Here is a 72,089-nt window from a genome sequence, read left to right as displayed (position 1 = left end):
TTCCCTCCAGTCTTCACCCAAAGACTTGCACCAGGAGGCTGAAGCAGACCCCAAGTCAGAATTTCTGCCCACCTCCGACCCACACAAAAAGACCCTGAAGGGGGAAACTCTCTGTAGCAACACAAGTGTTCATTGCACGTATCTGACACGTATCTGTAGTTTGAGGACCCCTGATTTTGTGCCATATAAGAAATGCAAATAATTTTTCTGCAGACCATCAAGATTTTCTCGGGGACCACCAGTTGGTGACCGCTAGACTAAATGCTTGTATCTCCCCGAGACACTTACCTCTTCATCAGGCCAGCTTCAGTCAGCAGTTGAGCCAGGTCCTGACTCACTGCTGCACTAGGAGAGCCTACCATGAAATGCAGGATGACCTAAATGGAACAATGTGGAGAAAAAGAAGAAAATTGTGATCTCTGTGGAATCTGGTGTTTGGTACACTCAATTCATTGTGTGCTGCACACCCTATGCAAAGGCACCCAGTCACTGGAGACTCTACAAAGGGTTGCAATTCCACTCACGATTCATCATGATGTCTATTGCTTTGATGGGCAGAATTCTAGGATACACCCCATTGAGGGATCCTGGCTTGTAATGGCAACTAATCTCAGTTGAAACTATGAAGCAATAGACAACTGCAAATGCTACTAAAGGACAGTAAGACCACATTAGATAAAGGGAGAGTTAGTAAGGAATTGGGAAACATGGATGTCCACCCTAGGCCTGGTGAAAGGAAACGCAATAGTATTCTACCATGAATGAATTCAAACAGGAAGAATCAGGAGCTTAATCCTCCATAGAAGGAAACACACCATTTAAAATACTCTGATTTCAAGGAAATTTAAAATGCTAAGCACAATGGTGCTGGAGGAGACTCCTGCGAGTCCCTTGGACTGCAAAGTGATCAAACCAGTCAATCCTGAAGGAGATCAATCTTGACTGCTTTTTAGAAGGCCAGATCCTGAAGATGAAACTCAAGTACTTTGGCCACCTAATGAGAAGGAAAGACTCTCTGAAGAAGAGCCTCATGCTGGGAATGACTGAGGGCAAAAGGGGAGGACAGAGAATGAGGTGGCTGGATGGGGTCACTGAAACATTCAGTGTGAGATTAAATGGACTCCAGGGGATGGTAGAGGACAGGAAGGCCTAGAGAAAAGTTGTCCATGGGGTCGCCATGGGTCGGACACAACTTTGCAACTAACAACAAGAAGCACGTTAACCAAACCATATCAAAAGATCTTATTTTTGCATGATTAACCTGGTGTTTTCTCAGAAGGAAGGCTTTTGAACTAAATACAAACAAGAAAGGAGAGAGAGCAGCAATCTTGGTGACTTCACTGGCAAGAGGTGGGAGAACACTGCAACAAAATCAGTCTTTTGAAGACTAATACAGATAGTCCTCGACTTATCATCACAATTGGGACCAGAATCCCTGTTGCTAAGCAAGGTGGTTGTTAATTGCGTCACACCCTATTTTTTGGCTATAGTTAAGCGAATCACCACAGCTAAGTAAATCATACAGTCATTAAGTTAATCCGACTTTCCCCCCATTGAGTTTGCATGCTGGGGAGATTGCAAATGGCAAGCCAATGATCGTGGGATGCTGCAACCATCCGAAATACATGCCAGCTGCATGCATGTAATTTTGATCATATGACTGTTGGGATACTGCAAGAGTTATAAGTGTGAGAGCTGGTCATGTCACTTTTTTCAATGCCACTGTAAACTTCAATCCTAACAATCCTAAACAAAATGTTGTAAGTCAAGGACTACCTGTAAATACATCCATAGCAAATCAGGCTACTTAGACAAGGCAAAATGCTCACCTCCCACCTTTCTTCTGCATACTTGTCCAAAGATGGGACATCTCGGGCATGCTTATCTGGGCCCAGTTGGCTGGTATCATCGGACCAGGCCTTACCTCTGTGGACACAGAATTGAACAGTAAGAAACTCCATTAGTATTTATGGGCTGTAACTTAAGGATGGCACTACTAATGTCCTATTCAAGAGTAAGGATTCTTAAACCAGGTAATAGATCTTCTGTAGGTATTAAATGCAAAAGCAATTCCTACAAAGGAATTATTGAGCCTGTCATTTCTATCTCTATACCTTTGGGACAACCATGACATGGATGATTGAGAATCTCCATAGACATTTGACCTATTAATAGTGAGACTACTTCAGTGATCTCCCCCACCCCCCTCTTCCCACTTATGGCTATAACCATGTTGCTTGTATCTTTAACATTTTTTTTTTCCTAGTAAAATTTGACTGCTTATTAGTAACCTGCTGTGGCCCAGCAGGAGCCGCTGGAGCTGGCGATGGACTCCGATAGCGAGGACCCCTATGAGTCGGCTATGGAAGATGTGGAGGACCCTGCGCAGGGTTCAGACTCAGAGCAGGGACCAGAGAGGCTGGTTGGCCACCAGGAGGCGCCTGAGGCATGGAGCAGTGGGGAAGATCAAAGGGAGTTTGTCCCTGACGCCAGGCAAAGTAGGGGGGAGAAACAGAGGCAGCAGTTACGGAGACAGACTCATAAGAGATAATCAAGCCCAGGTGCTTGTGGCTTGGCCCCTCCCAAGAGAGTACATAAGAAGAGACTTTGGGAGGAGTCCTTTTGCAGGACACAACTGTTTGTAATAATCTGGAGAAGCTCTTGTCTGTATTGTCTATTGGAGTCTGGGTTGCTGCCAACTTCTTGCCTGTGAGTTGTTTTGGGCTTTCAGCCAACAGGATTGTAATTGCTGTAAATAAAGAGTGGCAAACTACTAAGCCTGTGTCGGCGTTAATCACTGGACGGAGGGAGGTCAGAACAGTAACCTATGGCTATCACTAAGTGTTGTATCTTATAATTATTGATGAATGTATTCTATTTTATTTTTCTTTATGTACGCTGAGAGCATATGCACCAAAGACAAATTCCTTGTGTGTCCAATCACACTTGGCCGATAAAGAATTCAATTCTATCCTATTCATCTGACTGCTAACTGCAATTTGGCAGTTCAAATCTCACTGGCTCAAGGTTAACTCAGCCTTCCATCTTTCCGAGGTGGGTAAAATAAGGACCAGATTGTTGGGGGCAATAGGCTGACTCTGTAAACTGCTTAGAGAGGGCTGTAAAGCATTGTGAAGTGGTATATAAGTCCAAGTGCTATTGGTCTTGCTATTGCTAGTTTGCTCTCTTATCAGGATCCCCAAAACACCCCTTTCAGAGAACTGAAATTACCCTCATCTTCAGCCAGTGCAGTCATTTCTATGAACTTCTGCCTTCACTCTCCAACCTTAAGAATTTGGACTCACCCTCCCAAGAGAGCAATGCGCAGGTTTTCCTTGAAGATGGGGTTCAAGACGATGCCTTCGAGCCCACCTGGAAGTAGCTGTGTGTGCCAAAGTCGCAGTCCCAGCAGGATATCCGAGCTCTCTCTTGTTCCCTGAAACACCATAGCCCATCATGAATTCAGGAAGTGTAGTTCCTTGATGAAGGTACTTACTGTAGTTAAGTTTAAGACAACTAAGAATAATTAATCAAGGAACTACCAAGAAGAAAACACTCCCACTGACACAGACAAGGCAAGCCACTGCATATAAACAGAGAGGAAATCCCATTCTTTTCTAGCACTGATGGTATTACCTAGTTGGGTAATGAAACGTCTGCAAGAAAACAAACAAGTTCAGAGAGCATCAAGGACTCCACACGTTAACCTTCACCTGTCCTTTTATATTATTATGTTGCTACTGTTGTGGCTTTTGAGGTTTTTTCTTATTTTAGTCCAAATATGTAAAATGTCTCAAGTTGTCATTGTAATTGAGGCTGTGGACAAATTTATTAAATACATGATAATGAATACGAGCTTTATTTATACCAGCCGGCCACATTTCTGCTAATGGAATATCTCAATGCAACATACACTTTCAATCTTACAATATTTATTTGAGCAGTAATCGCATTGGAGTTTTTGTTCTTTTAAAAATCTTTGTTAGACAATCAAGGCTTGAGTTATAAACTTACTTGACATATTCCTTCTTCACCCACAGGGCCACAGCTGCCTGACGAAGAGGCTGTTCCAGAAAAAGCATCCGCATGACATAATTTTTGGCTAACCCGGGCAGTTCCCTGGGAAGAGAAGAATGTAAGATCAGCATGACGCACAAGGTACCTTTGTTTTTTCATAGCCATGGAATGTTTGCCAAAGTCTTTGTCGGCTGCCACCTTAATGCTTGCCTGCGCTTCAGCCACAGTGACATACGGCTATGAAGCATGGGGAGGGGGAAAGCAAGGGGAGAGGGGGAAACGAAAGTGAATGCTGTATCGCTTCCAGACTCTGCTTCAAGGTCACATAACATACCAGCTGCATATCGTCCTGAACTTGAACTGGCCATTACAAAAATATCTTTCCTGAATCTGACTGCTTGTGTGTGTGTGTGTGTGTGTGTGTGTGTGTGTGTGTGTACGCGCGCACTCAATCCTCATATCTACTACTTTAATGCACTTTTCTTCTAAGAAAACTGTCCTTTTCTTAACAAATGGAGCCAAGGGTCATTTCTATTTAGAGCAGAGGTCAGACCCGATTTCATTGAGGGCCGCATCAGAGTTGTGTTTGATCTTGGGGGGTCGGATGGTGGTGTTGGCTGGTTGTGGCCAATAGCACTTAGGCTTATATACCGCTGCATAGTGTTTTTACAGCCCTCTCTAAGCGGTTTTTACAGAGTCAGCCTATGGCCCCCAACAATCTGGGCCCTCGTTTTACCCACCTCGGAAGGATGGAAGGCTGAGTCAATCTTGAGCTGGTGAGATTTGAACTGCCAAACTGCAGCTAGCAGTCAGCTGAAGTAGCCTGCAATACTGCACTCCAACCACTGCACTAACTTGGCTCAACATCACTGTGACAGCATCCTGCAGCCCTCTGCCATAAAAAAATGGAGAAAGCGGCCTCCCGGTGTCTCCCTTTTCACCGGCAGAGGGCTGAAGGAGGCTGTCGCAGCAAAAAACAGAGGCCTTGCGCGGCCTCCTGGAGCTCTGTTTTTGCTGGCAGATGCACCGCAGGCTGCTCCTCAGGAGGCCCTATGGGCCAGATCTAAGCACCCTGCCGGCCAGATCAGGCCTCCAGGCCTTGAATTTGACACCACTTTATAGGTTTCAATGGTGGCAGGTATGACAGTCTATTCTGCAAAACACTGGGTCCAGCAATCTGGAACTAGGAGCAAGTGATCTTTCTTCTCTCTATATAAAATGTCTGTCCGTCTCTGTCTATCTCTGTCTCTGTCTCTGTCTCTCTGTCTCTCTCTCTGTGTATGTGTGTTTTCCAGCATAACTCTGGAACGTCTCAAGCAATTTCAACCAAACTTGAACAAATGTCTTACTCCCTGGAAACAAATACTGTGGGGATAAGAAACCCCTAAAACCCCTTGGGGTGTGTGTTCTGTTAAGATACAGCTGGTTGTGCCTTAAAATGGCTTCTACTGTACAGCGCAGTGGAGTTGCCATGGTAACGGCTTCACAGTACTCCACAAGGGAAAATCCAACATTAGAAATTATATTTGGTCCAGACATTTCCCCCCTATAAATAAATACCCGGGCAACGCCTGGTTATCGGCTAGTTATCTATAAAATACGGCTTTGAATACATGAGGTTAAAACCTATTTGCATTTTTATCCCCAGCTGATACAAGGCCTAAATTCTAATATTTGAGGACAGGCGAGATTCTCACTTACCGAAGGACAGCAAGGCAAGTGGCAGGATGATTATACAGCCGATCTAAAATCCCAGGGCTGAGACCCCGCAGGTATTCATGAAGGTTCTTGCATTTCAGCTGAACTCTCTGGAGTTTCATCCCTGACTCCGTCATGACAGCTACCCTTCATCACCTGGACATTTTTCTGCAAAGGCTGTGATAGTTGAAAGACAAAACATCTGGTGAATTCAGTAAAACAGCATGTTCGCTGTGGACAGAACTAGCACTGGGATAAGTACAAAACCACATTTTTTTTTTAGGAAAGTCTATGAATTAAATCACACAGGCAGAAATCTGTGGCATAATATTTAGAATCACCTGGTAGTCCTCATCTTACAACCATTGTTTAGTGACCAAAGTTACAATGGTATGGGAAAAAGTGACTTGTCCTCACAGTGATGACCATTGCAGCATCTCCATGGTCCCTTGATCAAAATTCGGGTGCTTTGCAACCAGCATGTATTTACAATGGTATCCTGGGGTCATGCGGTCATCATTTGCAAACCATTGTCAGCCAGCTTCTGATGATGAGCAAAGTCAATGAAGGAAACCAGATTTGCTTAACGACCACATGATTCATTTAATAATTGCAGTGATTCACTTAACAGCCAGAGCAAAACAGCCATAAAATTGGACAGGACTCACTTAACTATCACCTTTCATAGCAATGGAAATTCTGATTCCAATTTTGGTCGTAAATTTGCCTGTACAGCAAATCTGACTCAGTGGTAATAAGGAAGAATCCATTTGCAATATCTTCACAGGCAGGCTTTTTTTAGCTAGCCCGTTTCCCTGTAAATAAGACCTTCCCTTGATAATAAGCCCAATCGGGATTTTGAGTGCATGCACTAAAATAAGCCCTCCCCCAAAAATAAGCCCTCCCTGAAAATATTGCAACACAGCAGCAGCCATGAGGTGATCACGCTTGCTGCCTCCTGCACCTCAAAAATAATAATACCTCCCCAAAAATAAGGCCATGTACTTATTTGGGGGGGGGTCAAAAGAAAATAAGACCCTGTCTTATTTTCAGGGAAACACAGTAATTCCCCCATAAGGAAAATGCCCCAATAAACAGCAAATGTGTGCTGTGTGTGCTTTGTGGTCTTGCTTTTGGTAGATGAAATCTTCCATAGACAAGGAGAGATTTTTAATTTTAAAACAGGCAGTCTAGAAAACACAAGCTGTAATTTTAGGCAAAAGATCCCTGCCAACTTTGGTTTTCTTCCCTTAGAAGAGAACTAGAACTTAAAATCTGTTCGCAGATTTTCCTATTGTAAATGCTGAGACTTACATGCCATCAATTCATCCATGACTTACCAGTTCAATAGCTTGGAAACTGTTTAGTTCAATGTTTTTCTAACTCATCAATATGTGTGGACATCAACAGTTTTGGGGAATTCTGGGAATATAAACCTTCACATCTTAAAGTTGTTGAGTTTGAAAAAACACTGATATAATGCAGTTTAAAAATTTAATGCCAGATAGCCCCATGCTTTGAAAAGCTATTAAGACTTGACTCTTGGCATTTTCAAGACTTGACAGGTTAATTTTTATTATTTTTATAACAAAAAAATATTTCATCTTTAAAAAAGAAATTTTTTAAAAAAACTAAAATACAAACTAAAGGAAAGAAAAGGGAAAAAAACCTCTCTAATATACTATCAATAGCCACTGGATTACTAATAAATTTGCTATTATAATCTGAATAATATATTAGTAAGATCACAGAATCTCTGCCATAGAAACACATATTGTTGCACTTCAATTAGCAAAATATTGCCTTTTCCAAAACAGACAGATCACAACTTTTTCTTCACCTTTTAAATAATACAACTTTTCTCATTTCTTAATACAATTCTTTTTGCACCACGCCCCACTCTAAGCATGTAGTCCTCAACTGACAAGTTCATTTAGTGACCGTTAGAAGTGACAACGGCACTGAAAAAAAAAGGCTTACAACCGTTGTAGCGTCCCCATGGTCACATGATAAAATTCAACTGATTCATATTTATGACGGTCACAGTGTCCCGGGCTCATGTCAGCCTTTTTTGCAATCTTCTGACAAGCAAGGTCAATGGAGACATAGATTCAATTAACAACTGTGTCACTCACTTAACTGCAGTGATTTACTTAACAACTGCGGCAAGAAGGGTCGTAAAATGGGGCAATATTCACTTCATAACTGTCTCGCTTAGCAATAACTATGGGCTTAATTGAAGTGGTAAACTGAGGACGACTTGTACAGCCACAATGAGGAAATGAATGGGTTCGTTAATTTGTTCCTATTAAGTGTTGACAGACACATGTTTAGATGAAGACTAGACAAAGAACCAGAGGTTATACAATAGGCAAAAAAGAAGGGAGACTTCCGGCGGGGAGGAAAAATCTGTATATGAATTGTTGCTAATTGTGCCTACTTGGTGCATTTTGGAATCATATATTTTTATTCTTTTCAATCGGATTGCTGCGTCGGGTATATATATATACATACATACACCGGTCAGAACTTCTTAGGACTGGAGCGGTTTATCAAACATAAATACGTTTATGATCTTCCTATACTTTCCCACGCTGGCACAAAACGCGGCGCCCCTTCGCTAGGGTCTCCTTCTCCAAAGACCCGGGATGATGCCCAGGGCTGGGAGAAGCCTCCGGGGCTTTATTCTCAGACGGGGCGGCGTTGCCAACCCGCCCCACCCCCGGATCGCAAGGCTCCTCCGGTTTCACCAAAATCGGCTGCTGCGGGGGCGCTTGCATGTTCGGGACCCAAAGGACTCACCTTCACCAGGAGCGCATCGGGGACGGGGACAAGGATCCGCGGCAGCGCCCCCACACCAGCCGGCCCTCCCGGCGAGCAGGAAGCGATCGGCGCACTCCACCTCTCGGCGTCGGCTCCTTTTCCTGTGTGAGTTGCATGTCGGGAGCGCGGAAAAAAAAAAAGGCCCGGGTTGCAAGGGGTAAGCTCGGTTTTGAATGTGTCCCCGGATCGTGGTTTTGGGGCGGTCTAGATTAGTGTGGGAGGGGGATGACGTGGGTGGGGGGGAGAAGAAGGAAGGCGTGTATTGCATTCACAGTTGCAGAGAGGAACGGGGCGTTCAAAACTAGTGTAAAACTGGAGTCTGGGAAGCACAAGAATGTAGTGTTGGGGGCGAGGTGGGGATGTGTGAGCCTCTTAATAACTGGGTTTTCTAGATGTTGTGCTCCGACGCTACCATCCCTGGCTCTGCTGGCTAAGGCGTATGGGATTTGGAGTCCTGCCCATCTTTCTATTCCTAATCCAATCTCTCCTCCTAATCCTGTCTATGGGATTTTAATTCCTTTGTCGTATCATTTTTATTCCTTTTCTGCTCTCTGCGTTGTATTCAAAAGGGAATAGCAGTGCCTATTTGCGTGTGGGTATTGTGTGGGTATATTTATAAATATGTATATCTAATATTTAATTAATATATATTTAAATATTAATATTTAATATTTACTAAGGTCATATGTAATGATCTAAGTGCCAGAGCCCACTGTAATAACATTGCCAAAAAGGCAATGGTTAGCAGTACAATATGATAAATTAATCATTGTTAATTTAAACCTTGTGTAGCTGCTTCTCTGGTCATATTGTACTGCTAACCAGAGCATACAAAACATTTGCTACACCAATTCTCGAATACAGTTCATCTGTCTGGAACCTGCACTGCATATCGGACATTAATACGATTGAGTGAGTCCAGAAGTACTTCACGAGAAGAATCCTCTGCTTGCAACTGAATACCTGATGCCACCAGACTTGAAATTTTGGGCTTAGATAACTTAGAACTACGCCAACTTTGGTCTGACTTAAGCATAGTGCATAAAATTATCCGCTAAAATGTCCTACCTGTCAATGACTACTTCATCTTCAACCACCACAATACGAGCACACAATAGATACAAACTTAAGGTAAACTGCTCCAAACTTGACTGCAGAAAATACGACTTCAGCAACAGAGTTGTCAATGCCTGGAATGTGTTACCTGACTCTGTGATTTCTTCCCCAAATCCCCAAAACTTTAACCTTAAACTGTCTACTGTCACCCTATTCCTAAGAGGTCTGTAAGGGGCATGAATACCCTCCCTGTCCTAATGTTTCTTTTAACAATAGCAGTTAGACTTATATACCGCTTCACAGGGCTTTCAGCCCACTCTAAGCGGTTTACAGAGTCAACATATTTGCCCCCAACAATCTGGGTCCTCATTTCACCCACCTCGGAAGGATGGAAGGCTGAGTCAACCTTGAGCCGGTGAGATTTGAACAGCCGAACTGCAGAACTGCAGTCAGCTGAAGTAGCCTGCAGTGCTGCACTCTAACCACTGCGCCACCTCAGCTCTATGTTTCTTTTATTCTTATTCATTTCATGTATCCAAAATTATGTTATACATACTGTATTTTTCAGAGTATAAGACGCACTAGAGAATAAGATGCACCAAGATTTGAAGAGGCAAATTAAAAAATAAAGTTTTTACACTCTGCAGACCTCCCAAAAACAGCCCGTTTTTCACGAAAACGGAGCCGTTTTTTGTTTTTTGTTTTTTTTTTTCAAAAAAGGGCATGAATAGCCTTTAGGAGGCTTATAGAGTGCTCATGGGGGCTGGGGGAGGGAACAAAACTGAGCAAAAAAAAGGCCCATTTTTCGCTCATTTCTGCCCTCCCCAGCCCCCAGGAGTACTCTGCAAGCCTCCTAAAGGCTATGCAAAGCCATTTTGGTGAAGGGGGCAGGGTTTTGGGAGGCAAAAAAAGGCTATATTCAGTGTATAAGACGCACCCAGATTCTCAGCCCTTTTTTGAGGGAAAAAGGTGCAACTTATACTCCGAAAAATATGGTATATATATTGTCTGATACATTCTTGATGAAAATAAATAAATATATGAACTTGAAATGATTGACTTAGGATAGTGTAGTCCGAGAACCCCTAGACGACCCCCTGAGCGATCTGGAAAATCGAAACGATTTGGCAGCCTATGCTGAAAAATAGTACAATATTAAAGTCTCATCAAATAATCCTGAGATGTAGTAGTGGCAGCAAATATGTCAGTTTTAAATTTTAATCTGGTCAATATCAATTAACTAATTGATATGGATTCAATTAATATCAATTACAAAAAAAGTTTATTTTGAAGTCCTCAAAGTAAAATAATTTTTAAAAAAGGAAAGGATCCCGACAGAATAAAGTTTAAGAAACACTGTTTTAGGGTAAGAAAGTAATGCATGATAATTCCATATAATTATAGTTACGCCCTCAGATCATGCAGCTGTTTACTGGGGCTACCTGTTATAGACTTTGATAGATTTTGAAGGGAAAAATAAATCTCTCTCTCCCTATCCTTTTCTTTCCTCCCTCTTTCTCCCACACAACTAAATTATTATCGCAAAGGTGCTTTTTCAAGAGGCAACTGGACTTTCTTGCTTTTCTCTGAAGATGTTTTGCTTCTCATCCAAGAAGCTTCTTCAGCTCTGACTGGATTGAGGGGAATGAAAGGATTTATACTCCTTGCAGACAGCTGGTTTGCATTCTTTTTAGGGTGTCTTCAAGGACACCCAGATGACAAGGGCAACATTTAGTAGAGAGAGGTGATACAGGATGTATTTTTGATTGATGTACAGAGCCATGGAGATGGTCAAGGCCTGGGGGCCGGATCTGGCCTGTGGGGTGCTTAGATCTGGCTCACGGGGCTGCCCTGGAAACAGCAAAGGACCAGCCCGTGGTGCCTCTGCCAGGGAAAATGGGCTTAGGAGCCCAAATGGAGTTGGCAGAGTGATGGGGCCACCACAGACGCCCCAACACTAGTGACGTTGAGATGGCCATACCCACCCTGGCCATGCCCACCTGGTCCCCCAAGGTCAAACACAACCCTGATGCTGCCCTCAATGAAATCAAGTTTGACACCCCTGGTCTTCAGGAGCCATATAAAAGAGATTGCAAAATGAAAAAAGGACAGAAGTCTGCCTTAAGTCCTGGGAAAGGAAAACAATTATTAGTCTGGTTCCCCCTTAACTCTAGGAGTGTAAGAGGATGGGAAGAGAAAATATCAGTGGACTAGCAAGATTCCATTCCTAAGTCTTAACTCAACAAAGCTTAGTGTTTTTTTTTAAACTTGTAGGGTCTGTTTCCTGATCTGGACCAGTGGCCCCCAACCTTTTGTGTAACCTTAATTTATATGATTTCTTTGGTATTTATTTCTATAGGCTCCATCAGCATTATAAGGGATGGAAAAGTGACTATTGGAAGCATGTGTTTGGAACCAAAGGAAGAAAGGCGGCGTGCTTTTTTCTACACATGTGCAAGAGGACTGAGCACACCTATATTCAAACATGCCTTCAGCCCATCTTAATTCTGCCTCCCATCGGAATATGTCCGTTGTTTGCCGTCTGCTTCTCTGGGCAGAGAAGAGGAGTTGGGATGGATTTGGTGGATGGAGGAGGAGTTATTCCCAAGGAAGCAAGCCCGATCTTAATAAGCAAGTGGGGAAAATGGACCATCTGAAAAATAAGGAACAAAGACAAAGGCGGTTGTGGAAGAAGATGGAGGCTATTGAAGCTCAGGTGGCTGCTGGGCCCAAGGTAAGACTGCTTAATGCAGTGTTTCTCAACCTTGGCAACTTGAAGATGTCCGGACTTCAACTCCCAGAATTCCCCAGCCAGCGAATGCTGGCTGGGGAATTCTGGGAGTTGAAGTCCGGACATCTTCAAGTTGCCAAGGTTGAGAAACACTGGCTTAATGGCAACTGATGTTTGGTTATTAATTTGGTCAAAAATAATGGCTTGATTTTTTTTAAAAAAACATCAATATCTCCCTTTCAAGGCTAGGAAGAGTTTACTAAGACTGTATTACTATTATTCTTCTCATCCTTCCTGGTATCTATCTCTTCCCACTTATGACTATAAGTTGCTTGTATCTTCACAATTTATATTGTTTTATTTGTTTCCTAGTATGATTTTTGCTTATTAGTAACCTATGACTATCACTGTGTTGTATGATATGATTCTTGATGAATGTATTCTATTTTACTTTTCTTTATGTACACTGAGAGCATATGCACCAAAGACAAATTCCTTCTGTGTCCAATCACACTTGGCCAATAAAGAATTCTATTCTATTCTATTCTAGTCTATTCTAGTCTAGTCTAGTCTTTATTGTTTATAGAACTTGCCATGATTTTATCACATTGATGGTAGAGTTGTGGCATTCTGATTACTGGCTGCAACAAATATTGTTTGTCAGCTGTTTTTCACATCCATCTGAACTAGACCTACACACAATCCCTGGTAAATACAAAGATGTAGAGAGAACAGTAAACAGCAATACATTCCCCCCAGTAACTTTACAATGTGGGGAATGGAAGGATTCTACCATCCAGTCAGAGCTGCAAAAGCTTCTTGGATAAGAAGTGAAATATCTTCAAAGAAAAGCAGAAAATCCAGTTGCCTCTTGAAAAAGCACCTTTGGGACAGCCATGACTGCATGACTGAGAATTTCCATAGATACATGTTGTGGCCCAGCAGGAGCCATTGGAGCTGCCGATGGACTCCGATAGTGAGGACCCCTATGAGTCTGCTATGGAAGATGTGGAGGACCCTGGGCAGGGTGCAGACTCAGAGCAGGGACCAGAGAGGCTGGTTGGCCACCAGGAGGCACCTGAGGCATGGAGCAGTGGGGAAGATCAAAGGGAGTTTGTCCCTGACACCAGACAACGGAGGGCGGAGAAAGGAGCAGCACTTACAGAGACAGACTCATAAGAGATAATCAAGCCCAGTGGTTGTGGCTTGGCCCCTCCCAAGAGAGTATATAAGAAGAGACTTCGGAAGGAGTCCTTTTGCAGGACATAACTGTTCGTAGTAATCTGGAGAACTCCTTGTCTGGTCTGCCTTGCGTTCCCATGTCTGTTGGAGTCTGGGTTGCTGCCAACTTCTTGCCAGTGAGTCGTGTCTGGGCTTTCAGCCAAAAGGATTATAATTGCTGTGAATAAAGAGTGGCAAACAGCTAAGCCTGTGTCTGTGTTCATTACCGGGTGGAGTGGGGCCAGAACAGATATATATTTCAACTTGCTGTCTCTTGCTTCCCTGGGATGCAGCACCCTCTCCTGGGTGCCTAGTACCTACCACCTTCTACCACTAATCTCCAATATCTCCTATGGTCCAGCTTGTCAATTAATTGATGCCATCATGATTTGAATACATTATAGGCTGATAAATTTGCACGGGACTGAATACATTATTTTTAGGATTTTAGAATTGGCACAATGACATTATTTTATTTTAGTGTTTCGTTATTTACCATGGGTGGCTTAACACTTCATGATTAACGGCTATGTGTCCTACAGGATTTGGCATTATACAAGCCAAATAAATAATACAGGTAATCCTCGACTTACAACAGTTTGTTTAGTGACCATTTGAAGTTACAGCATAACTGAAAAAAGCGAAACAATGATTTTTCACACTTATGACCATTGCAGCATTCTTATGGTCATGTGATCTAAATTCAGACACTTGGCAAGTGACTCATATTTACGACAACTGGAGTGTTGGGAAATGGGTGTGATGTGATCCCCTTTTGCAACCTTCTGACAAGCAAAGTCAGTGGGGAAGCCAGATTCACTTTACAACCATGTTACTAACTTAACAACTGTAGTGATTCACTTAACAATTGTCTCAGTTACAGAAATTTTGGACTCAATCATGGTTCTGTCGAACATTACCTGTAAATAAACAAGAAAAGGACTGCTTCCTGTTTTAAAAACTTTTTCACACTCCCTCCTTTCTTTTTCTCCTCCTTTTTGAAGGAACCTTCAAATCAAGACAAGACCCTTTCCTCAAAAAACATTGCGGAATATGACATCCCAACTATAACTGGACAGAAAAAAGGTAGGGCAGGAATAGCCTGGTTCAAATGGGCTTCCAGGATTTCCCTTTTCTTTTTAATGCTGTCAAAAAGAAATTTAGCTTATATTTCTTTGTGGAAGAGGTGGCTAATATGAAATTCTGGCTTTCCATAATCTGGCTAGTAAAGAAAAGGACTAGATGTGGCCTGCCAGCAGAGCTGACAGCAAAGTCGGACAGTGAGGAGGTTGGGAAGGAACATGGGCCAGTCCTGGAGGTTGGGGAAGGCTCTGATGAGGGCTCTGTGTTGGAGGCAGAGGTAGGGCCAAGGCCGTCTGGCAGTTCTCAGCTGCCTTCGGAGCTAGACAGCAGTGAGGCAGAGGAACAGCTGGAGCCTGTTCCCAGTGTGCGCATGTGCAGAGCTGCCAGAAGAAAAGAACAGCTAAGAAACCAGGGTCGACTTGGGAATAAAGCCACAGGTGGACGGTGATTGGCCCCTCCCATAGGAAATAAAAGAGGAACGAAAGGAGAGTGGGCTTTTGCAGGAATCAATACATTCGTTTGGTCGTTAGATTCGTTTCAGGAGTGTGAAGATCTGTCCGTGAATCTCAGAAACTGTGTCAAGTCTTTCCTTGCACAGCACCACATTTGGAAAGTATTTGCATGGCAGATTTACAAGCTAGATAAGGTCTGTGGTCATAACCTCGCCTTTGAAAGACTGTTTACCAGGGCTTTGAGAGAATTCACATTCATTTAATAAAAGGGGATTTATCGGGACCAGGAATCTGCTTCATGCTTTTTGGAGAAGCCTAGGTAGAAAGCTAGACAAGAAAGGAATGGAGCCATGATATAGCCAGAATTAGATCTAATGTTGAGATCCGTACCACTTTTACTGCGTCCATACATTTGTATTAAATTCCCTTTCGTATGTTTAGCTGTCTGAAAGATTATTAGGCAATTGATTAGAAAAATATCACTCTTCCTGCTTCTATTTTATCCAGACTACTTTGGGAAAGCAGTTTATTTGATACCCCCCATTCTAAACTCATAGTGATGTACAAAAAACAAAGATGAGACCAATGTGTCCTTTTTAATGTGCCAAGAATTCTTTGTCCCATATAAAAAGTATGCACAGGCCAATGACTGGATGTTTCATTAATTTTTTCCCCAGAAAAATGTTTATTTCAAAGAGTGTGTCAAATGAGTAAGGGAATTTGTAGAAGAAACTGCCAATCAACCTTAAAACCTGGCTCTGTTCCCATATCTGGAATTAATTTCTTCATTAATATATCTGTGGGGTCCTGGTTGTATGGTTTATCATTTTGGTTGTTTTAGTCCAGGCTGCCTATTTCTCTGAATTTAATTTGATTTCTAAACTTCATATTTTATCTAGAATCCAGTAGAGTGGGCAACTACAGCAAATTTAATAATTTGATTTACTTAAATTTGAACATCTAATACACGGGTGTCAAACTCAAGGCCCTGGGGCCGGATCTGGCCTGTGGGGTGCTTAGATCTGGCCAGCAGGGCCACCCTGGAAGTGAAGGACTGGCCCACAGTGCCTCTGCCAGCGAAAACAGAGCTCGTGAGGGCTGCACGCAGATCCTCCTGAGCTCTGTTTTCGTAGGCAGAGGGTTGCAGGAGGTCGTCGCAGCCGGAAATGGAGCTCAGGAGCCCATTTTCTCTGGCAGAGTGCTCAGGCATCACCAACACGAGTGATGTTGAGCTGGCCATGCCCAACCTGCCCACGCCAGGTGGCGCAATGGTTAGAGTGCAGTACTGCAGGCCACTTCAGCTGACTGCTAACTGCAGTTCGGCGGTTCAGCAGTTCAAATCTCACCGGCTCAAGGTTGACTCAGCCTTCCATCCTGCCGAGGTGGGTAAATGAGGACCCAGACTGTGGGGGCAATATGCTGACTCTGTAAACCGCTTAGAGAGGGCTGAAAGCCCTATGAAGCGGTATATAAGTTGAACTGCTATTGCTATTGCCTCCCCGCCCTCCCCCGAGGTCAAACACAACTCTGATGTGGCCCTCAATGAAATTGAGTTTGACATCCCTGATCTAATGAATTTTGTGGCATTAAATTGTCTATGGGGCCTGATTTTATATTACCAATATTTTAGCATATTTCTATGCTCAGTTAGCATACTTTTGCATAGAGTTATGCTTCTCTTTTGTCATGCTGTTAAAGATCTGAGATTCTATCCAGATGTTCTCCAGATGTTCTTGACTTGGTCATCAGTGCTACCGGTAATATCCTTATTAACATCTGAAAGCTGAGAATTTTAAAATGGTGGTTTCGGTGTCCTGTGCTCAGTTTTGCTGCACTCATATAGCAAAATTTCGGACATACAGATTGCACAAGTGCCTGTTTTAATTATGGGATCTTAGCGTGGCTTTCTTTCCCGCAGATACCTCAGCCCCTTTGCCCGCCTCCTATAGTCCTCGCTATGTTGAAGCTGCTTGGTATCCTTGGTGGGTGAAAGAAGGTTTTTTTAAACCAGAATGCCAGGTAAAAAAAATGTTTCTGTAAAATTATTAATATTAGATTTTGTCTACGTGTTCCAACTTTTGACAGGTGAAAAAGTTGGTAAAACTTTTTTCTTCCTTTTCTCATAATAGTAACTATTTGAGTCCTCCAAGCCAATTGACTGAGGATAGAGGAAGTGTTTAATGTGATTTTGCATGCATCTGTGGTATTCCTTGGATATGATGAGTCAAACAGACCCCCCTTTGCGATCAGGCGATTTTTACACTTGGGGCATTCAACAATTGGACTGCATTTATGTCGACTTGCAGCATCCCACAGTCATGAGACTGCAATTTACAACATTTTTGTGCCAGGAAACCAACTTTTACTTCCAATTTCTGGCAAAAAAAATGCCCATTGTGCACTGTGGTGGGCTTGCTTAATGACTGCTGCAAAAAGTGTCATAAAATTGGGTGGATCATATAATAACCTACTACTAGTGTGATTTATGACCGTAATTCCTGTGTCAATGACAGTCGTAAGTCGAGGACTACCCGTACAAATTTGAATTAAATGGGTTAAGAACGGAATTTGTTCTCACTCAGGAATGGTTCATGTTTCTCTGTGGGAAATGCAAGTCAAACTGTTTTCATGCTCAGTTTGTAAACAAACTGGAGAAGAAGAGTCCTTCCCTCACATTTTTAAGAATGTCAGGGTTTTTAGTACCAGCATGGAGCCTCAAGGATGGTATGGAGGCGAACTCGGACCGATGCTAAATCCAGTTCCTCTTTTGACAGCAACACCTGCCCCACAGAAAGCCAGAAACGTTTTCTATCTCTCTTCCACCACCTAATGTCACAGGATCCCTTCACTTGGGGCATGCCTTTACTGTGGCTATTGAAGATGCTTTGGTACGATGGTAAGTGTGTTTCTGAAGACTTGGAAAATGGCTGTGCAGATATTCTAGCATTAATAGCAATGACCCCCACATTTGATTATGCCATGCCACCGAGAAATAGAGATATCTATAAAAAGACCGACGAAGACCAAAATATGGCATCACTCCTGAGAAATTAGAGTTGATGTGGTTCATTTGCGTCTATTGGCAATGATTTGGCCTCAGTTTCAAGTGAGGGACAACCCATTCCTTAATTTAGTGTTTCTCAACCTTGCCAAGTTTAAGATGGATGGACTTAAACTCCCAGAATTCCCCAGCCAGAATTGAAGTTCACCCATCTTAAATCTAAGTTTGAGAAATATTGCCTTAGCTGACCACAGTCCTTTCCCCTTCCTGTTCCTCTGCATTTTGGGCATTTCTGTTTGAATCTAAAAGCCATCTAAGGATATGGAACTTTTAAAGAAGAGAGTTGAATTCTAGATTTGCTTCTTCTTTTTTTCTTAAAAATATATATATATATATATATATATATATATATATATATATATATATATATATATATATATATATATATATATGTATATTTATACTGATAAATAAATAAAGGGAGACTAGTATAGATCTATTTCAAGCTATTTAGCTCTCATCAGCTAGCCATACCCAAGTTTTTTTTTTTTGTTTTTTTGGGAATCGAACCTGTGCTCTATTGCCTCCCAGGCAGGGAGTTAACCATTTGAGCTACAGAGAACGACTCCTTTATCAGCCAGCCAGGGTGGGAGGTATATACTTTAAAGTCACAACCCCTGGTATGCCCAAGTATGGGAGGAAGGTCACACTTCCACTCTCTGTCATTAGGCTCGTCTCTTGTGACGAGCCTAATGACAGAGAGTGGAAGTGTGACCTTCCTCCCATACTTGGGCATACCAGGGGTTGTGACTTTAAAGTGTATATATATATATATATATATATATATATATATATATATATATATATATATATATATATATATATATATATATCTATATATATAATTTTTAAAACCAACAAAAACAAAACACACATAAAAAAAACTTTCCTCAATTTCGTCAAGCATGTCGTTTGGTTACAAACTTTTGTGCATCAGTTTTTACAATTAAAAATAAGTTCACTAGTTATCCATCAAACATAACTAAATACATCATTATAATTGAGCATTATGTGTACAAATTACTGCTAATATGATCATCCATAGAGTATACAATACTTATAGTGTAACATATTCAACTCCAGAAATAATTTCCCATTGCTAATCCAAGTAGTTATTCAACATTTCAATTCGGTTCCACCACAAAACCGCGCTCGACTAAACTGCGCTCGACGAAACCGCGTAGCTGACGTCATCACAGCGTGACGAAAAAAGCACGCTGTGAACGCTAAAGCTAAAATTAACCCCTAAACCTAAACCTAACCCCCCTAAACCTAACCTAACCCTAAACCTAACCCTAAACCTAACCCTTAACCTAATGCTAACCCTAACCCTAACCCTTAACCTAACCCTAACCCTAACCCTTAACCTAACCCTAACCCTAAACCTAACCCTTACCTTAACTTGAATCGGCTTGCTTTCAAAGCGCTTCTTAAAGCACCATTTTTTCTCCACGGTCGCTGTTGTCGCGCTGCTGATGACGTCAGCGACGCGGTTTAATCGGGTGCGCTTTAGTGGAACGCGTTTTTGTCGTGCCACGTTCAATTCATATATGTATTAATTATTCATTACATCATCATTAGTCCATTTAACATATAAAAAGTCTTACCAGTATAACATGGTCAATGCTTACAATTATACATAGATTTGCTTCTTTTGATGTGTTCCAGGAGACGAATGCAAGGCTATCGAGTTCTATGGCTTCCAGGTTCTGATCATGCTGGAATTGCAACTCAGGTGAGAATCAGCAGTTCAAAGCTGAATCTTTTAACCCTGAATAACCATGGATAAGTCTTCTGCTTCCTGTAAGGATTCTAACCTGTTTAGAATTAACTGGAAGGATTCTTGGAGTGGGAAATGGTATGGATGTGTATATACAGCCATGTGCATATTTTAACACAACAATTTGCCCCAAGGGGGAGACTCCTTATTCTGGCAGAATCCAACCAGAAAGCATAAAAGAAATCTCAGCACATTTAAATACACAGGTAGTCCTTGATTTACAACCACCCATTTAGTGACTGAAGTTATCATACCACTGCAAAAAGTGCCTTATGACTAGCTTTTCACATTCATGACTGTTGCGGCATCCCTATAAGTCACATGATCAAAATTTGTATGCTTGGCAACCGGCACGTATTTATGATGGTTGCAGGATCCCGGGATCATCAGTTTTTGTGAGCTTTTGACAAACAAAGTCAGTGGGGAAGCCAGATTCACTTAACAAGTGTGTTACTAGCTTAACAGATGCAGTGGTTCACTTAAAAACTGTGACAAGCAATGTCATAAAATGGAGCAAAATTCACTTGCCTTGCTTAGCAGTGGAAAATTTTGGGCTCAACTGTGGTCGTAAGTCGAGGACTATTTGTATACTATTTGGATAGATTCTTCATCTCACTAGTGAATCTCTCACAAGTTTTTATGTCTTTCTTGACCTGACCAGGCAGTGGTAGAAAAAAAGATTTGGAAAGAACGGGGAGTTTTGCGGCAAAATCTCTCACGTGATGAATTTCTCCAGGAAGTTTGGAAGTGGATTGAGGAGTGAGTATGAGGAGGTGAAGAGGCTGCAGTGTTTGGATGGAAGTGGAGGTGACAATTTTCTGAACTAACAGTGGTCTGAGTTTCTTGAAGTAGGGGTCTCCAACCTGTGGGCCATGGCCGTGGCCTGTTGGCCACCGGGCAGTGTGAGTGGCTGGCCTGTGCATGCACTTGTGTGCACGTACTGCCCACATAGCAATAGCAATAGCAGTTAGACTTATATACCACTTCATAGGGCTTTCAGCCCTCTCTAAGCGGTTTACAGAGTCAGCATATTGCCCCCATAGTCTGGGTCCTCATTTCACCCACCTCGGAAGGATGGAAGGCTGAGTCAACCTTGAGCCGGTGAGATTAGAACCGCTGAACTGCAGATAACAGTCAGCTGAAGTGGCCTGCAGTACTGCACCCTAACCACTGCGCCACCTCGGCTAGCATTGCCAGCATCACGCGACCACGGCTGATTTGCATCGAGTGCACGCTCGCAGCCCCATTGGTGCGTTTGCATGTATGCATAGAGGCACCTGCTCCTCTCCCTGAACAGTTAACACTGTCAAATGCTTTGTATTTTTCTTGGGATTTCTGACCAAAAAAGATTTATTTTTTCTTTCTGCAATATCAGGAAAGGGAATGAAATATTCAAACAGCTGAAAGAGATGGGAGCATCTTTGGACTGGGACAGAGCCTGCTTCACTATGGACTCAGTGAGTAGTTGCTATCTTCATGGGCAATTTTTTTTCTGTGGGTCAGGATTGCTATATTCTTTCCTCACTTTCAGAGATTAAACACAACAAACCCTCGATTTAAAACTTAGCAGATTTAGTATGCAGCATCTGTCCATGGTAAGCTTTGCGGTGTGTAAAATATTGTTACGGCACGCCAGTGGTCAGCAAAGCTTGCAGCGGAAAGTGAGGAGGTTGGGGAGGAACATGGGCCAGTCCTGGAGTCTGGGGAAGGCTCTGATGAGGCTCTGTGTCGAGGCAGAGAGGGGGTCAGAACTGTATGCCAGTTATCGGCCGCCTTCAGAGTCAGACATCAGTGAAGCAGATGAACAGCTGGAGCCTGTTCCCAGCTTGCGCATGCGCAGAGTTGCCAGGCCAAGGGAACAGCTAAAGAACATTTGGGATTAAGGCCACAGGTGGATGATGAATGGCCCCACCCAGAGGAAATAAAAGAGGAGCGAAAGGGGAGTGGCATTTGTTGGAGACAATTAACTCGCTTAATTGGTTCGTGACTCTCTTGAGACTCCTTGCCAAGTTTTGCAGATATTGGCCTAGCAGCTCTTCAAGCCAGATAAGGTCTGTGACTGTAAATCCTCCCTTGAAAGACTTTGCTGGATGAGCAGAATTCACAGTAAATTAACAAAAGGGTTTTTTTGTCAGGACAAAGAGTTTGCTTCATGCTTTTGGGAAGCCTAGGTTAGAGTACATGCGCCCAAGTAGCTCGACTTACAACTGTAACAGATTCTTTCATAAGTTATGATGGTTGTAAAGTGAGTCACCTACACGACTGACCCATTTGCAGCCGTCATTAACATACATATTGGCCGTAAAATGGATGACACACTCATGAAGTAAATGCTGCAGTCGTTAAGAGAACCCATTGCTTGATATGGTGTGGTTTTGCCAAAACCTAGAAATAAATACCAATTTTGGGGGGAGGAAATGTAATAAATTGTGATCATATTGCCATAAGATGCTGTAAGCAGTCATAAATTGGGACTGTTGCCAAGTGTCTGAAACTCAGTCATGTGACTGCAGGATGGGTCCTGGCTGTCGGAATTGAGTATCCCTCATAACTTCAAATGGTCATTAAGCAGCTAGTCATAATCAAGGACTATCTGTAAATGTCCATTCTCATTTTGCATAGGCATAAAGTGCAAAAATGCAAAAACTCCTGCGTGGATCATTACCTTGAAGTGGTGAAGGGGCTTGCATGTACCAATGATACTGATTTGATGGTCCAAATTTCACAAATACCTGAAAAACTCTGGACCAAATTGTGTGGTATTGTTAAAGATGAAGCAATTGAAACTAATCTACATTATAAGAAAGAAAAGGAGACAAAAATGGCTTTCAGCTGATACCCTGAGAATAGCTGAGGAAAGGAGCAAAAGTCAATAGCAACAGGAAATTTTACCAAACTAAATGTGAAATTCAAGAGAAAGATGTAGATTTATAAATGAAATTCCATTCAGATTTCATATTCCACTTAAGGAATCACTTTCTAATCCCATTGGTTCTCAAATTGAGTGTTTTCTGTTTTGGGATTTTGGCAGGGACATTAAGACTATGCCTTGCCTTAATTAAATTAAATTGTTCCTCATCACCAAATTAACAGGTGGCAGGCAGAGCCATTTGTTAGGGCACGCAAGGCATTTATAACACAATACAATACAGTAGCAGAGTTGGAAGGGACCTTGGAGGTCTTCAAGTCCAACCCCCTGCCTAGGCAGGAAATCTTATACCATTTCAGACAAATGGCTATCCAACATCTTCTTAAAGACTTCCAGTGTTGGGCATTCACAACTTCTGGAGGCAAGCTGTTCCACTAATTAATTGTTCTAACTGTCAGGAAATTTCTCTTTAGTTCTGTGTTGCTTCTCTCCTTGATTAGTTTCCACCCATTGCTTCTTGTTCTGCCCTCGAGTGCTTTGGAGAATAGCTTGACTCCCTCTTCTTTGTGGCAGCCCCTGAGATATTGGAACACTGCTATCATGTCTCCCCTAGTCCCTCTTTTCATTAAACTAGATATACCCAGTTCCTGCAACTGTTACTTATGTTTTAGTCTCCAGTCCCCTAATCATCTTTGTTGCTCTTCTCTGCACTCTTTCTAGAGTCTCCACATTTTTCCTACATTGTGACAACCAAAACTGAATGCAGTATTCCAAGTGTGGCCTTACCAAGGCATTATAAAGTGGTATTAACACTTCACGTGTCCCTCCAAGATCCCTCCAAGGTCCCTCCTAGGACTCCAATTTCCCTGTCAGCTCCAGCACGCATGGGTGCGCTGGCCAGCTGACTTTGGCCTTCTTTTTCGTCCATTTTTCACTGTTTTTCGTAATTTGGTAATGCTGAGCAGTTCCAGGTTCCAGGTTGGGTTTTTTTTTTTTTTTTTTTTGAGAATAGAAGAGTGGTTTATTGTAACAATTATCATCCTCCCCTTGTCCAGCGTTTCTCTGAAGCTGTGACAGAGGCTTTTGTGCAACTCCACGAACAAGGCCTGATATATCGAGACAGGCGCCTGGTGAACTGGTCCTGTGCTTTGCAGTCCGCCATTTCTGACATTGAGGTATGTGGTTGGAGTAGAGCCCAAAATAAGGACTTTGGTCATATTTAGAGACTAGAAACTGATAGATTATATTCCTGGCAGGTGGAGAATAGACAGATAGAAGGACGGACAAAGCTCTCTGTACCTGGACTTGAGGACAAAGTGCTGTTTGGAGTATTGGAGACATTTGCTTACCAAGTAGAAGGAGAAGAGAGTGAGTTGGCCTCCCTGAGGCATGATGCTAACCTTAAGCAGTGCTGAAGGCCACAGGCAAATAACCAAAATAATATTTGTTTGTCTATTTATTCGGTTTTTATAGCCAGCCATTTCAAAGAAGTAACTAGGTGGCAAACAATCAGAAAATAAAAGACAGTTAACAATAATGTTGGACGATTCTTTTAATTTATTTATTTTTCATTCCAATGACACTTATCTTTCTTTGGTGAAAACAGGCATGGAACTTCCTGTGTCCACCACCCGTCTTGAGACAATGTTTGGTGACGTGGCCGTTGCCATTCACCCAGATGACTCACGCTATTTGGTAAGGCACTTCTGCACAGATTCTCCTTTCTGAGTAAAAGGAAGTTTTGGTCCATCCTGAGACCAGATTGAATGTTACTCTATCTTGTAATTGTAATGGCTTGGAGCCTTTTCTTTCTTAAGGAAAGACTGAAAAATAAAGGAAGCCATCTTAAATGATAGGGTTAAAGGGTTATCTCTGATTGAGAGCCTTGACCAGGAAGAACATAATTGGAGGACTTCTATCCCCCACTCTCAAGTTCTAAGACTACAAGAGATTTGATGAGATATATGGCGTCTCTGGAGGGAGAAAATAGCAATAGCACTTAGACGTATATACCGCTTCATAGTACTTTTACAGCCCTCTAAGCAGTTTACAGAGCCAGCTTATTGGCCCCCAATAATCTCGGCCCTCATTTTACCCATCTCGGAAGGATGGAAGGCTGAGTCAACCTTGAGCCAGTGAGATTTGAACTGCCGAACTGCAGCTAGCACTCAGCTGAACTAGCCTGCAGTACTGCACTCTAACCACTGCGCCACCTCAACTCCATGTTGGTGTGGGAGTATCAGAAAGAAAGTATTAAAGTATTAAACCTTTGGGAGCCTATCATACCATTTTTACACTTAAAAAAATAACCTACATGGTGTAATTTAGTGATTTGTCATGAAATTTTGCCCTATGATTTTAGAACATATAAAAACTGCCAAAAGAGATTTGGGGAGCCATATATAAAACTCTGGATTTCAGTTGATCCATCCTTACTCTAAAGCAGTGTTTCTTAACCTTGGCCACCTCAGGATGTGTGGACTTCAAGCCCCAGAATTCCCCAACCAGCAATGCTGGGAATTGAAGTCCATACTTCTGCAGGAGGGCAAGGTTGAGAGACACTGCTCTAAAGCAATGTTTTTCAACCTTGGCAACTTTACGATGCATGGATTTCTACTCTGCCAGGCATCTGCCAGGGAAGATGCTGAGGAATTCTGGGAGTTGAAGTCCACGCATCTTAAAGCTGTCCAGGTTGAGAAACATCGCTTTAGCGAGATCCTGAAAAATCAGTGCCCTAATACTGGCCTTTATCACTTTATAGCCTAGAACCGAAAAAGCAGCTTTGTGTATTCTACCCTGTTGAGTCTATGGGAGGCCATATTGTCACAAATATTTTGCCCATATATTTATTTCAGGGAGAACCCCTTGACCCAACATGTATATGACCTGAACTGTCTTTCTTGCATGTTTTTGGCAGCACTTGCATGGCAAGAGAGTGTGCCACCCATTCACCGGACGTCTCCTTCCTATCATTACGGATGAAGCTGTGGAGCGCAGATGGGCACAGGTGAGAAACACACCTCACTCCACCTGGCAGAAGCCAAATGTGGGTTTTGCAAATGCTTGCCTTGAGGGATACCTCTCAACTTGGGACTTCCCACCATCTTTCAGGGGCTGTGAAGGTCACTCCGGCACACAACCACGTTGATTACAAACTGGCCCAGAGGCACAATTTGCCGCTCATTTCAGTTATTGCAGAAAACGGCATGATGACCGCAGAATGTGGAGAATGGGTGCAGGTAAGACCATTTTTGGACTTGTCGGCAGTTCAGCGGTTCGAATCCCTAATGCCGCCTAATGGAGTGGGCTCCCATTAGTGATTTTCCCAGCTTCTGCCAACCTAGTAGTTCGAAAGCACGTAAAAATGCAAGTAGAAAAATAGGGACCACTTTTGGTGGAAAGGTAACATCGTTCCATGCGCCTTTGGCGTTTAGTCATGCCGGCCACATGACCACGGAGAACGTCTTTGGACAGCGCTGGCTCTTTGGCTTTGAAGCGGAGATGAGCAGCACCCCTAGAGGTGGGAATGACTAGCACATATGTGCAAAGGGAACCTTTACCTTTACTAATATTTCTGTTATGACTCAAGATAGCTGAACATGTGTTTGGGGGGTGGGGTTGCCCCTTTGAAGAGGCAGCCCAACCATTGCCATAGTATGAATAGATGCCACTGAGTTGGTTTGGACATGGGTGCTTCCTTTTCCAGGGATTGCATCGAGTCCTGGCTCGAGAGAAGGTGTTTGGCTGCTTTGAGGAGAAAGGGCTCTATCGGGGTGCGAAGAGCATTGCTTAGCCCTTCCTGTTTGCAGGTAATGGGACCCTGAATGTTTATATTGGGCTGTCCCTCTTTGCCTCCCTTCCTTCAGGTCATGGGTCCAGATTAAGCTGCCAAGAGTCACAGGCGGTCAGGGAAATACATTTGACAAAAATACATATTATATACAGTGTGTAACTGATGATATTACCTAGTTTGGTATGAAATGTCTGAGCGCACCAAGGACCCCATAGAACCTTAAATGCACCTTGCAAAGGTCTTCAAATGCCATACTTAGCTTTAGTTGTACAATTCAAGCATTTTATGTTTAGTAACCTTTTAGAAGTTGTACTGATAATGTAAGCTTCTGTCCACCTTACTGTTAAAGATTTAACTCCTCTAGTTCTTAGCTTTGTATCTTTAACTGCATTCTGTTCTCATTTCTAAATTTTTGTAGCTCCCTCACATGCTTATGTGGGACGCAGTGGTTCAGTGCTAAGATGCTGAGCTTGTCGATTAGAAAGTTCAGTGGTTCGAATCCCTAGCGCCACATAATGGAGTGAGCACCTGTTACTTGTCCCAGCTTCTGCCACCTAGCATTCGAAAGCATGTAAAAATGCAAGTAAAAAAATAGGGACCACCTTTGGCGGAAGGTATAGCAGTCCGTGTGCCTTCGGCGTTTAGGGTCATGCCGCCACAGGAATCACCAAGATTCCTCAACAGTGCTGGCTCTTCGCTTTGAACAGAGATGAGCACCGCCCGCCTAGAGTCGGGAACGACTACCACATTTGTGTGAGGGTAACCTTTACTTTTACCTGTACACATGCTTATCTGAGCTGAAAGGTGAGCCTTAAATAAAATTAAAAGGAACAAGTAGATTGTAAGGGAGCTCTTGGTTTATTTTCTCTCTCACAGCGCTCTGGAGATGTGGTGAAATCCTCTTGAAGACCAGTGGTTTATCCGAAGTGAAACCATTGCTCAAAGCCGCCTTAGAGGTAACACTCCAAATTCGGGGTGAGGTGGAAGGGGGGGTGCCACTATGGCAACTTTATGACTTATTGACTCCAACTCCCAGAATTCCTGAATCAACTGTGGCAGTCTCAGGAAATCTGGGAGTTGGAGTCCACAGGTCATAAGGTTGCCATAGTTACCAACCAATGGCCTAGTGTCTGATTTTTCAACACGAGACCACCCTGTCCTTGGATAGCTGAGTGGACTGGACATTAACATTTGACCTGCTATAAGTCCATATATTTGTCATACACTAAATAATAGTTACCAACCCCATGTTCCAAATTAATTATTATTTTGGTCTGTTTGAAGAATTGGCAATATATTTTTATTTTGAGAATGAATCTGCAGGCAGTCCTTGAATTATGACCATAATGGAGCCTGCCTGTTATCATTGTAAGTCATAATATTCAGAAAATAGGCTGGCACATGACCGACCCAATTTTATGACCTTTTTGTACTGAGCAAACTTGCTATGGCACATTTTTTCCCCGAAACCTGGAGGTAAGTGCTGGTTTTTTCGGCAAAACTGTTGCAACCTGCAGTCACAAGATCATGGGATGCTGCAAACAGCTATAAATGTGGCTGTATTGCTGAGCCCAAAATGCAGTGATGTGACCACAGAGAGGGGTGACTGTCAGAACTTTGGATCTGGACCATAAGTCCCCAATTTTCAAATCCATTGTAACTTTGAACTTGTTATAAATTGAACACTACCTGTATATATTCATACATGGCAGCCATGTTTGTTTTACCTATGGTATGTTGGAAAACGTCTAAAGATGATTTACTATCCTAGCAATCAAGTCCACATATATTGCGAAGCTAAAATAAAACAAATGCTATTATGGCTTCTGTGACTCCTGATTCCAGTCATAGAAATTAAAAGCTTTGCTGTAGAGGTATATGACAGTGTTAAATTGGTACGGGTTTGTCTAAAACACATTTATGAAGAAGATAAACAATAGATTCTGTAAGAATTCCCTCTCCTGTTTATCTCTTAAGGCTGTGGAATCTGGATCTTTGAAGCTCATCCCGCAATTTTATGAGAAAAACTGGAGGACTTGGCTCTTGAATATCAAGTAGACAAGGGAGATCTCCCATGAATGGTTTGCAAGTTCTTTTTATTATCCTCTGCTTGGCTGGGTAGGATTTATGTTTTTGAACATTGAATATCTATCTATCTATATCTATATCTCTGCCTGTCTGCCTGTCTATCTATTTATCTTTTTTTTAGTTTTATTGTCATTGCACATGGTACAATGAAATTAAATGGCGTCTTCAGTGTACATTACAATTATCAAAATAAAATGCAAACATACATCCTTTACATTCTATATAATTGAAATTGAAAACCTGATACTGCACTATACCGTAAAATTTAATATGGTTGTGTATGTATATGTGTGTGTGTGTATGTATGTGTGTGTATGTATGTATATATATAGTGTTGTGTGTGTTTGTGTAATTATGTATGTATGTATGTATATTTATTTATTTATTAGTGCACAACACTGTACAATGAGATTGGTTGAGCTCTCTCAGTGCACCCCCCCCAACACAATACAACTCAATTCACAATGAAGACAGAAAATCTCTAACCCAATAAATCATATTAACAGACAACCCAGTCCTATTGCACCAGTGTGAACATGTTACACGTTGCACCCACATGCAAGTCCATCATACTACGTAGTTATGATGCTATTTTGCATTCAGGAGTCTGACAGCCCACAGATAGAAACTGTTCTTTAGCCTATTTGTGCGGCTGGCTATGCTTCGATATCTCCTTCTCAGTGTAGGAGGGTAAAGATTGATTCAGCATTGTAACCTCCGTGTCCATTGTAGGTGAAAAATGGCCTTTATTAATAGTTTATTGGCTTATTCTGTGTTTGGTCACCACTGTTCAGTCTTGGTGGTGGTAGCATTGCATGGTCTCTTGAGCTGAGCTTTTGCAGGTGTTTAGAGATTGCAACTCCAAGGAAATTATGCAAAAGAATAGCTTAGTTATGGAAAAAACAAGCTAGATGATCTAACATGATGCAGAGAGTTTCTTCTTAAACTCCTCATGCTGTCTTTCTGATGTCCTTGCTTAGCGATTGGTGTATTTCTCGACAACTGTGGTGGGGTCATCAGATTCCAGCCTATCGGGTCATGCTTCCTGGGTTCACCTGACCTAGGAGAGGTAAGCATCAACCTTTCTGATTGGATGAATGCTTGGGTGAGGGGGAAGGGGGAATGTCTGCTTCTCTCAGCCACCGTGCAACTTATATTCCTTTGTGTGCGCATTTCAGCAGAAGGAGAGCGATGGGTTATGGTAGTTGGCAGGACGGAAGTGGAAGCTCGGATGAAAGCCGCTGGCATGCTTGGAAAATCTTGAACAGCAGCTGGAGCTGGTGAGAGGTAAAGCAACATATAGGAACTTATAGGTAGTCCTCGACTTATGACAGTTTGTTTAGTGGCCGTTCAAAGTTGCAACAGGACTGAAAAAAGTGACTTATGAGCATTTCCACACTTATGACCATTGCAGCATCCCTCTCTCACGTGATCAAAATTTGGATGCTTGGCAACTGGTTCATATTTATGACGGCTGCAGCTTCCTGGGATCATGTCTTCATCTTTTGCAAATCCTCTGACAAAAGTCAGAGGAAGCAGAACCCCTTAACAACTGTGTTACTAACTTAACAACCTCATTGATTCTTTAACAAATGTGGCAGGAAAGGTCGTAAAACAGGGCAAACTCATTTAACACCTGTCTCACTTAGCAACAGAAATTTTTGACTCAACTGTGGCCGTACGTTGAGACTACATTTCTGTGAGGAAAAGAGAATTCGCATTCCTAGGAAGCAGGGGTGCGATTGTACCGTGCGCATGCCAGGAGTGAAATTCAGCAGGTTCTCATAGGTTCTGGAGAACCAGTAGGCGGAAATTTTGAGTAGTTCAGAGAACCGGCAAAAACAACCTCTGACTGAGTGGGGAGGGAATGGGGATTTTGCAGTATCCTTCCCCTGCTACGCCCACCAAGGCCACGCCCACAGAACTGGTAGTAAAAAAAAATTGAATTTCACCACTGGTGCGTGCCTAACATGGCAAACACAGTATTTCTAGAAAACCTTTTCCACAGATACATGGCTACACTGAGTCCTTTTAGAACCAAAAGAGTTGTGAGATGTTTTTAAAGGCAAACTTTCTATTTGCTTTCCTCTTCTCTAGATGCTGATGTCTTGGATACTTGGTTCTCCTCCAGCCGTTCCCCTTTGCTGCTTGGGCTGGCCCCACAAGGTGAGTAACCTTTGGGAAATAGAGCATTTGGCTTGCATTGGCCATATTTGTGGCAGTCTGGACAGGAAACCAAAGCCATGAGTAGTAACTATAACCTTTATTTTAAGGTTATAGTAACAATCTTGCAAGCCTTCTCTCCTCCATTGGCCTTTGCTTTCCAGAGAACTAAGGAGAGTCCCTTCTGAGATGCTTTGCCCATTCCCATTCATTCTGGGGGATGAGATGTCTCTTATGTGACCATGGCCCAAGCTGTAGCTTTTGCTCCTGTCTCCCAAAGCTATCTTGTTTAACTACCATCTTTTTCGGACTATAAGACGCACTGGAGTATAAGACACACCATGATTTTGAAGAGGTAAATTTCAAAAAAAGTTTTTGCACTCTGCAGGTTTTCCAAACACTCTGCACGCCTCATTTTTGCAAAAAAAAAGAAGAAAAGGGCATGAATAGCCTTTAGGAGGCTTGTAGAGTGCTCCTGGGAGGGGGGGGGGCAAAAACGGCCTGAATTTGCTTGTTACTGCCTGCCTCCCCAGCCCCAGGAGCACTTTGCAAGCCTCCCAAATCCTCTGCACGCTCCATTTTGCAAAGAGGGCAGGGTTTTGATAGGCAAAAATGCTGTATTCAGTGTATAGATGCACCCAGATTTCACCCTCTTTTGGGGGGAAAAGGGTGCGTCTTATACTCCGAAAAATACGGTACATCCAGATTTCCTTCATCTAGGTATATTGGATCCCAACTCCATCATCCCATCATCCCTGACTCTTGTTCAGGCTCACAGGAAATTATATGTGCGAATCAAACTCCCTTTCTTCTCATCCATCCTTTCTGGGTAGAATGTGTGAATTGCAATCCACAATCCAGGATAAGCGTGTTTGGGAAGCAACATGTTCTGCTACAACCATTTCTAATAAGTCCTACCCAGAAATGATAGAGAATCAGAACATTTGAAGTGGGTGGCATTTTGGCATTTGATTGCTTTCCCGTGAAAATTGTCACCATAGAAAAAAGAAAAACTTTGGCAGACAAGGATTTTACAGCTTTTGACCCAACCCGGCCCCCTCCAGATCTGATGGACTGGAAAACCTACCCACAGAGACCCCACCCCACAAGTCTGTCCTCATTGTCTTCAGAATCAAGCCAAGAGTTGGGTTGCTGGTCTTTCCATTTCACAGTGTGGACATGGAGATTTAGGCTTAATTCACCCATCAGGGAAAAACATACATTTGCTTAGCTATGGTTTAATGATGGAGCTGGAGATGGCTGGGATGATCAAGAATGTAAAGGCATCAGCTGTGACTTATAAACCACAGTGGCTCTTTCCACCCAAAATGCTAAAATAATACAAAAACGATGTAATGGTTTAAAACAGGGGTGTCAAACTGGATTTCTTTGAGGCCGGATCAGCACTGTAGTTGTCCTCTATGGGTCAGTTGGGGGGGGGGGGGGACGACAGATGCTTCCTGCAGCATCCTGTGAGCCAAAATGGGGCATGGGGGGAGCCTCCCTGCACCCCATTTTGGCCTGCAGGGTGCTGCAGGAGGCCGTCCAGGCTGAAACAGGGTGCGGGGAGGCTGCCTGTGCCCTGTTTGGCCGCAGAAGCACTGTGGGCCAGTCCTTTGGTATTTCCAGTCTGGTCCCTGGGCCAGATCTAAGCACCTCATGGGCTGGATCAGGCCAGTAGGCCTTGAATTTGACACCCCTGGTTTAAAATATTCTGTGGATTAATCATTCCAACCCCTTCTTTCCTACCAGAGGTTCCTGAGATTGATAATAAAAAATATGAAAATGACCATTTGTTCTCATAAAATGTATTTTATTTTATAGATGATCTATACCACCTGCTCAAAACAACTCTGAAAAAAATATACAGTGTAAAATAATGTAAGCCAAACCCTAAATGACACCATGCAGTTTGCCATAAAAACCAACAACCCAGTCAGCCCCAATATAAAACAGCAAGATGTAACTCAATGGCTGCCTATTCATTACTGTTGTGGCCCGCCAGCAGCCAGCAGAGCTTTATGAAATAGAGAAAGTCTGGCAAATCAACCCCCTGGATCCTCTGGATAGCTGTACCTTGCGCAAGGTCTCCTAAGCTGAAGCTAAGAAGTTGTTGTGGCCTGCCAACGGAGCTGTGCAGCAGATTCGGACAGTGAGGAGGTTGGGGAGGAACATGGGGCAGTCCTGGAGTCTGGGGAAGCTCTGATGAGGGCTCTATGTCGGAGGCAGAGATGGGGCCAGGCCGTCTGACAGTTATCAGCTGCCTCCGAAGTCGGAGATCAGTGGGGCAGAAGAACAGCTGGAGCCTGTTCCCAATGTGTGTATGAGCAGAGCTTGCCAGGAGGAGGGAACAGTTAAGGACAAGAGGCGACTCGGGAGTAAGGCACAGGTGGATGGTGAATGGCCTCATCCCCTAGGGAATAAAGAGCAAAAGGAGTGGAGTGTGCAGGAGACAATAAGTTCAATTAATTAGTGTGAATATTTGTTCGTGACTCTCAGAGACTCCTTGCCAAGTATTTTCTTGCATTTGGAAGCTATCGCCTTGGCAGATCTCTAAGCCTGATAAAGGTCTGTGAATTGTAAATTCACCCCTGAAAGACTCTTTTCCGTGACTTTGCTGGATATGAATGAGAGGAATTCACATTAGCTTAATACAAAGGGGTTTTCTTGGGACAAGGAGTCTACTTTGTGATTCTGTGAAGACTAAGTTAGAACAATTACCCGATAATGTATCCAGGGTGTGCTAAAAAAGAAGTGTCTTCTTTCTTCAGTCCGGACTTCCAGGAATGGGTGGACCAATTGCATCGGTGGGAGCAATATGTTCCACAGCACCGGGCAATCACCCCAAAGTCTTGCTCCAGGGTTCACTGTTTTCATCTCTTGTGAACATGGGGCCTTCAGCAGACGTGCTCTAGATGATTTCCCAAGTTGGATAGGAACCTTGTGAATAAGAATGTTCCCTAATGGTGACGGTGATCTCAGAGGCATCTCTGTTTCCTTCAGACAGAAGACCTCCAGCAATTTTTCCCCCAACAACCTTTTGGAGACTGGGAGTGATCTTCTGTTCTTTTGGGTCGCCCGGATGGTGATGCTGGGAAAACAGCTGACTGGAGAACTGCCTTTCCTCTCAGGTGAGAGCTGGAAGCCAGGCATTTTGCCTTTTGGAGCTCTTGGGCCTCAAGGACATGAGGGCATAGTAGGAAGACCCAACTGAGAGATAGGAGCCAAAATATCCATCCACACTGAGAAGCTTTCTTTAGTGTTAGACTAGCAATAGCACTTAGACTTATATATCGCTTTACAGAGCTTTACAGCCCTCTCTAAGTGGTTAACAGAGTCAGCCTCTTGCCCCTAACAATCTGGGTCCTCATTTACCCACCTTGGAAGGATGGAAGGCTGAGTCAACCTTGAGCCTAGTGAGATTCGAACTGCCAAATTGCAGACAGCCAACAGTCAGCAGAAGTAGCCTGAAGTACTGCATTCTCATCACTGTGCTACCACGGTTCTTAGCTAGGTATTAGTTAATGCTGTGTTCTTCCTCACAGGCTGCATTTTCCCTGTTGAATTCCATTGCTTAATTTTTCTGTCATCCTGAAATCACTCTGTTTGGGCTGTTACATTGATTGACATCCCCTGTATTTGTCACACAGAATTCAGCTTAGATTGTTATTTAGACAGTCCTTGGCTTATTATTGGTCGCACAGTAACTGTTTGAAGTTTGAAGGCCTTCTTCATCATCATGTGACCGAACTTTAGACCGTCGGCAACATGGCTGCATTTACAGATGTGTACAGCATCCCATAATTACCTGACTGCAGTTTATGCTGCTTTTGCCACTCTTGGTTTTCAGCAAAACTGTGCCCATAACAAACCATTAGTTTTTTAAGGACTGTGTTTGATAAAAAATATAGCATCTGCTTTATGATTGCCACATTCACTTAATGGCTGCTGTAAAAAACATCAGAAAATCAGGTTGTTTTGTTTTGTGACTGTTGAAACATATGACCATAATGGACAGACTCCATCACAGTCATATTAGTATTATTGTGTTGTACTTTGTCACTCTGGATCATAACTTGGGGACTATCATGACCTTTATTGTCTTCCCAGTTATATAGTGTAAATTAGAAATAAAGAAATTTGTGCCCTTCAGTTTGATTGCATTCCACCAGCTACAGCTAAATTCTTTTTACAAAGAATTGTAAAAAACCGTTGCCTAAAATAGGAATATCATATTGTTTACCTCAGTTTTGTTGAAGGACCATAATACATCTACTACAGGATAGGTTTCTGCTAACCAAGCAGTTTGAAAGGATGTGAAAATGGAAGTAGAAAAATAGGAAACCACCTTTGGTGGGAAGGTAACAGTGTTCCATGTGCTGTCATGCTGGCCACAAGACCACAGAGACGTCTTTGGACAGCGCTGGCTCTTTGGCTTTGAAACAGAGATGAGAACAGCCCCCTAGAATCAGGAATGACTAGCACATATGTGCAAGGGGAACCTTTATCTTTCTACAGAATAGGCAGTTTAGTTGGGGCTTTAATATCCAGAATGTAGTTAATGACAAGGAATCATAGTTGTACAAATAATTTGGAGGAAATCATGTTCCTTTCTACTGAGCAAGCACTCCCACACTCCGGGTCTAGAACTGTTCTCCTCGTACCCTTCGCCGCCCCTTGTTCGCCCCAAGGTTCCGTCCCCCAGCCATGGACCTCTGACCATTTCGCCTCCCCTGAAAAGACCCTAGGCAATGGGACGCAGCCTTTTCAGTCCCAGAACCTTCCTCACGGACCATTAGACGAAATACTGCTCACCCTGGCCTTTTGGGCTCAGGAAACTAGACAGGGAAACTTTCTCCCTTCCTCTCTCTCTCTCTTTCTCCCTTCCCTTCCTCCGATTGGCTGGCGGCTCAACTTTCTCCTGAGCTCAAAAGGCCGGGGTGAGCAGTATTTCACCTAATGGCCATGAGGAAGGTTCTGGAGAGCTGGGTCCCATTGCCCAGGGCGAACAGCTAGGGTCCTAACAGCGGAGGCGAAATGGTAGAGGTCAATGGCTGGGGGCGGAACTCTGTGGTAAACAAGGGGCGGCGAAGGGCACGAGGAGAACATTCCCATTCCACGCACATCCTAGAGTAGAGGATGTGATCTTAAGTTGCAGTCATATGTCAGAAGGATTTTCTTAAATTATTGTTCATCAGTGCAATCCATTATGTAGAGAATTGATGACTGAGGGGGTCCTTGATATACAGAAGACACACAGCCATTGATTAGAGAAGCTTGAACTTGGATTGAGAAGAAGGTAGGACGTGGTCACCTAACCAACCTTGGTTACCTCTCAGTTCTACGATTTTACAAATTCTGTGTCTGAGAAAAAAAGAATCCAAGGTGAAGATTTTTAGTAAAGTTTTGTGCTCCATCCTGTGTACAGGGTTACAAATGACACCCCCAACGAAAGAAGACTCAGAGTCTTGAGTTTCCTCAAAGTTCCAGTTTTATTAGATATTCATATTGGCACATCTGGGAAAACCCGAATTTGAAAGTTTCCAGGTTTTCCCCATCCAAGTGAAAGTTCAAGTCCCTGCCTCCAGCACCCACATGTCCCATCAGATGGCCCAATCGGACACCGTCCCAACTGGAGATGTCTCCCAGTCACGCCACTCCAGGTGCAGGGCAAGGTGTCCTTGACTCTCTGAGAAAATAATGTCATTTAGACTATATATATCTCTCTCACATAGTCCATATAATCCCCCCTCCCATTTCCCCACAGCAGAAATGTGGCAGGCCCTGAAAGCCGAATTCCAAAGATGGCTTCCGGGTCTGATACCCTGTCTTCTTTCTCTCTGCTTCAGGTATTCCTTCACTCCTTAATTCATGATGCTCAGGCAGAAAAATGAGCAAATCTCTCGGAATGTGATTGACCCTTTGGATGTTATTCATGGGCCCCTTTGCAGGTATTTTGCATTTATTTATTTATTTATTTATTGAATTTATATTGCTGCCTGTTCGCCCCTGGCGACTCAAGGCGGCTTACAGACTATAAAACCTCATTTAAAACAATAAAACTAATAAAAAGAATCAAATAAATTAATATAATATAATATAATGTAATAAAATCATAATAAAACCATCACCCACCCTGGCAATAGCAGAGCACAGGAGCCATTTAATGGGCTCCATCCCGCTCTGGGTTCTCCAGGCCCACTGGCAGAACCAGGTCGTCTACACCTTCCGGAAGAAGTGGGGGCCGTGTTGAATGGGGGTCATTCTAATCTCTGGGGGATGATGTTCCAGAGAGAGGGAGCCACCACAGAGAAGGCCCTTCTGGGTCCCACCAGGTGTATCTTCCTCAGGGATGGGACCCGCAGCATTCTCTGCCTCCCTGCTCTGATGGGTCAGGTAGATGTGAGGACATTTAAGAGTTTCCTTCGTAGCCTTCCCTTTGAGTTTTTTAAAAAAAATCCTCCCAACGGCTTATTTGTACAACAGAGGATGTAGGGTTATAGCCCGGAGACTCAGAATCTGAGGGAATAAGACAGTGATGGCTAACCTTTTTGTTGTCATGTGCTGAAAGCGCAATGCATGCAATGTCCGCGCGACACTCCCCACGACCCATTTTGGACCTAGTAGGCCTCCCTGCCGCCTCCTGTTACAAAAACGGGCTGTGGAAGAGGGGCACCACAACCCCCTGCGCTCTCCCCGCATGCGTGCATGAACCTCTGCATGCACACGCATCTCCCGCATGCACGCCTGTCTCCCTGCAGGTGCGCTGTCCCCCTGCGCATGTGTGGCAGAGACCCCAAAACTAGCTGGCTGGTGGGAGATGTGCATGCGCGGTGGAGCTGAGCTGGGGCGACGGCTTGCGTGGCTGCAGAGGGCTGTGAGTGTCACCTGTGGCACGTGTGCTATAGGTTCGCCATCATGGGAATAAGGAATGCTTCATCTTAAAGTACCTGGGGGATTATATCTTGAAAAACATGAGAAAAATGCTGCCAAAATTTGGGTGCCATGATTTGGGGTAAAGGTTTTGGGTAGGCTGTAAAAATGGACTTGGGTTGCATGGAGGTGGCTTCCCATCAGTCATTGGCTGCTTCTATTCCTGTTTCAGGTCCTGCAGCAGAAGCTAAAGGAGAGCAATCTAAGTCCACGAGAGCTTGTCATTGGTTCAGAAGGCCTGGTAATCGCTTTTCCTTTTTGTCCCCCCTTACCCCATCCCTCTCTATTCCATGGCCTTTGTGATCTCACTGCTCCCTTCTCTGCTCCCGTTCAGCTGCAGAATTTTCCTCAAGGAATTGCTGAAAGTGGCTCGGATGCGCTAAGGTTTGCTCTCTGCCGTTACAGTGCCCACGGTGAGAAATTCATCCATTCATTCAGTCCTTCTCTCGTGATGTTGAGCTGTTGCTGGCCCTTTAAGAACTCCTAACCAGAAGAACAAAACCAACAATTTATTATTGACTAGGCCATTGGTCAAACTCTCAGTAGTTGGCCAACTAAGGAGGCTAGAATGATACAGATCTTGGAAAAGTCTCTTTCATGCTGGTTTGGTTAAAAATATAACCTTGAAAATTGTAAGGGTCAATTCTGATCTAGACTTACATTGAATTCATTAAGGTGACTCTCCCTCCTTCCCTCCTGTACAAGTCCATATATCTTAAGGTTTCCAAGGCTTGAAGCATTGCTTTAACTATTATACCAAGCGGGCTTTCTTGCAACAAAGAACCTCCTGTTTATTTATTTAGATTAAAAGGATATGTGGACAAAGTCAGAAGAATTAGGAAATCTGGGGTGTCCAGGGAGATATTATGGAGGAATCAATAGGCACCATGTAGGGTAGTTAGTCCTGAGGAACGTGGCTGCTCAGTGCTAAGACACTGAGCTTGTCGATCAGAAAGGTCGGCAGTTCGGCGGTTTTGAATCCCTAGCATAGCGTCGAGTGAGCTCCCGTTACTTGTCCCAGCTTCTGCTAACCTAGCAGTTCGAAAGCATGTAAAAAGGCAAATAGAAAAATAGGAACCACCTTTGGTGGGAAGGTAACAGCTTTCCATGCGCCTTCAGCATTTAGTCATGCCAGCCACATGACCACGGAGACGTCTTCAGACAATGCTGGCTCTTCGGCTTTGAAATGGAGATGAGCAGCACCCCCTAGAGTTGGGAATGACTAGCACATACGTGTGAAGGGAACCTTTATCTTTAGTTAGTCCTGATTTCATGATAGAATACAACTACTGTTGTATAAATTAATGACAACTGTCTATCATAGGTGCACATGAAAATTTACGCTCTACTTAATTTATATCCCAACAGGCACCAGTATTAATCTAGATATGGCAGACATGGAAAAAGCCTCCCATTTCTGTAATAGGTGTGGAATGCCCTAAAGTTCACTTTTGCAGCCTTGGGAGAAGAGTTTGCCCCACTGGATCCAGAGCAGGTAACTGGGAGTGAAAACTATGGGAAATTGTGGGAGATATTTAAAAATGGTCTTTTATTGTGTGGGATGAAAGCTCTCTCGAGACATGGTGACCCCTATGTCCATTTTAGGTAATATTTCTAACTTTGGGTGTCCAGATGGTGTTGAAGATCATTGGATGTTGTCAATCTTTGGTCAAGAACTAAGGAGAGGCATAGATAAATAAACGTCAGGTCCCCAAATATGTGGGTCTTCTGAACTCTGGTCCACAAATATTGTGGGTCTTCTGAACTCTGGATCCCCTGGTGGTGTGGATAACTATCTCAATAACAGAATAACAGTGGAAGAGACCTTGGAGGTCTTCTAGTCCACATGCTACTCAAGCAGGAGACTCTACCGTTCTGGACAGTGGCTGTCCAATCTCTTCTTCAAAGTGGATGAAGCACCCACAACTTGTGAAGGCAAGCCATTGGCACAGTAGTTAAAACGCTTTACTGCAGGCTACTTCTGCTGACTGCAATTGGGCAGTTTGAGTCTCACCAGGCTCAAGGTTGACTCAGCCTTCCGTTCTTCTGAGGTCGGTAGAATGAGGACCCAGATTGTTGGGGGCATATGGTGACATTGTAAACCACTTAGACAGGGCTGCAAACCAGTGTAAAGGTGGTATAGAAGCCTAAGTGCTATAGCTATTCCACTGGTTAATTGTTTCACTGTCAGAAAATTATTATTGCACTAGAAGTTAATTATTAACTCCTGGCAATTGTTCAGAAGCTGTGTGAGTGGAGATTGTGCTTTCTGCTATGGTTTGCCATTTAATCACAACTGAGAAATGACCATATTTAGAGTTTGACAAAAAAATCTCAGTCTCAGCATCTAGCACCTTTAGCACAATTACAGTGATGGAGAGCATTCGGTGCAAATTAGGGGCTGTGTTAAGAGAAATTTAGAATATAGCATCCCCCCCCCCCCGTGTGTAAAAGATAGTCCATGACTTATGACCATAATGGAGCCTGCCCATTATGATTATCAATCGAGATAGTCATAAGGACATCACCATGACCCAATTTTACGACTTCTTTATCCAGTGGTCATGAGCCGAGGTGGCCAGTGGGTAGAGTGCAGTACTGCAGGCCACTTCAGCTGACTGCTATCTGCAGTTCAGCGGTTCAAATCTCACCAGCTCAGGGTTGACTCAGCCTTCCATCCTTCCGAGGTGGGTAAAATGAGGACCCGGATGGTTGAGGGCAATATGCTAACTCTGTAAACCGCTTAGAGAGGGCTGAAAGCCCTATGAAGCGGTATATAAGTCTAACTGCTATTGCTACTGCTATTAAAGGAATCACCAAGATCATTAAATGAATCCATGGTCATTAGTGAATGCCACAATTTTAGTATTTTTTTGTTGAAAATCCTAAATAAATGGCTTTTTCAGCAAAAACGTAAATAGAAGTCCCATGATCAAAGGACACTGTAAGTGGCAATAAATGCACTCATATTACTGTGTGGGATGAGGGGCTGGCTCTCAGGACTTCAAAACCAGGTCCTAAATACCTTTGGATCAGGGTGAAATTCAGCAGGTTCTGACAGGTTCTGGAGAACCAGTAGCAGAAATTTTGAGTAGTTCCGAGAACTGGCAAACTGGCCCCAGAGTGGGATGAGAATGGGGATTTTGCAGTATCCTTCTCCTACCATACCCACCAAGCCACAGCCACAAAACCACTAGCAAAAATTTTTTGAATTTCACCACTGCTTTGGATGGTCTGTCATAACTTTGAGCAAACAGTCATAAGCTGCAGACCGTCTGTAATGGTCCCAAGTTTCAAACTTGTCCTCTTCCTTACTTCCTTGCTGTACTTATGGCTTGTCTGCAATCAGTTTTTAATCCCTTAATCTTCTTCTATTTTCAAGAAAGTAGATCTTTATTAATACCCAATAGGCATCGTGACTGTGAATTATCTTTCTGTACGGCCTCCAGGTCTTCCCCAGATTTCCCATGGACCAGTGGATCTTGAGCCGTCTCTATCACACAGCAGAATATTGTGCCCAGCACTTTGAGAACTACAAATTGCATTCTGTGACCAATGCTATTTATCTTTTCTGGATGCAAGATTTTTGCAGTACCTATCTGGTAAGCTTACCATTGATTCAGGGTTCAATCACCCCTTTGCTGTGGGATCAGTGGTGGGATTCAGCCAGTCTGCACCTGTTCGGGAGAACCAGTTGTTAACTTTCTAAACAGTTCAGAGAACCGGTTGTTGGAAGAAATATCCTTTTATTTATTTATTTTCACTTTACAGGGCTAATCCTGGAAGGAAGGCAGGAAGGAAACATTCTGATGTTGTTTCTAGCCTAATCTTTATTGCCCAGCTTACAGAAACTGCCTCCCGTTAACCCTTATTACATTGTAACAGCTAAGGCAAAGTGCCCATCAACATGAGTGATGTTGAGTTGGCCATACCAACCCAGTCACATGACCACCGAGCCCCACCTACCCAGCTGGTTATTAGAACAGAGACCCGGTTGTTAAATTATTTGAATCCCACCACTGTGGGGGATGATCTTAGTTTGCTCTATTACGAAAGAATGCACAGGTTGATGTTAAGAAGGAAAATGCACAGAGTCCAAGAATTTGGAGATTTGATTTTTTTTTCCATGTGAATTCCTCATGGAGTAAGGTAGTCCTCCATTTACAACCACAATTGAGCCCAACATTTCTGTTGCTAAGCGAGACAGTCGTTAAGTATGTTCTGCCCCATTTTTTGATCTTTATTGTAAGTGAATCGCTGCGGTTGTTAGGTTAGCAACACAGGTCGTTATATAAACCTGGCTTTCCCCATTGACTTTGCTTGTGAGAAGGTCTCAAAAGGTGGTCACATGACCCCAGGGCACTGCACCGTCATAAATATGAACCGGTTGCCAAGCATCTGAATTTTGATCACATGATCCTGGGGATGCTGCAACGGTTGTAAGTGTGAAAAAAAAATGATCCCAAGTCACTTTTTTCAGTGCCATTGTAATTTCCAGCGGTCACTAAATGAAAAGTTGTAAGTCGAGGACTCCCTGTAAATAGATTAATTCTATGTTGGGCTCTTTTTATGTGCATTTCCTGAAAGACCTGGATGTGTTGGATTACAGTACCCAGAAGAGGTGTCTTTTGTTAAAACAGGCTTCTCGAAACTGATACCAATTCCAGGATTTGTGATCTAACTCCTGCAGGGTTGTTAGGTGTGTGAGCTCATGGGCCCTCACGTTTTAGAGCTCCGTGTGAGCTCTAAAACTTGAGGCATGGCTTGGGGCATGGCATGGAAGCAACACAGCCAGAGAACAGGTCTAATTCCCCTTTATTGCTCCAACTTTGCCCCCCAAGCGTCCCCACATTACTACAAGTCCTGGAGCAAAGCTCTCACATGCTCACCTTCAACAGCCTCTGTTGAAGTCAAGCAAACAAGGTTTGCAAACCAGTAACCAAGGCAAGAAGTCCAGTTAGCAAGGTTAGCAGAAGAGTAACCAGAGTCGGAGGTTCAGCGAAGCAGGCAAACTGAGCAAGCCCCACAAGGCAGAGCACACTCTCCAGACTTTGGCAAGTGCACACAAGGCTCCACAGATTCAATGCTTGTTCCTGACAAATGCCCCTCCCACCTCCTTACATCTCAGTCCCCAGGTGTGCCTTGTGAAGGGGGGCGGGGCACTCTCCTCTCTTGTAGCCGACTCAGTCTACGTTGTTCTCACCTTCTCTCTTCTCTCCGTGCTCTAGGATCAGGAGTGGGTGATCCCTGCTCATTGCCTGAGCTCTGTCACTCCTGCTCCTCCCTGTCTACAAGCCTTTCTGATCCTGAAAAGCCCTTCCCTTCCCCAGTTTTCTCCAAAGCCAACAGAGCCGCCTCCTCGATCTCTGTCAGCTTCTGTTCCAGCTCATCTCCCCCCCCCCCCCCCCGCCACAGATTCAGGCTCCAACAGGGACATGACACTCCGCCACTAATGTGTTGGGTCTCTCTTCCCAGGAATCTGTCAAGCCCATCCTAAGGAGCGAGATACAGTTCGCCTTTTGTCTACTCAGCAGACTTTGTACACTTGCGTAGACCTGGCTCTGCGCCTCCTGTCTCCCTTCATGCCTTTCCTTACTGAGGAGCTGTGGCAGCGACTTCCCAGACGACCTGGAGACGTCTCCTAGTATCTGTGTGGCCAGGTACCCAAGCCCTGAACATCTGGTGAGTCCAACTTTCACTTGGAAGCTCCTTGGTGACCTCCACTACTTGGGGCAAACTTACAATATTTTTCAGAGTATAAGACGCACCAGAGTATAAGACGCACCAAGATTTTGAAGAGGCAAATTAAAAAAAGAGTTTTAGTGCTCTGCAGACATCCCAAAAATGGTCTGTTTTTCATCAAAAATGGCTGTCCATAGCCTTTAGGAGGCTTATAGAATGCTCTTGTGGGAAGGGGCCAAAAACAAGCAAAAAAATGGCCCGTTTTTTGCTCATTTCTGCCCTCCCCAGCCCCCAGGAGCACTTTGGAAGCCTCCTAAAGGCTATCATGGCATTTTTGCAAAGGGGGAGGAGTTTCGGGAGGCCAAAAATGCTGTATTTAACGTATAAGGCGCACCCAGATTTCACCCTCTTTTTTGAGTGAAAAAGATGCGTCTTATACTCTGAAAAATTGGTAGTTCTTCCTCCAATAAATTATAATGAAGTTCTAGAATTTGACAGCACGAAAAAGATATCTTTTAAAGAGCGATTTTCTTCCACTTCTAGAGACATTGGTGTAATCCTGAGGAAGAGGCAAACTTCTTGGCAGCGCAGCAAATTATCCAAGTGATACGTTCCATGAGGGCAACTTGCCAGCTTACCAAAGCTCGACCAACAGGTGAGCCTGAATTCTCCATTTTTCTATCAAAGCCTGTGGATGCATGGACTTTCCTCTAGCAGGGTACTACATGGGTAATACTTCATGGGTAGCACATAATCTTGTGGGACGCAGTGACTCAGTGGTTAAGACGCTGAGCTTATTGATCAGGAAGGTCGGCAGCTTGGCGGTTCGAATCCCTAGTGCCGCTTAACAGAGCAAGCTCCCGTTACTTGTCCCAGCTTCTGCCAACCTAGCAGTTCAAAAGCACATAAAAAATGCAAGTAGAAAAACAGGGACCACCTTTGGTGGGAAGGTAACAGTGTTCCGTGCCCCTTTGCTGTTTAGTCATGCCAGCCACATGACCACCGAGACTTCTTCGTATAGCACTGGCTCTTCAGCTTTGAAACGGAGATGAGCACCACCCCCTAGAGTCGGGAAACTAGCACATATGCGCGAGGGGAATATTTATTTATTTATTTATTTATTTATTTATTTATTTATTTATTTATTTATTTATTTATTTATTTATTTATTAGACTTATATACCGCTTCATAGGGCTTTCAGCCCTCTCTAAGCGGTTTACAGATTTTTAGCAAATTGAGTCAGCAAATTGCCCCCACAGTCTGGGTCCTCATTTCACCTACCTCGGAAGGATGGAAGGCTGAGTCAACCTTGAGCCGGTGAGATTTGAACCGCTGAACTGCAGATAACAGTCAGCTGAAGTGGCCTGCAGTACTGCACCCTAACCACTGCGCCACCTCGGCTCGGCTTTACCTTTAGCACATAACCTTAAATAATAAATACGGTGTACAATTTAATGCATGTACAGCTCTGGGGCAGAAATAACAAATGAGAGCTCTGAGCATGGTAGACTCAAGTAAAATACTATTTACAGTAAGCCACAAACCAAATTGTTGTTCTCAGACAGCTTAGCAAATTGAATAATCAACCACTATAAAAGAATTTTTAAAAAATGTGCAAGGAGTCCTGACACAGCAAAGAAAGTGTAGATATTATCTAGAAAGAGCAATAAAATGCCTCAGAGTTTAAAAACATTCTAAGATATCACCAAGAGTGCATATGGCATTTAGTACACTATAGTGAAGATGAATAGCAGAAATCTTAAAACTAGAACCTACTACCCGGGGGAGGCCTTCTCTGTGGCAGCTCCGGCCCTTTAGAACGAACTCCCCGCAGAGATTCGGACCCTCACCTCTCTCCAGGCCTTCCGAAAAGCCATTAAAACCTGGCTGTGTCGGCAGGCCTGGGGTTGATGAGTTCCCTTCCCCTCTCTATCTGTGTGGCTGTTGGCTATTTTAATGCTTGTATTGTACTTTTGTGTTCCCTTTCCCCCTTGGGTTGTTCGCCGTCCTGAGTCCCGCAGGGAATAGGGCGGCATATAAATAAAACAAACCTCAAACCTCAAACCTAAGTGCTAAAACCAAAATGACAACATTAATTAAGCCATAGGCCTATGGATTGTAGCACCCGCATCAGCAGATGTGGTCCATTCTGTCTGTCCTGCATTTTCAAGAGATACTTTAAAGCCACTGCAATCCAAAATATATTTGAATAGATACAGGCGTATTTTGTTTTATTCACTTTTCTTGATAGTGCTTTACAGACATCACAATTTTTTTTACAAGATTTTCCACTAGCAAAAGAGGTAACAATTTGCCGAAGCTCAATTATGATGAACATTTTTAGCATAAAGTATTTTTAATTAAAGTATATAATTGTGGTTTTTTGTTAAACATAAGAGATTGTCATTTACTTAACGGCCATAAGGGAGCCTGGTTTATCACAGTTTAAGTCCAATCTGTGGTTCACTCTGGGTACAGTTTTGCTGGAAACCAGAAATAAATGCCAGTTCTTGACCAAACTGTCATAAAACTTGGTCATGTGACCATGGGATGCTGCAAAACAGCCATAAATGCTGCCTGGTTGCCAAGCACCCAAAGTTCGGTCATAGCCATGAGGTTGGCCATAACCATGGGGAGAGGTTCCAAGCAATCAGTCGTATGTTGAGGACTATCTGTAATGCTATTCCTCAGTTAGTTAATGCAGTGTGGTGTAAACATAACTTACATGCACTCAGAAACCAGAAATATTTATGTGATTCATTTAAAAAAACTTTTTTAAATAAAAAAATTGGATTATGGAATAAAATACAAAAATGCAAAAGCAAATAGTAAAGAAAAGGGGGAAAGAAAAATGAAGAGGGGGAGAAGAAAGGAAAAAAAGCGTTGACTTCCGATTCCCTCTGATGCAGTAGAATAAAACATTAACACCAAACCTCAACGTTCTCCTTTTCCATAATAGTATAAACTAGCTATTTCCATAACGGCAAATCAATCTAATCAGTAAAACCCCAAACCAAAGTTTGATTTTTTCCCCCACCTCAAGCACAAAATTCAGAAGTGGTCTCCATGTAGCAACAAAAATACTATATTCTTTTCTTTGATCAAAACGGTCAATTTAGCCATCTTTGCCAACTCCATCAATTTTGTAGCCCTTCATCCATGGTGGGAATCGAAGTGTTCTTCCACTTTTGGGCATATGGTAGTCTTGCTGCCCTCAGCATATAAAATCAAAGTTCCAATTTTTTTTCCCTAAGTCTTTTTCTTGTGGGAAAAATTATATGCACTGGGGTCCCTCCCAAAATTTATATGGCTGACTTTCTTATTTGCTTTTTTGCAATGATCTGGAATGAATCTCACAATATCTCTTGAATTATGGCCAGGTTCGTTGCAAAGGTAATGTCAGGGCTCCGACAGATCATGAGTCTCAAGCCAACCTTCAAAAGAAATCCAGTTATTTATAAGGAGCTTCATGTTGGCAGGTTCCCAAGTGAAGCCAGCTCTGACCCCATGTAATTTACGACCACAATCATGACCCTATTTTCCCCTTCCTCCGGGTGTGTCATCAATCACATTCGGCAACAGGGCAATTTCACGGGTTGTAGAGATCACTCCCCTCTGCCCATTGGTGGATTCCAGCAGAGACTACTGCCAGTTTACTCAGGGTCTCTCACCTTCTCATCCCGCCTTTCCTATGGCAACTCGAGAGCAGGCCAAGGATGCTTTGCGAGTTGGCAGGTAGGCAGAAGATCAAGACTTACGTTTATTTGAGGAGGAAAGTTTCTCCTTGCAAGGTTTATTAGACATTTATTTATAGACTTTATAAAATATATCCACGTAAGGGTAATAACAAGGTTCCCAAACAAAAGTATGTTGTTTTCTTCTTTTCTTGGGGTCCTTGACCTTGAAAGTGGCAGTTATAGTTATTTTTTTCTATTCGTTCACAGTGTATCTGGCTTGCTCAGAAACGGCCCCCTGGGCTGCCTATGAGAAATATCAGGAGCCATTACAGACATTGTCTTTGGCTGGATCTGTGAATCTTCTCCCCAGCTCTGAGGAAATAGAGCTACCTCTGAACTGCCTGGCTGTGAAAGTCAATGATCATACCAGCATTTACATGGATCTGCAGGTGGGTTGTCATTTAGCGTATTACTGACTTTCAAGATTCATGGAGAATCAGAAAAAGGAGGTGATTGAAAGAGCTGTGGAAAGTTTATGGCCTCTTATCAGGGAACATGTATAGGCCAGTGCCTCATAAAGAGATGATAGAAGGATGGAAGGCTGAATCAACCTTGAGCCGGTGAGGATGGACAGAGAGACAGACAGAGAAAGAGAGAGGGACCCTAGAGAGATAGATACTATAGATGAATGGATGGATGGACGGACAAACAGACAGACAGACTGGGTTGCAATTTAGCTTCAAGATTCGTGGGGAATCAAAGAAAGGAGGTGATTGAAAGGACTGTGGAAAGGTTATGACCTCTCATCAGGCAACATGTATAGGCCAGTGCCTCATAGATAGATGATAGAAGGATGGAAGGCCGAGTCAACCTTCAGCCGCTGAGGATGGATAGAGAGATAGAGAGATGATAGCTATAGAGAGATAGATACCATAGAGAGATAGCTATTGTAGATAAGTGGATGGATGGATAGATAGAGGGATAGATACTGTTGATAGATATTGTAGATGGATGGATGGATGGATGGATGGATAGATGATAGGTAGGTAGGTAGGTAGGTAGGTAGGTAGGTAGGTAGGTAGGTAGGTAGGTAGGTAGATAGATAGATAGATAGATAGATAGATAGATAGATAGATAGATAGATAGATACAGAGATAGATACAGAGATAGATAGATACAGAGATAGATACAGAGATAGGACTATAAATGGAGAATGAGGTGTTTAGAAGGTGGGTTATATCTTCCACTACAAGTTTTTTTCCTGATTTTTCCCCTCATCCTAGGATATGGTGGATCCTCACAAAGAACTCCTCAAACTGACATCCCAGCAACAGAAATTAAAGCAACGTCTGGCAAATCTCACAGAAAAACTTCAGAAGCAAAACTCCTTAAAAGCCAAAATGAATCACGAGCAAAAGGTATCAAGAGCCTCATGCTGAGATTCCTGATTGTTTGGTTCCACTGGACCAGTAGACGTTTTGAGAGCATGTCATAGGGCTCAAAGAAAGCCATTGCCATGAGGTTAGCAAAGCATGGCCCACCTACTTACTTAACACTCTCTTTTTCTTCACAGATTTCCTTCATTCGTTCAGAGCTGCAGCACATAGAACAAGTGTTTGCCACTTTTCAGAAAATGGCCAAAAAACAGGATGCTGGACTGACTAAGGAGAACTAATGGATTTACCCTGTTCCAGATAGTAGAATTTACTCCAAAGCAGAGGATGCTGAGCTTGAGGGCAGGTCCTGGAAGGTTCACATGAGTTTAGGCATCACCTTCTGTGGTGGGAATTGATCTTATATTGCTCAGGGTTTGTCAGCACCAGCCCAGCTTTAGAAGCGTCAGTGATGATGGAGGCTGAAAAAAATATTAGAGCCATCATGGTGGCATCTGCCATGAAACCTCCCCCCCCCCCCCCCCATATGATCACATTGCTTAGAAATTGTTGGGATAGATTATTTGAACAAGGATATAAATGTCGGAAACATGTCATAGTTTATTGCTCTAATTTTCTAATAAAGAGGAAATGGGTGCTGTATTTCCCCCCCTATGGGTAATTTCCTTTCCATTGGCAAGGATGGTCAAATATATAACATTTTTGGTCCTTTTGACTACTCAGTTCAGACTGCTTCACTATAATATTGTTTGGTACCCTATTAAAATATTTATGTTTTTAAAACACTTACTGTTTTTATCTATTTATCTATCTGTCTGTCTGTGTCTGTCTATCTATCTATCTATCTATCATTGTCTGTCTGTCTGTCTATCTGTCTATCTGTCTAAATTTAAAGGGCTTGTTCTCCAATTTTGAGTCTATGGCAATCCTTTGTTGAAGGACAAAGGAGTTCAGGACCATGGACAGTTCACTCCTCCCGCTGGTCATAAAGCTAAGCTGTAGTTGGAGAATTGCCCTAATAAGGTTGTCCTTGACTTAAGTGACAGTTTGAAGTTCTGATGGACCTACCTGAGGAGTGCTTATGACCTGGATTTAAAATTCTGGTGGTTGCTCTCCCCCCTCCCCCACAGTCACATGGCCACACTAGGTGTTCCGTGGTCACATGGCCTCATTTTATGAAAGAAAAAAAAACAGTGTAATGTATATAATTATAACTTTATAATCTAGGTGTGTACGTATGACCCTTTCAAGTCAGTTTTGATTTCTGGCTTCACAAATTTATAGGCCTACATAATTTTTCCTGTATGTTTTTGCTGCCATCTAGTGGACACCTGGAATGTGATAGCCCAGATCCAATAATCCAGACTCTAGTATTACTGCTTTAGTAAGTTTGTAATTTTACCAGCAGGAGGCCTGGTTGTCCCAACAGAGAAGCAAAAGAGAACTGTCAAAAGAACCATTTATTTAAATTGCTGGCTTATTTCCACACAATCCAATTTTACTGCTCCATTAGTGTGTCATCTTGCAATTTGTCCTGTCCATGGTGAGCTGCTGTGTTGACTATAGAATCAAATCCCGCCACGGTGATGACACATTCCTACTTTTTGTTGGCCTCAAATGCCTTGAGATATGTAAGTAAATCCATCCTGGTTGATTATACAAGACCACTTGGTAATGAAAGATTTCATCAAAGGCTACAGTTAAGAAAGATGCTGCTGTTTTTTAAGGATGCCTGACTCACTGCATCAATGCCTTGCAAACTTTTTTCTTCATTACCCAAAACTATTTATCAAAAGTTTTATCAAACTTCAAAGACCGGTCGTACGTCCTTTCCTTCAGCACTGATGTAACTTTGAATGATCACTGAATTAATGGACATAACCCAAGGATTATCTTGTATTTTATAAAAATAATATGATTGATGTCATTTCAACAAATTTCTGTTGATAGTTTCATCCATTTTTGTCCTCATAGGAATACTTTGGGAGGTTTTTGAATATCTTTATGACAAACCTTAAAAGATAAAGGTTCCCCCACACTTGCATGCTAGTCGTTTCTGGCTCTAGGGCTGGTGCCGAAGAGCCAGTGCTGTCCGAAGACATCTCTGTGGACATGTGACTGGCATTACCAAAGACCAAAGGGGCACGGAATGCTGTTACCTTCCCACTAAAGGTGGTTCCTATTTTTTCTACTTTCATTTTTACAAACTTTCAAACTGCTAGGTTGGCAGAAGCTGGGACAAGTAACGGGAGCTCACTCCATTACGCGGCACTAGGGATTCAAACTGCCAACCTTTCTGATCGACAAATTCAGTGTCTTAGCCACTGAGCTACTGCGCCCCATAGACAAACTTTAGGTCACCATAAATGTCCCTGTTTGATGAGTAATGGGTTTGTCTATTGTTATCCAAAGAAAAAACACTTTTGAGTAACATACCTAGGATTGGGGAGCACTGAACAACATAGCAGTACAAAGAATAGCAGTGCAGGAATCCATAAATCTGGTTCCCTTTCTCCTCTATATCTTTTACACTTTTCTGGGCATCACTCAACAGTTTTCTATGGCCTCAGTTTGCAAGAGTTTTATTTTTGTGATAACAAATCCATACTTTATTCCAGAAAAGCTACACACACACACACACACACACTTCCAACACAACTCATGGGATTGATTCATGGAGGTCATTTAAGGTGAATTACTTCTTGTCATTAAGTCATGCTTCATTTCAGTGCAAACGTGGAAAGATTATCAAGGTATTCTAGCAATCAAGAACTTTTTGCCAAGCTTTACAAAGTACTACTTCAAACTCCCTTGATATTTTGTCCAACAGATAAAGCATCAGAAAGTCTTGAAGGTAATTATTTAAATGGCCACTCAGTGCTGCAAGAATGAATTGTTTTAAATGTCGCTATGGTGGCTGTTCAGTGACGCCACCACCTCCCATAGGAAGGTGGAATTGAAATTTTGGGGGTGATTTCTTTGTTTCTTGTTGGAATTGGCCTGTTTTACAGCTTACTTTACTGCCCACTATTTTGTGTAAGACTATAATGGCATTTAAAGCTTTTGAGAAATGAATTAATCATTTTCTGGGCAAAATCTGTGGAATCGTGGGCTAGATAGTTCAGAGAAATTTCAATAGTTTGGGATCACACTTCAAATCCACAAACTGTTGCAAGTGCAGAGTGCCTTCTGTTTTACATTTTTATCCCACCTTTATTACTTTTTATAAATAAAGCAGCCAATCTACCTAACACACCTTTCTCTTCCTATTTTCCCCACAACAACTCTGTAAGGTGGGTTGGGCTGAGAGAGAGAGTGAATAACTCCCCCCAATGCCTAAGGCGGGACTAGAACTCGGCATTTCCTGGTTTCTAAGCTAGCACCTGAACCACTACACCAAACCGTCTGTTTTAGGTCTTTCTGCTCACTTAGTCCTAGAAGAATTATGTGATCTCGTGATTTGTTTTTGCATTTCATAAGCCTGTTTTATTGAGAGAAGGAACAGGAATAACGGTTGGAAAGAGGCAATAAAAATCTGGACAAAGATGTTTTGCAAAGATGTTTGCCCAGTTAGATGTGAGAGGGAAATTTTATTGCATGTTATCAGCTTCATATTTCTCAGTGTCCATCAGTGCTTGGCAGACTCTCATATCACTAGGCAAGACACATCTCTTTATCAAATGGAGACCCACTTTGAAGTCAGGGGAAACTGGAGAATCTGCTTCCTATAAAACCATCCAATCTGATCTCTGGAAGCCCTGCCGTGTATAAGTGGTGAAGGGAGTGGGAAAAAGGTACCATGGAAGACTCCTTGGCTGCTTTTAGCAAGTTCCTTCTCATAGTCACCCTGTGTCTTGCAGCAGGTAAGAAATAATCGACATGTAGCTTAATAATTGCACACAGATGTTTTCCTGGAAGTTATTTTCATGCATTTAAATCAACAATCAATGGTAAAAGACTGACCTGGTCACTCGGAATATGGACCAAGGAACATTGCAAGGGTACCATGAAAAAGGTAGGAAGGGCCTCAAGTCATTCACAATGCTTGGTGTCTTCTTGGTAACAGTAAGGAAATGATTTTTTTAAAAAACGTTTCAGCCCAGTTTACCATCCTAGAGTTTGCAGGCGATGTCCCATCCAAATAGTAATCAGGACTGATTCTGCTTAGCTTATGACACCAAACTAATATAATACTTTAGACATCTTGTGATTTTTTTTCTTAGGCCTGAGGGTTTTTTTTTAGCCTTGAACTTCCTTTCTTCTTTCCTTCCCCTCCCTCCCTCCCTCCATTCCTTCTTTCCTTCCCTAAAATAATGAATCTTGAACTATCAATAAATTTTTGCTGGCCTCGAAAAAAAAAATCTTCCTGTTAACCTTCTTTTCATGTAGCTGACCATCATATTTTCAATATTCTCCTCCTCCTCATCCAAGCAGCATTTTGTTTGTCTTTCAACTGCTTCAAAATATACCAGCAGTCACATGAAGTTGTGAATGTGTAGTTCACGATGCACTTTGAAATTTAATAATTTATCCAGAATTAGCTCCTACTTTAGAGCTTGAACTAGCCATACATTAAGCTGAGCAAGGCAACTATCTCAGATAGAAAACAGTGATAGATAGGTTGATGGATAGATGATAGATATGTAGATAGATAGATATTGTATTTTTCAGAGTATAAGACGGACCTTTTCCCCTCAAAAATGAAAGTGAAAATCTGAGTGCATCTTATACACTGAATACAGCATTTTTGCCTCCCAAAACCCCGTCCCTTCACCAAAATGGCCGTGCATAGCCTTTAGGAGGCTTCCAGAGTGCTCATGGGGGGCTGGGGAGGGCAGAAATGAGCAAAAAACAGACCGTTTTTGCTCAATTTTGGCCCCCCCCCAGCCCCCAGGAGCACTCTATAAGCTTAAAGGCTATGCTTGCCCTTTTTTTTGACAAAAATGGGCCCATTTTCACAAAAAATGGAGTGTTTTTGCTTGTTTTGGGGGGCCCCCAGGAGCACTCTACAAGCCTCCTAAAGGCTATTCATGCCCTTTTTTGGAAAAAAATGGGCCCATTTTTGCAAAAAAGGGCCGTTTTGGGGAGGTGTGCAGAGTGCAAAAACATTGTTTTTTATTTGCCTCTTCACAATCTTGGTGCGTTTTATACTCTGTGGGTCTTATACTCCGAAAAATAGATAGATGATACAGAGATGATAGATAGATAGATAGATAGATAGATAGATAGATAGATAGATAGATAGATAGATAGATAGATAAAAAGAAAGAAGAAAGAAAGAAGGAAGGAAGGAAAGAAAGAAAGAAAGAAAGAAAGAAAGAAAGAAAGAAAGAAAGTAGATCATGTAGGTATAATGATAGGGAGAGAGAGACAGAGAGATTTCCCATTAATTTACCTGAAGAGCTCAGGAACATTGATCAAATAAAGACAGTTTTACTCAGTGGTAAGTGAAACATCCACCTAGAATGTCACCCACTAACTGCAGGATATAGAGCCATATTCTCTATCAATGTTGCTTCCTGATAAAGAAAAAAAGTGTTCCATACAGGGAAAATGTGATTGTCCTTCTGGCAACTATATTCCCCATTTCAGTTTTTTGGGAGGCCAAAATTGGGAGTGTTGCAACCTTAAATGGAATTGTGACTGTTGAAATAAGGGAACATCTTGTCCTTCTTCAAGGAATTTTGCATGATCAGGAAACATTCACTTCTCTAGAACCGTCTGAGGATCTGACCTCTATTTCAACCAAAAATAACTCTGAAGCCATCACTGAAGAAGCCAATTCCTCAAACTCTGAAGATATGACCAGCCATCGGATGGGAATTGATTCTGGAAATGTCCTTCCCAACCACAGAGATTTTGCTGTTAATCCTGAAGGTATCCAATTCTTAAATCTATCATCCCATTATAGATTTGTGGTGGAACTACAGCTTACATATGCACAGTGGATTCTCCAACCTGCAGCTGAGCTCGGAAGGCAGATGCATTGGAAAGATGGATCTTAAAAGATTTGTATAAAAGAACTAGCACAGAAAAAAGTGCATAAATCTTTCAGTGTCCTTTTCATGGCAAGGTGACAACATTTTTCCCCCAGCCTGGCTCTGGGGGAAAATGGTCTTAAATTAATTTAGGCAGGTATTGAAAAAACAAGATTCCCCAGCTATTAATTCTTCAGTTCCAAGTTCTCTTCACAACTTTTACAGGTCAACTCCTAAGTTCATATTTCTGTGTCTTTGGAGTTCTACCAATGTCTTGTTTCTTGAGAATTGGGAGGGATTTGTAATGATAACAAATATATCAACTGCTCATATCCAGGGGTGGGCTGCTACGGGTTTAGCTGGGTTCAGGAAAACCCATAGCTAATGTGGCTGGTTTGGAGAACCTCCAAATCCGACTCCTGGCTGGCCATGCCCACCACTTCTCTCCCAGGAGTCTCCCCATGGCCCGTTTTGGATGTGAGGTGAGTGCAGGGCTGCACGGAGGCTCAGGAAGGGGGAAAAACGGGCCTTTGGAGCCCAGGGGAGGAAGTTTTTGCCCTCCCAGAGGCTCGAGGAAAGCCTCCGGAGCCTGGGGAAGATGAAAACACCTCCCTGGACATGGTGCAGGAGGCTGACTAGGCCACGCCCATCCAGCCGCCGGGCAGAGAACCCATTGCTGAAATTTTTGAAGCCCACCCCTGCTCATATCCTCTAGGGAAGATGTAACCTTTTAAGTGGCTTTTATTTTGCCCTTAGAGTATCAGCATACAGCTAAATCTGCTGAGATCCTGCACCGTAACTAAGGGTCCTAGGACTAGGTCAGTGGTCCCCAATCTTTTCAGTTCAGGGGACTGGCAGAGGCGACGGCAGGGGCAGAGGGGGTAGTATCATGCGCGTGCATGCTGTTTTCACAAATGCATCTAGTTTTGCCCACCGCAGCCCGATTCCCAGTGGGTCACACCCTGGCACTGGGCTGCGGACCAGGAATTGGGGATCTCTGTCTTAATCCAGTAATTGATTCTGGAGGAAGCATTATTATGAGGAGGCGGGAGTGTGTGCATAAAGAACCACAGAAATTTAGTAAACAAACCTCAACCTCCAATTATAGTGTACATTGTGGAAAGCAGAGCTGTGTTGGTGTAAGTGTGCAAAAAAATCAAAAGGCATCAGGTAGCACCTTTCCCAATTGCTATTAAAAAGTATAAGGTTTTGTGAGCTAATAAAATTTATCAGTCGGAAGAGGGGCTGCCAGAATCCTGGTTTTTGAAAATTATAAATTAGTTAATCATGATTAAATAAGTGCCCTGTGTCTTGGTGCAATAGCTGAGCAGACACAACTCAATAGTTCTTCAACTGAAATAAAGACAATGGGCCAATAGATGCAGCTTTACCTGTTTCCTAAGACTCTAGAAAGCTTGTGGAGTAAACAAGGAATCAGCTGATCAAAATATATTCTTTATCCTGTCATTTACAGGAAACATCGACTCTTGTGAGCCCAACTGCGAAACTCTCCCCACCTGGGCTACAATCTTCCTGTGTTTGGCAACAGCTTTCTTTGTTTTCCTGCTGAGTGGTCTTTTATTCTGGGTAAGTTTCAGAAAAGTATTGCTGTAAATCAACTCTGACTGTTCTTTGGAAGGACTAGATCTTGCTGTCCATTGCAGCTAGGAATCTCAAATAGGGCCAAGAATGAATTAGTTTGTCTTGTAGCCAGCCCGGGCGCGAGATCAGCCCCCTGCAAACTCTCTCTTTCGAAGAGCCCACCCAAAGTTTCATGCAACACTCACTGAAGCGCTTGGACCCCCAGGGAGGGAGGGAGGGAGGGAGGGAAGGGATGGAGCTACTAACAAGCAGCCAAGCTAAGTGCCTGAAGGACCCCATCCCATCAGCGAGCGGGAGTAATTGCCAGGGACCGTAGTTTGAGGATCCCTGATTTAGTGCAATATAAAAAATGCAAAAACTCAAAAGGTTTTTCTGCGGACTACCAATATTTTATCGCAGAGCCACAGTGGTCCGCAGACCACCAGTTGGTGACTGCTGCTCTAGACTACAAACAAGATCATTGCTAAAAGCCGTGAAATTCTATAAACATTCTCAAAACATTCTGGCTAGTGCAGTCTCAACATGTCCGAAATTGATTGTGAATGGGTGGGTACCCAACCCCTTACAGTATTATACTTCCTTCAATATTATCCTCTTTTTCCTCAGATTTCCTACTGCATCAAAACCAGAGAACCTTCTGCCATGTCATGTAGTTCATCTCCTCGATGTTCCATCTAGACTAGAGTGACATTTCTCTGAAATTCCAGAATAAATTGTTTTTAGTGATGACACCTTGCTGTCTTCATTATATTCTTTTCAGCTGTCCACATTGGTTGTATAACAGTGGTGGGATTCAAAAAAAATTACTACTAGTTCTGTGGGTGTGGCTTGGCGGGCATGACATGGTTTTGTGGGCATGGCTCAGTGGTGGGTTTCAAAAATTGTTCGAACCTACTCTGTGGGTGTGGCCTCCTTTGTGGGAGTGGCTTGCCGCCCATATGACCAGATATGAAGATGCCGACGACACTTGTCAGAACCACCTTAAATTACCTCACACACAGCACTGGCATGCATAAGAATATGATGCAAACTTGTTTTTTAAAAGGTATCTTTGGTTTGCGTTAAAACAACTTCAACACACACAATGTTCTGATTGCACCACAAACGCAGTAGCCATCCTTACCTTTCACAGAGACACTGAGTTTTATAAATATGAGCATGATAGTGTAGAATAATCATATCCAAGGACCAGTGGTGGGTTTCAAAAAATTTTGGAACCTCTTCTGTAGGTGTGGCCTGCTTTCCGGGTCCATTGGTGGAACCTCTTCTAACCGGTTCGGTAGATTTGACGAACCGGTTCTACCGAATAGGTGCGAACTGGTAGGAACCCACCTCTGGCATGGCTTGATGGGCATGGCATGGCTTGGTGAGTGTGGCTTGGTGGGTGTTGCAGGTGAAGAATACTCTATAATCTCCATTCCCTCCCCACTCCAGGGGAAGGTTACTGCAAAATCCCCATTCCCTCCCCATCAGCTGGGACTTGGTAGGCAGAGAATAGATGGGGTCGGGGCCAGTCAGAGGTGGTATTTACTGGTTCTCCGAACTACTCAAAATTTCCGCTACCGGTTCTCTAGAACTGGTCAGAACCTGCTGAATACCACCTCTGGTGTATACTTTGTTTCTGTCCAAACAGAATAGCTTGAAGGAAATAAAATATGATTGTACAGATCTAAAAAGTTAGAAGGCAATAATTCTTTCCTCAAATCACATTGGATGGAAACAGGAAATCCAATGAACTTTGATTGTATTCATTTCTAGTTCCTCCCTCCTTGATTTTAAGTCCATGTTCTCTTGTATTTTGCACATCATTTTATGTGAAATTGTTTTAAAAGCAGCCTGAAAAAATTGTCTGCATTTAAGCCTGGCAATTTGTGATAAAAATTCTCAGCTAATTGTTGCCTAAGTTGGTCATTACACTTATTGATGATAAAGCAGCTTGTTTCCACATACCATACAGCACTTTTCAAAAAAATAAAGAAATAAAAGAAAATAATCTGAAAACTACTGAGACTAATACCTTAATTAGCAGTTGTATTAATTAGGTATTGCTTGTCTGCCTCTGGCTGAACTGGATTTCTATTCCAAAAGAAGAATCAGGAATTCATGCCTTCTGGAGAGAACATTTTTACATTATGAAAAATTTAAGACTAAAGCTTTTATACCTGTTGCCCCACATTATATACAGCTTCAATTATCTTAAGGTGGTCTAATTTTCTTTAAAATAAGGGTTTGTTGTAGAGAAAAATAGGATGAAGAAGTTTAATTTAATTTAATTTATTGCATTTATATGCCGCCCTTTTCCCCGAAGGGGACTCAGGGCAGCTCACAATCCAAGTCAGGGAAGGGGGTACAGATAAGGGATAAAAAAGACGAACAGAACAATACACAATTTAAAAGCACACAACAACCATACCATTCGAGGGGGGGGGGCAAAAGCTCTTTAGCCCCAGGCCTGTCGGAACAGCCAGGTTTTAAGGGCTTTGCGGAAGGCCTGGAGGGTGGTGAGGGTTCGAATCTCCATGGGGAGCTCGTTCCAGAGGGTCGGAGCAGCCACAGAGAAGGCTCTCCTCCGGGTAGTAGCCAGTCGGCATTGGCCGGCGGATGGAATTCGGAGGAGGCCTAATCTGTGGGATCTAATCGGTCTATTGGAGGTAATTGGCAGCAGGTGGTCTCTCAAGTACCCAGGTCCAATACCATGAAGGGCTTTATAAGTGACGACTAGCGCCTTGAAGCGTATCCGAAGACCAATAGGCAGCCAGTGCAGCTCGTGGAGGATAGGTGTTACGTGGGTGAACCGAGGTGCACCCCCGATCGCTCGCGCGGCTGCATTCTGGACAAGCTGAAGTCTCCGAATGCTCTTCAAGGGCTGCCCCATGTAGAGCAAGTTCTCTGCCTTGAGTAACTTGTAAAAAACAATAAAGGTGTGATATAAACAAACAAACAATCCTTGACTTAGAACAGTTTATTTAAGTGACGGTTCAAAGGTACAACACTGAAAAAGTATTTTAAGACAGTTTTTCACCCTTACGACTGTTGTAGCATCCCCATGGTCACCTGATCAAAATTCGGATGCTTGGCAACTGGTTCATGTTGAGGACGGTTGCAGTTTCCTGGGGTTGTGTGATCACCTGTGATCTTACGACAAGCAAAGTTAATGGGGAAGCCAGATTGGTATTAACTTAATCGCATTGATTCACTTAACAACTGTGGTAAGAAAGGTTGTAAAATGGGGCAAAACTCACTTAACAAACATCTCACTTAGCAACATACGTTTTGGGCTGCATTGTGGTTGTAACTCAAGGAGTACCTGTATCCTGGGTTATGAAATTTTGGTCTCTGCTGCCATCTAGTGATCGCCTAAATCTTTTTATAGTTCAGATCTGACGTTTTCATATCTGTGCACCTGTGTTTGAGTCAGTGTTGTAAAGGCCTGGATGAGTCCCTGTAGTTTTCCTGCTGAGATTTCAGAGGTGGCTTTCCATTGCCTCACTCCTAGGGCTGAGAGAGAGTGACTGGCCCAAGGGCATCCAGCTGACTTCATGCCTAACCTGTATTAAAACTCATAGTCTCCCAGTTTCCAGCCTGGTGCCTTAACTACTACATCAAACTGGCTCTTAGATCTTGCGGAGTTATAGAATAACAGAGTTGGAAGGGACCATGGAGGTCATCTAATCCAACCCCCTGCTCAAGCAGGACACATATTATTAAAACCGTCTTCTATACAGCCTCAGAATCTATGGAAAGCCTCTTCTGAACGTCTTTCTCCATCCTTTATAGAGTGGTGGGCTCTGCCGTCTCTTATCTGTCCCTTCCCTGGGAAGCATCTCTTCACCAAGATGCTGAAGGTGTTTTCTATGTACAATGACCAGTATCCAGAATGTCTTACAGAGAGGAAAAACCCATTCCTAGCACAGACTCTGCTCCAGCAACTCTCTGCAATTTCTGGATGGCGTGAAAGTTTGCTTTGGTTTAGCCCTGCTGTAAAATACAAGCAATGTCACCTTCCCCTCCATCACATTTGTGCTACATTTAATCAAGATGATGTTAATTAATTGTGAGGGTAGTTCATTTATTCCCTTATTAGATTTTTAACCCTGCCTTTTTACTTTATTGGATACGTTTCAAAACCAGAGACACCAATAACCACCATATTACTCCTTTGCATCTTTCCAATTGGCCAGCGAAGGGTTTGATGTCACAATTCCTTGTATTTGCATATGGGTGGGAAGGATGGACGCCTCATAGATGCATATTATGAAGCTCCCCAGCTGCTATGTCACAAGGTAGTTGTATTTCTCCAGCTAGCCAGCCAACCTGTCCTTCACCGAATCCAATTCCCAGAGGTGGCAAGAGGAGAGACACCTTTGTCCCTAAGCCCCAAAGCTGGCAGCGAGAAGGAAAAGGAAAATGCCTGCTGCCCAAAAGGGAAAGAAGAAGTCTCGGCCTCAGAAGAAAGCACAGCAGCTTCCAGGACGGAAAACCCCCGGCAAGATAATACAACCCGAGGAGAAGAAACCAGAGCTCAGGCAAAGCAAACGGGACCAAAACACGCCAACTGTGAGGCCGGGGAGTAAGAGGAAGGAGATGGGAGAGGCTTCCGGTTTCCCTGTGCCTAAGACATCTCCAGTGGGCCACCAAAGGAAGGCTCGCTCACCTGCAGAGGGCAGCGGGAAGGCAGCTTCCTCAACCAGGAGCGGTGCTACCCGACGGGCCTCCTCCAAAGCTAAAAGGACAAAAGTTGCCAGGAACCTCTGTTTCTTCAGTTCCAAAGACCTTCAGTATGAAGTGAACGAGTTGATGCGCAAGGAACTGACCACGCACATGTTTCCCAGCAACCCGCGTGGCCATCACTGACCAAAGCCATAAACCCTTTCTTCTTGGGGACCCACTGAAGCAGACACTCAAGGGGGAGGGGAGGAAGAGAAGCATCAACTGGCCAGAGCAAAATCCCATCTGAGAAGATCTGACATGTCGATTTAAGGTGCCTTAGCAACCCAGCTGTCTCTAAGCCTCTAGAAATTATTTTGCTGAGCTGCAGCCATCCTTAGAACTCACAGTTATCTCTCCCTAAATGCAAGAGCAGCACATTTTCACCCAAATAACTTCAGAGAAAAACATTCAACTTCTTAGAGAAAGTCCTTCTTTTCACTAAAAAAAAAAAAAAAATCCTTTGGCTTTAAGGACACTTGGATTTTCAAGCGTTATATAATTTTTTCAAGAAAGGAAACACTGTGAGTTATTTTCATGCTAATAAAATGGGATTTTAGAATGAGTCCTTTTACGTCTTTATTTAGCTTTCCACCAATAAAATATATGAGTTTTTGCTGCAGACATGGAATATGGTTTATCATATTCTTTCTCTCATCTTCTAAGATCGTGATGGCCAGTGGTGGGTTGCAGGCGGTACGCCCTGGTACGGGTGTACAGGTGCCTGCCGGGAGCACCGGGTACCATTCCGGTACAGTGCTCCGGAGGGCCCGCCCGCCTGCCTGAAATCCTTACCTGTATTTGAGCTCTTTAGCGCTTCCACACATGTGCATGGAGCATACGTCACCTGCGTGACGCTCTGCTGAGCAGCTGGAGCATTGTGGAAGTGTCGCGAAGCATCGCAGGAGGTAAGGACGCATGCATGTGCTGTGCGCATGTGCGCACATGCTGCGTGCATTCATGTGGTGGACGCCGGGCCCCAATGCACCGTACCGGTTGCACTGAGATCTGGAACCCACCACTGGTTATGCCTCCTGCCGGCCAGCTGATTTTTGGGTCTCTGCCATGCATGAGTGGGGGTGGGGCACATGTGCGGGGGTCACATGTGTATGCATGGGGTCACACATGCATGGGCAGGGGTTGTGTGTAGATGGGTGGCAGGGTGACATATACATGTGCAGTGGTGTGGGGAGTACAGCCTGTTTTTGGTCCCAGGATGCTGTAGGGAGGCCTACTACGGCCAAAACAGGTGCAGCGTACGCATGCTCGGGGGGGGGAGCAGCACGTGTGTGTGTGTGTGTCACACGTGCATTGTATTATGGGTGCAAGCATGCGCTTTTGGCACGCAATGACAAAAAGGTTAGCCATCACTGTTCAAAGAAAATATTCACGGTAATGTATTGTGCATAGTGAGAATGTAATTAGAAATAGACTGACATTTATTCTTCATTATATTAAGATTTTCTATTACCAAATAATCTTGTCCCGGATTCTAAAGTATACATTGTGAATAGGACTACTAAATTTGTAATTAAATAGCAATTGAGCTAAGATTCTGTTATATCAACAGATGGCAGTATCCTGTAAAGGTGACGATTCTTTTTATTCATCACATATGTATTTTATTAGTGTATTTTCTTTTATCTATTTACTCTGGAATTAGATTCTCTATTTTATTTTTGTTTGTTTTTCAATATAGTCATAGGGACTAATCAATTAATAAACTAGGTAAATAAAATAGATTATAAAATGCTAACAACCCTAAAGTAGTTTCAGGACAAACTGTTTAACAAAATAGAACATATTAATAGCAATAGCAATAGCAATAGCAGTAGACTTATATACCGCTTCATAGGCCTTTCAGGCCTCTCTAAGCGGTTTACAGAGAGTCAGCATATTGCCCCCAACAATCTGGGTCCTCATTTTACCCACCTCGGAAGGATGGAAGGCTGAGTCAACCCTGAGCCGGTGAGATTTGAACCGCTGACCTGCTGATCTAGCAGTAGCCTGCAGTGCTGCATTTAACCACTGCGCCACCTTGGCTCTTTTTATTAGGAACAGTTCAGCTTTCCTTTTTTAAACAACGATATAATTTTACAAAATAAATAATTTCAGATATGCACATTCTCTCCTAAGGTAAAGGTAAAGGTTCCCCTCGCACATATGTGCTAGTCATTCCTGATTCTAGGGGGCGGTGCTCATCTACGTTTCAAAGCCGAAGAGCCAGCACTGTCCAAAGATGTCTCTGTGACTAAAGGCTGAAGGCGCACGGAACGCTGTTTCCTTCCCAAAGGTGGTTCCTACTTGCATTTTTAATGTGTTTTCGAACTGCTAGGTTAGCAGAAGCTGGGAGCTCACCCCGTTACACGGTGCTAGGGATTCAAATCACTGAACTGCTGACCTTCTGATCGACGAGCTCAGCGTCTTAGTCACTGAGCCACCATGTCCCTTCTCTCCTATACATGACTTAAATAGTACAAGATCACCAAATCCTGTAGGATTTATGTACCGTATATACTCGAGTATAAGCCGAGTTTTTCAGCCCACTTTTTGGGCTGAAAAAAGCCGCCTCGGCTTATACTCGAGTCTACAACTGGATCCGGCAGTGCTGTTGCCTGTTGGAGGAGGAGGAGGTGAACCAGCCTGCCATCGCCGGCCACCGCCAGCCCTGCCGCTCTTCCCACCCCCTTCCAAGCCCCACAGTCCAGCGGACGGAGCAGAAGCCCCGGGGCTGCTTCTGCTCCGTCCGCTGGACTGTGGGGCTTGGAAGGGGTCGGGAAGAGCGGCGGGGCTGGCGGTGGCCGGCGATGGCAGGCTGGAATCCCCTCTCCAAGGGATCCCCATGCAGAAAATGCGGGGAGCGGCAGCGAAGCCCCGGAGCTGCTTCTGCTCCGTCCGCTGGACTGTGGGGCTTGGAAGGGGTCGGGAAGAGCGGCGGGGCTGGCGGTGGCCGGCGATGGCAGGCTGGAATCCCCTCTCCAAGGGATCCCCATGCAGAAAATGCGGGGAGCGGCAGCGAAGCCCCGGGGCTGCTTCTGCTCCGTCCGCTGGACTGTGGGGCTTGGAAGGGGTCGGGAAGAGCGGCGGGGCTGGCGGTGGCTGGCGATGGCAGGCTGGAATCCCCTCTCCAAGGGATCCCCATGCAGAAAATGCGGGGAGCGGCAGCGAAGCCCCGGAGCTGCTTCTGCTCCGTCCGCTGGACTGTGGGGCTTGGAAGGGGTCGGGAAGAGCGGTGGGGCTGGCGGTGGCCGGCGATGGCAGGCTGGAATCCCCTCTCCAAGGGATCCCTGTGCAGAAAATGCGGGGAGCGGCAGCGGAGCCCTGGAGCTGCTTCTGCTCCGTCCGCTGGACTGTGGGGCCATCGCCGGCCACCGCCAGCCCCGCCGCTCTTCCCGACCCCTTCCAAGCCCCACAGTCCAGCGGACGGAGCAGAAGCAGCCCCGGGGCTTCGCTGCCGCTCCCCGCATTTTCTGCACGGGGATCCCTTGGAGAGGGGATTCCAGCCTGCCATCGCCGGCCACCGCCAGCCCCACCGCTCTTCCCGACCCCTTCCAAGCCCTCCTCCAACAGCACTGCCGGATATCCGCCCAACGCTGTGGGGGCGCCAGCGGGAGCTTTGGCGGCTTCACCTCAGCCGCAGCGCTGGGCAGCAAATGTGCTGGTGCTGTTGGAGGAGGAGGAGGAGGCGGCGGCAGCAATAGCACCTGAGGACAGGACAAGAAGCAATGGAAACTTGTCAGAAGGAGACTCAAGCTGGAAATAAGGAGAAATCTGACAGTAAGAACAATTAAAATCCTAGGAAAATGTCCTTTCATGAAAAATTACTTTTTCAGTTAACTCTGCCTGACATTAGTTGGGCAAACAGAAATATTAGTTGGCCAATTCTAAAAGGGAGCACCAGAAAGAACTTAAAATATTTTTTAAGAGAGCTGGGTTTTTCATTTATATTATATGTATGAACAGAATTAACACAAATTGCAGATACCAATCAAACATAAAGAAAAAAAGGATGAAATAATGCTCATTTTTAAAAACTCAGTGAAAATAAAAACAATATACCAAGAAGGTGGCATACCGGTTGTGATTTGATCTCTTCGGGGGATCCCGGGGATCCCCTATACAAGTATTTTAATATTGCAGACTTGCAGTATTATAAGTCATACTGATATTATAGAACACTTTAATTAAGCGGGTCCCTTGAATAAACATAACTTTGAGTTTCAAATAACACTGATTTTTTATTTTTGAAATTTACCGGTAGTTGCTGCATTTCCCACCCTAGGCTTATACTCGAGTCAATAACTTTTCCAGCTTTTTGGGGTAAAATTAGGTGCCTCGGCTTATATTCGGGTCGGCTTATACTCGCGTATATACGGTAATCTCATCTTCCAGCTTTTATACATTCTCAAGACACTACAACAAGAGCTCACCCATTGTCACCCATGATCTTGCAGGATCTTCTACAGGAATTGCAGCATCTCCTGAGATTTTGTAATTTTGCTACATTTCCACCATTCATTTTTGAAGATCATATACAGTAATTCTGGGAGTCCATAGGTGTCATCTTGGAGCATTGTGTAGGCTGAGCAAATACATTCCTGATTTTTGTCACAATCATCTAGTTTTTAATGTGCTGTAAAGGTTTTTGGCACTCTTTGACCAAGATCTGGACTGAGACTAACAATAGCCAATGTCTTATCCACCCCAGGGTGATATTCAGTGTTTCTAACTTTGATTATATTAAGATGTGTGGACTTCAACTCCCAGAATTCTCCACCCAGCAAGGCTGGTAGGGGAATTTTGGGAGTTAAAGTCCACATATGTTAAAGCAGCCAAAGTCAATCAATCAATTAGAACAGAGCTTGAAGCGTCCTTGGAGGTCTTCTAGTTTCCTCTTGTCAATCTTCCCTGAGTCTTTGTACCACCTGGGTTTGGATCAAAGTTGGGGCTCAGGACCCTGGACAGCACCCCGGAGTTCGGGGGAGCTGGTTGAAGTTTTTAAAGAAGATTTGGGTTAATGTCAGTGTTCCACGTAACACCCCAATGAAAGAAGACTCTTTCCTCAAAGTTCAATTTTATTAGAGATGTTATATTGGCACATCTGGAAAAAGTCAAATCTGAAAGCTTCCAGGTCCCCCCCCCAAATGAAAGTTCAAGTCCCTGCCCAGCACCCACATGTCCATCACATGATCCAATCAGGCGCCGTCCCAACTGGAGATACCTCCCAGTCACACCACTCCAAGTGCAGGGCAAGACAACCTTGACTCTCTGAGAAAGAATGTTATTTTGACTATATCTCTCATACTCTATATAATCCCAATTTTCCACACCTATACAATTTGAGACGAGGCTGAGAAACACTGTTGTATATAAACACTCCAAAGAGGACAAGTCAGGTTGTGTCCTGAATCAAATAATTCTCATCATTCTTGCCTCTGTGTTGAGCAATAAAGATTTATTAACAACAAACTGTGCTATTTTCTGGGGTTTTTTTTCTGATACTCAGAATCTGCTGTTTATAGCAGAACCAGACCTGATTGGGGCTACCAAATAGGCAAATCGACTTAATCCTTCCCATTTGTAGCTTTCAGGTGTTTATGACTGTTGTCAAATTGTTCCTGCAGCAAATACCAGCTTTGAAATCATGATATTCAATGGAACTATAACATGGTGATAGAATTAAACATGCATTTTCCCACACATTGGATCTAATATGGATGGGAAGAAAGGATGTTTGTTCTTTAAAGCACATCTTAAATATAATGTGGCTTTGGGCTATCAGCACAAAATGTCACATCCATCACAAACAGCAGCATAACCTCATATGCTCCACTTATTCTAAAGTGCTGAAATATGGTGACACATGGACTTCCCTCTCTAATAAGCAGTTACATGGAAAACAGGGCTTGCCAGACGTGAAGCAAATAAAAGAAATACTAACTTTTAAAAAATGATAATTAGATTTTATCTCAATGGAATTTATCTTAGAATATAAATTATTATATGAACTAGTTAAGGTAAATGCATACACTGGACAAAGTTAACCATATGTTATAACTTCAAAATAGAACGAAAGAAGAAAGGAAAGGAAAGGAGGAAGGAAAGGAAAGGAAAGGAAAGGAAAGGAAAGGAAAGGAGGAAGGAAAGGAAAGGAAAGGAAAGGAAAGGAAAGGAAAGGAAAGGAAAGGAAAGGAAAGGAAAGGAAAGGAAGGCTTGGACAATTATCCCAAACATTCCAAGAAGTTTGATCTATTATTATATTCAATATTATATTCAATACATGATTTATATGCCTTTCGGTCATAGACTCTGGGCAACTCACAGCAATCAAGATAAAATAAGCATAAAAGCAGAAACGTAAAATTCAATAACTGCAACATCTGTCAATAAACATAACATTAACATACGTACAATTACAATATAGCTCAAACATCTTCTTTGACTTTTTCCTTAAAAAAGGTTGAAAGACAAAATCAGCTGCCACTGATGGCTATCAGAAGTGGAATATTCCTTCCAGTGTTGGCCATCCTCTATGAGTGAAAACTTCACAAGTTATTTTTTCCCAATCAAAATCAGACACTGGAAATGTAACCAAACGTAATATATCTACTCTTCTACTACAGCGCCCCTGGTGTAGACTTATGTTAATAATCTGTGAATTTCAGCCCAAACCACACTCATAATAAGACACATCTACAAAGAATGTTCCAGCTCTAGAATTACATTTCCATCAACAGGATGACTGCATCTAACACTTCCTAAACATTGTGGAGATGTTGTAATAATAATTTATAAATGCAAGCTTATATGGGAGTTTGTTGAAGAAGAGGTAAGATGTTTTCCCATTGTCACATGTGAAAAAGTTCCACAACTTTAAGAACTCAGCTAATGGTCAGCACGTGATTACAATGCAGAAGGACTTATATTCAGTCTGCAATATCTCCAGATTGGCCTGGAAAAACTTCCAAATGACTTCACTGGAGTCATTGAGAACATGGAGAACATGGAGTACATCGCTAAAGGTTTTTAAGAAGAGATACAGACAGCCATTTGCTGGAAATAGTATATGGTCTCCTGCTTGAGCAGGAGATTGGACTTGAACAGGGATCCCCAACCCCCGGGCCATGGGCCACTACTGGGCCTGTTTGGAACCGGGTCACAGGAGTTCTCTTTTGTGTGAGTGGAGCTGTGCACACCCATGCAGCCCTGTTCCCCACTCTCCCCCCCACAACCAGTTTGCCAAGCAACAAAGTTTGGGGATCGCTGGACTAGAAGATGTCCAAGGTCCAGCGGCTGAATTCACTTATCTTCTTTACTGTTCACAAATGTGAGTGTGTGTGCACTCACTTCGCTCGCATGTGCCCTGTCTGTGCATGCGCACCACCTTCTGTGCATGAGCAGTGCTAGCGGATTATGTCAAGGCGGGTGGGAGGAGCCTCCTGCAGCTGCCACCACCAGTTCGCCCGAACTGGAGAGAACCAGCTGAATACCAGTGCAGGCTGACACAATAGCACAGGGCACAGGCTCTCCTCCTTTATCAGCTAAGCCAGGGAAATAGGTATGCATTGTGTCACAACCCCTGGTATGCCCAAATATGGGAGGGAGCATACTGCTTCCCTTTTCTGTCTATCGGCTCACTCTGGGAGCCATCCAGGCAGAAAGTCATTTTTTTATGTTGCCTTGTTACATTTGTGTTGCAATTGTGCTGATAAATAAATAAAGGGAGACTAATATAACTGCCTAATATGTAATACAGCCCAGGTTTGATTCCCAGTAAGGGTATGGCTAGCTGATGAGAGCTAAATAGCTTGAAATAGATCTATACTAGTCCCCCTTTATTTATTTATCAGCACAATTGCAACACACATACATACACAAACACATGTATATATATTCAAAGCTAAGTAATTCACTATTTCACATCATTTATAGAGAGTTCTATAAGAAAAAAATTCCAAAGACTGGACTGAGGCCAACAATAGCCAATGTCTTATCTACCCCAGGATGGTGTTCAGTGTTTCTCAACTTTGATTATATTAAGATGTGTGTCAGGCCTGCAGTCATATTCCTTTTAGGATCTTTGGCCTGCCACACTCTCTATTATTTTACTATGCTGTTTCATTAGTGGGGTAATTGAGAGGGGGAATAGTAAGGAGTAGAATGTGTTGTCGTCAAAATAAAACATTCCTTTCTAGAAGCCCAAGGTCATTCTTGTCTCTGCACCTCTGCACCTGACTGGAAGTGGATGGGTGGAAATGCCAGGGTGGCAGATTGGAAGATTGGACCATGTGATGGACTTGTTGGTGTGGGGCAAGATCATGAACTTTCAACTGGGTGGAAAACCCTGGAAACTTTCAGATTCGGGTTTTCCACAGGTGTACCAATATGTCTCTCTGATTAAATTGGAACTTTGAGGAAAGCTCTGCCTTGTACTCTGATTTAATTCTGGATGATATTTGGAACGCTGACAATGTGTAGACTTCAACTCCTAGAATTTTCCACCCAGCAAGGCTGGTAGAGGAATTTTGGGAGTTAAAGTCCACATATGTTAAAGCAGTCAAAGTTAATCAATCAATCACTCAATCAGAAAAGAGCTGGAAGGGACCTTGGAGGTCTGCTAGTCTTTTGCTCAAGCAAGAGATTGCTCTTCATTGTTTCATATCATTTATAGAGAGTTCTATAAGAAAACAATTCCAAAGTAATTCCTCAGTACATCACCATAAGGATTTCACATTAAGTGGGATAGAGAGAAGAAGAAATAAGAACACCAAGAAAGAAGAAAAGATTGGCTGGAGATGGACCAGGTCACCAGGTCTATTTAGAATGGAAGCTTGTTATGTTCTCTTGGTTTTAAAATAAAATAAATACAGATTGTGTGAATGCTTGCATTAGTGTTGATAGAATTGTGGAATTATTCCAGACATGGATGATTAAAACATTTTTTGGGTGAATTATTCATTGCCTAACCTATACAAACAAGCCAATTTTTTTTAGCAAAGACTATGGACAATGGTCTGTTAAATTAAGAAGCACTGGCTCAATACACACCTAGAGAATGCATGCTATTTCCTATGTAAATATATGGATAACCTGTAATTAAAACAGAAGAATTATTGTAAATAACTGCAAAAACAAAAGATGAACCTCCTTCTTCCTGCTAGACTTCTAAAACACCAAAAAGGTACAGAAGAGCTTCTTATGTTGGGATGATGATGAGCTCAGATGATGTCAGGGATATTCCTGTATTATGGTGCTCTCTCAGCTTGGTTGTTTTCTTGTTGATGGTTCATTACCAGTACTTATCAGCACTGATGATGCTATCTAGTTTGGTACTGAAACGTCAATAAAACAATCAAGCTCAGGGAGCATCAAGGACTCCACAGTTCAACCCCGAGTTACAAATATTCCCTTCTGATCAATATTCCTGGATATTTGGAGTTTTTCTGGGAATACTCTGCATAAACGTCCACAATCTCCTTTTTTTGTATGTTGTTGTCTTTTATTTGACATTTAATGGTTACAAATAAATGTGCCAAGAGCCTTGGTGGCACAGTCGTTAGAATGCAGTATTGCAGGCTAATTTTGCCAACTCCCGGCAGTTCGATCCTGACCGACTCAAAGTTGACTCAGCCTTCCATCCTTCCCAAGTTGGTAAAATGAGGACCCAGATTGTTGGGGCAATACGCTGACTCTGTAAACCGCATAGAGAAGGCTGTAAAAGCACTGTAAAGCGGTATATAAGGCTAAGTGCTATTGCTATTATTAGCAGCCCTGAATGAGGTTATCAGCACTAAATACACCTGATCCAAATAATTGTGTACATAAATATGTCCTAACAAAGAAAGAATGGCTCAGGTCAGTCAAATACGATGTGTTTCCTGGCTTCTACACCCTACAATTCAAATATAAGGGCATGTACATATAGACAATGTAAGGGACTACAGAAGGCATGTAAGTCTGTCTCCTAGTTCTCCTATCCATACATGGCTGTGATGACATCAACAGCTGAGGAATATTGGAGGTGTAATCATGATGCATTTGAAAGTACTAGGTTGGGTTGAGTTGAGTCGGTCGTATTTATTTCTTTGGAAGGTTTATTGATTGCGTCCATCCAGAGGGATTCTAGGTTGAGAAGTACAACCTTGCCTCTTCAGCATTGACATCTCAGTGCCTTCTCACCAAGACTGAGGTAAAGGCACCTGGGAAGGAATCTCATTCCTTGTCCTTTGTTATCCTAGGCATTCTTGAGGTAGCAGGTAATAAGGTAGTGGTGAGTTTTTATAAAGACTGGGGCTATATACAGAAAAATAATAATAGGACACTTAAGGAACAGGTTTGTCATTTCCAGAAACACCCATAATTCAGTTCAACTTGGGTTCATTCCAGCTTGGTTATTAATCACACTCTTAATTTTTGCCTCTGTAATTAACTGCATGGGACTAACCTACACTGCAATGTAATGCATCTGGACAATATTTCTCTCTCTCTCTTTTTTCCCCAACTCTATTTTTTCCATTAACTGAAGGAAGATGACAAAAAAAAATATCCAGATTTACAAGTGTGTTTCAGGTCCTTTCCTGTTTTAATACACATCTACGCATATTTTGATAAAATATGACAAATGTTTCATGCATTAGACACTTATTTTCTTGAAGAGGTATTGCTAAATTAGGAAAGAATTGGCTGTTGCAATCGCTTATATATAAAAGGGTTGCAAATATTACAAGAGACTTGCCAGAAATTAACCGCTGCACCTAAGACCTCTGCTCTCTGCCCTGCTGTGCTACTATGGAGAAGAAATGGAAATGCTTCAAGGACCCTCCCTGGATTCTCTGCATATTTACTATCTTGTTCTTTTGTGTAGCAGGTGAGCATCTTTGCCCCGCGTTATTTGGATCAAGCCATCTGGAGATCAGACTTTGCCAACAGTTGAGGAACACTTCAAAGCTTCAAAGTTACTTGCGCGGCTTGAGTTTTCATTCTCAATAGTGAAAACGGTGTCCCTTCATTGTTGGCAAGATCCGATGTTTCTTCACTGGGAGTCAGAATCTGGAAGAAGATACAGCTGTGGAAGGGTGGGAGGTTGAGAATTTCCAACAGAAAATGAAAGGTTCAATGGTAAGTTGAGCCCCTCCCTGCCATGTTGCCTGGATTTTTCCCTGCCTGGATGGATGACAATTGAAATTGTATTAGCTTGGCAAAATGGATGAGAGAATGTGTGTTTGATGAAAGGTTCATTTCTATTCCAGAACTTACAGAACTTTTGCCTGAGTTGGCAAA

The 72,089-nt window shown here is 43.1% G+C and overlaps 2 protein-coding genes across 2 annotated transcripts in view; one reads left to right on the top strand and one right to left on the bottom strand.

The window, feature by feature from the left end:
- The window catches only part of LOC116524047 (general transcription factor IIH subunit 4-like), an 18,667-nt gene extending 9,959 nt beyond the window's left edge, over nt 1-8,708 (bottom strand). Inside the window, exons 1-7 of the mRNA XM_032239144.1 lie at nt 8,518-8,708; nt 5,719-5,892; nt 4,015-4,119; nt 3,543-3,561; nt 3,306-3,436; nt 1,830-1,926; nt 289-377 (exon numbers count right to left, since the gene is read on the bottom strand). Of these exons, the coding sequence (XP_032095035.1) occupies nt 289-377; nt 1,830-1,926; nt 3,306-3,436; nt 3,543-3,561; nt 4,015-4,119; nt 5,719-5,852 (575 nt within the window). The 5' untranslated portion in view covers nt 5,853-5,892; nt 8,518-8,708. The remainder of the gene's footprint in view (nt 1-288; nt 378-1,829; nt 1,927-3,305; nt 3,437-3,542; nt 3,562-4,014; nt 4,120-5,718; nt 5,893-8,517) is intronic.
- A 3,296-nt stretch (nt 8,709-12,004) lies between these two features.
- Nucleotides 12,005-48,819, top strand: LOC116504371 (valine--tRNA ligase, mitochondrial-like). The gene is given in 41 exon segments (XM_032211351.1): nt 12,005-12,328; nt 14,551-14,632; nt 17,000-17,100; nt 17,856-17,977; nt 19,811-19,877; nt 20,584-20,681; nt 21,298-21,379; nt 23,847-23,966; nt 24,048-24,159; nt 24,398-24,486; nt 25,709-25,781; nt 25,784-25,798; nt 25,903-26,030; nt 26,498-26,567; nt 26,570-26,600; nt 26,737; nt 27,461-27,483; nt 27,485-27,526; nt 28,549-28,638; nt 29,653-29,741; nt 29,854-29,933; nt 29,935-29,959; nt 30,770-30,803; nt 30,805-30,838; nt 33,839-33,862; nt 33,864-33,959; nt 36,679-36,712; nt 36,715-36,738; nt 36,741-36,779; nt 37,936-38,009; nt 38,103-38,181; nt 39,137-39,190; nt 39,193-39,263; nt 41,218-41,370; nt 43,244-43,268; nt 43,271-43,398; nt 43,400-43,450; nt 43,994-44,105; nt 47,396-47,577; nt 48,412-48,546; nt 48,702-48,819. Coding segments are annotated over 41 exon segments (3,240 nt in total). The 5' UTR covers nt 12,005-12,079; the 3' UTR covers nt 48,804-48,819.
- Nucleotides 48,820-72,089: the final 23,270 nt, after the last annotated feature.

Source organism: Thamnophis elegans, chromosome 2 (genome assembly GCF_009769535.1).
Source record: "Thamnophis elegans isolate rThaEle1 chromosome 2, rThaEle1.pri, whole genome shotgun sequence".
Classification (NCBI taxonomy): Eukaryota; Metazoa; Chordata; class Lepidosauria; order Squamata; family Colubridae; genus Thamnophis; species Thamnophis elegans.
This window is presented reverse-complemented; position numbering and strand designations above follow the sequence as displayed.